The sequence below is a fragment of the Fulmarus glacialis genome, unplaced genomic scaffold (assembly GCF_000690835.1).
Source record: "Fulmarus glacialis isolate BGI_N327 unplaced genomic scaffold, ASM69083v1 scaffold6523, whole genome shotgun sequence".
Taxonomy (NCBI): domain Eukaryota; kingdom Metazoa; phylum Chordata; class Aves; order Procellariiformes; family Procellariidae; genus Fulmarus; species Fulmarus glacialis.
Window position 1 is genome coordinate 3,895 of NW_009204802.1, and position 70,328 is coordinate 74,222.

At 40.7% G+C, this 70,328-nt stretch overlaps 1 protein-coding gene across 1 annotated transcript; it reads left to right on the plus strand.

Moving 5' to 3' along the window:
- Positions 1-14,605: 14,605 nt before the first annotated feature.
- Positions 14,606-43,577, plus strand: PPARGC1A (peroxisome proliferator-activated receptor gamma, coactivator 1 alpha; the record flags this gene model as incomplete). The annotated part of the gene is made up of 11 exons (XM_009575120.1): positions 14,606-14,829; positions 15,780-15,902; positions 16,810-17,014; positions 21,114-21,159; positions 21,268-21,341; positions 29,210-30,122; positions 30,685-30,789; positions 30,926-31,046; positions 39,807-39,928; positions 40,283-40,434; positions 43,359-43,577. Coding segments are annotated over 11 exons (2,189 nt in total), but the record flags the coding sequence as incomplete, so codon positions are not given.
- Positions 43,578-70,328: the final 26,751 nt, after the last annotated feature.

Here is a 70,328-nt window from a genome sequence, read left to right on the forward strand (position 1 = left end):
GCTGAACCCTTAGTTCACTTTCTCCTGCTTATCTTTCCTTGGGGCAAACCTATCTATCTGACTATCTGCACAGGTAATGACTTACCCAACTGGCTTTGGATGTTTTCTGGCTTTTATCTTCCCGAAGTAAGTTATGCAAAGAGAGGGCCCCACTCAAACAATACATTTTGTGGACCCTTTGTTTCTCCAAGATGCTTGCTGAATTGCTGTTATATTATAGCCTCTTCCTCCTGTGTTTTGGGGGGTCGCCCCAGCTTTTTGTGTTAAGCTAGATGGTCTCCATGCTCACTTCCGAACTCGGTCATGACTGCGTTCCTTCCCACTGGTCCAAACTTGTCTCTTTTGCTGTGGCGCGCTGATATTCTCCCTAACATCTGCTACGTCATACAGGTATCCTGGGGCTTTCTGGTGTGGAGGTACATCTGACACACTATCCTTGTTCTGTTGTGGCCATTCACTGCTGTCTCTGTGTTAACTTTCTCTGGAGAACTCCATTCTGGAATGCCAGTAATAAGTGAGCAAATATGGGGACTTTTTCTGTACAAAAGATGGCAAAATCACCAAGTTCCATGAATGCAAAAAAATGAGCCTCCCCTAAATTACGTTGCTCTTGACAACCATTTTCCAGTCCTCTTCTGTCAACTGGAAGCTCGGCTGCAAGTGCTTTGGGACAGGGACTGTGTGCACTCTTGGCATCCATGAAATGTTGTCCCCTTCTTGGAAGGGGAGACTGGTGTTGCTGGTTGGAACCCTGCCCTCCACCGTGCTCATGGGCACTCTCTGGCCTGGAAAAGTTGATTAACCTCTGCGTATCAAATCCCCTGCTATAAAGTGAGGATTAGAATCCTCCTTTCTTGGTCTTGTCTGTTTGAACTGTGAATATTTTCTGCAGATACTTTCCCTTATGATGTGACTGGAGATCGTTCGGTGCAATAGCGCTGTTGTCTTGGTAGTGCTAGAGTAACACTTAGCCAGGAGGAATTTAAATTGCAGGAGATGGATAGTAATGTTAATCATCTTAATGAAGATAGAGCATTATTTTTGCTGCGTGACTGTGGAAGGAAGGGCTGAGAAATAGATGACTAAAATCACTGAGTGCGTATTTTCAAAGACGGGGCTTGCTCAGCAGCCAGGTGACAATAGACATGTTGTTTATTTGACAGAGAGACTGTGAACTTAACTCCTGACTCAAAAAGAAAACTTGCTTCCCAAATGAAGACATATGGAGGTTTTTAATGGCAGTTGCAAGACATGTGGCTAGGTTATGCCTCTATGTGTGAGCTTATAAAGGCACTGGGTATATATCTGGTGAGGGAATCTGTGAATTCCACCACTATTTAAGAGTGAAAACATTTCTCACCCTGGAAAGAGAGTCAAATAAAAATTGTGTCTGAGAGAACAGGCTCTGCCAGCTCCCCGGCAGTCGGATGCAATGCCTGCCCAATAAGGGAAGGAACTTCTGTTCAGCTGCATGGTTGGGTTTTAGCTTGACCTTGCCCAGAATTTGTCTCTAGAAGTTGGCCTTACTCAAGGTGGGGGTTTTAAATATATATTACATGTATTAGTATATGACTCGTACTAAAAAGTTGCAGTAAAATCAGGGAAGGAAAAAATACTGGAAAACATGCTAAAATACGTGCCTGAATCAGTTTCCATTTGATACTCTTGTTATGGCAATCATCCAGGTGCCAAGACTGGTGTAGTACCTGGGACGTCATGTGGAAGGCAGTGGGCAGGAATCAGTGTGCGGAGGCACTTGCTGCTTGAATCCTGTGATGTTCCCGATCTGAGCTCGTACAGCGAGTACCCATGACGGTGTTATCTGCAGAAGTGCGGAGAGTTGAGACAACAACAGCAGCAGGGATGTTACACCGAATGACTGATTTCTGCGGTGATGTCTTTCAGGCTGGCTGTAGCAAGAGTAAAATGTATGTAAGGACTGAGAACATTTGTGCTTTGCTTTCGAATTTCCTTGTTTTGATACCTTGTCATGGTTTTCAGTGAGTAGCAGATGAACAGGTATCCTGCTTAAGACCACTTAAAGAGAACTGCTTGTAGCCTTGAAAAAAAAGCAGCTCATTTTTTATGTTTTAAAGATGAGGTAGCTTCATTAAAGACTGTAGGGTTTTGCAGTTTTACCCCAAAGAAAACACTGATAGCTCCACAGTTCAGCTGGCAGTGAACCGTGTCAGACCGTGGAGCCTTGCCCATATGTGTGAGTCCTCTTACGGTACCAAAACTCGTTTAGTTTTCTTCTGAAGTCCTGTCTCACTCAGATACGCATTTTGGAACTTCAGAATTAAATGTAATAAAGCAGATTTTTATTTTTACTGTCTTTTGATGAACCATGCAATGAGAGAGTGAGGATGCGGCGTTAGAGTATCTTTTGATTTGCTATTTGCTATGTGTTAAACATTTATATTTCAAAGAAGCGTTTGTACCTATACCGAGTGCTTGGCAAATCCAACAGCTCATTAGATGTTAACAATAGCAATGCTGCTAAATACAAATGATTCATAGGCAAAGTGCCCCTCAGGCTATATCTCTGAGAGAAAAAGTGGCAAATAGAATCAGAAACTAATTAAATAGTCAGCTAAAGTGAGCATAACTTAAAAAAGCTCTAAAACTACCAAAAATGGAAACATATTACAGTTATCTGCATTCACAGTGCAGAACAAGTTTGGTAGTATTTAAGATAATTCTCTAGTGCCTGCTATTTTTAGTCCAAGGGTAAGCTTCTGTAAGAGCCTTTCAGCATTGCATCCCTTTAACCTGGCCTAGCAAGCTAAGCCAGTAAGCTGTCTGATTTCCGTCTTACAGGAGGCAGAGAGATAGCTAAAACAAACCATTTGTGGTGAAAACACTCAGCCTATCTTGTCTTAAGAGCTTTCTTCGTATAGATTTTTTTTTTCAAACATCCCAATATAAAGCGTTGCTTGTCAGAGACCAAAATGTCAGGCTTTGCTGTTTGGAAATCGTAGAAGCGCAGGAATGAAGGAGGATTTTATAGACCCAGCCTAATGGAAATAAACATCCCTGCATTGCCACCAGTGAAACCCAATCAGGGCAGTTTAGGCTATTGGTACCGATGCGTCTGAGGAAAAAGGAACGTATTTAGTATTTTCTGGGGAAGGAAGGGCAGACATAAAGGGCCTGATTTGCTTCTCACTTACACTTAATCTGTCCTGGTTTAACTCCATTGACTTTGCCGGGTGACGCTTGGTTTGTGCTGCTCTAATCCAAGGGAGAGTCAAGCTGGGGTCGGCGTTACACTCCCTGTGCTGCCGGCACTTGGGTTCGGGGCACCCTTTGCTGTCGAAACAGGGGGCAAGGCTGTATGCAGCTGTAAAACACTGTGATGCTCATTGCACACTGGTGGTTTGGAGTGCTTCAGGTGGATAAAACTTGGCAATATTATTCACTTACACGTAGCTCTTTTTTATTGGAAATACTAGGATTCCCCCCTTCCCTTAGTCTATAGGATGAAGTGCAACCGTTTTTACTTTCTTCTCTCTTTCCCCTTTCTCTCTCTCTTTTCGTTTCTCCCCCTCTCTCTCTGACGGTGTGTGATTCTTACGTATGTTTACAAAACAGGATTTTATTGCCACCTAAACATGAGTGGTCCCACCCGCTCCTCTCAGCCAGCTGAGCAAGACTTAAGCACAGTATCCTGTCCTCTGTCTGAAATAGTTAGAAACGGAGGTCGTGCTGCCTGGATTAACAATTGTAGCTCCAGCCTTCTGCCCCCAGAAATGTCCCTTAAACAGGATTTCCCTTCCCAGGACACTGGATCAAGAAGGCGGCTCTTTCGTCTTGGGCTGTTTCCAGTCTGTGGCTCCCTTCCCCTCTTTCTTCCCCCTCATTTTGGGTGCTGATAGAGCAGGACAAACTGTCTCAATACAAAGGGAGGCCATCTGAGCCAAGAAAACCTAGGCTGTGTTGAAGCCGGTGACCTGCAGGGTCCCACCTCTGATTTAGTAGTCAAATGGCTGCAATTCACTTATTATTCCTGGGGCTAGGCACATCCCGTGGGGTTTTGGCTGTGCATCTAGCAGCTACATAGGCTTGATTATAACTTGTGTCGACTTCAGCAGGGATAACTTTTAAACTGAAGATGCACTTGGCATGAACAAATACATTTCCAGTAGGAAATGACATCTATAAGCACAGCGTCTACCACACTGTAGGCAAGATGCACTTATAAACTCATCTGCTTAGTCATGGCAGTGTAGTGCTCAGCTGGAAAACTCACTTGATAAGTAGGAAGAATTAGCCTTTACTGGCCTTGAGCTGGACTGCTATTAGTCCCGGGCCAGGTTGGTATAGATAAAGTACGCAGGAGCTGCTGCTCTCAGCTTCAGAATCAACATACCTGAAGAGCGGAGGACCAGGTCCCCAGCTAGTGTAAATCTGCATAGCTCCGTTAAAACCTGTGGAGAGGCCCTAATTTACAGTGGCTGAACATCTGGGCCCAAGTTCTTTTTCTTTTTGTTACTAGCAGGATTAAATAGAAGTTCCCAAAATTATTTATTATAGGTGCTGTGGCAGCATCTCAAAGCCCAGTTGTAAATCAGGACACCATTGTGAATGGGGTATGTGTGAACACATAACAAAAAGACGGTCCCTGCCTAGAGGAACTTACGGCCTAATTAATAATGGTACTTAGTGCATTAATAGGTACAGCTGGACTTGACTGCCTGTTACAGGTCATTTTTAAAGATGCAGGGAAAAAAAAAATGCCCAGGTTCATTTTCACCATTTCTGATGAAAAAGGGATTGGATAACATCAGTGTCTCACAAAGAAAAATACAATCTTTTACATCGTACAGATGGAGGGCTGGTGATCAAGAACATGCACTTTTAAAAGACTAGCAAAGGATGAGCAATATATTCAGTTTTGACTAAGAAATAAATAGAAGAGAGGCAACTGCGGTGGGAACTGTAGCGTGCACCACAGCATGCATGCGCTGCATAACTCTGCTAGGCTGGTTGAGGGTAAATGAACAAGGTAGTGTAAACTGGCAAATTAGTTTTACATTTTAGTGTCAACCCCATTTTATCAACATTATCTGTGAAGACTAGTGAAGTCCAGGAAACTTAGAAACGAGCCAACAGTGGACGTGCTCTAGAGGAGGCTTTGCAACAGATAGCTTCTGTGATCTTTATTTTTTTTTTAATGTTTTCTGTTTTAAAATCACCATCTCTAGTTTACAATTCTATTCGCATACACAAAATTGCACTGAAAGAACATTAAAGTCTTAGCACCTAGTGACAAATCAAGGAAATACATAGTTGAGGATATTATGAGACATCTAAATGAATCCAAATGCCTAACTGGTGGAAAATTCCGACACATCTCCTCATCCTGAAGAGTGTCCTCGGTGATTGTAGGGGTTTACCAGGATGCACTGTTCAATTGCTGCTTTTTGAGGCGAGGGCTTATTTGCCTGCTGGGACAAGCTTACATTTTGTTTTCATGGAACTGTAAAAGCAAACTGAAAAGCCTGGCAAAATGCACCTGTGGTCTGTGCTGTGTTAAACCCTATACCTGTTAGCACCTTCCTTACAGTGGCATCTCCACATTCTCACTTGGTGCTTCATTATAAAGGAGCTTTTTATTGGTTTCAGCCTAGGATGCTCACAGTATGGGTACCGGGAGAGTTCTCTCAGCTGAGCATCTCCTTAGATATGGGAACATGACTGAGGTTTTTCGGAACATTTTTAGCCTGGTAAGCGTAGAGCGCACATATCTAAAGATATATTTTTTCCTCTTTGTGGTAATTTCCTCAGATTTTTTAGGGCTAATGTCTACTATCTTTGTTTATTTTATCTAGCTAAACCACCTCTCTGAATGCTATGTGTGTCACTCAACACATCTGCTCGTACATACCAGGAGGATGTTGGAGCCGTTGCTGTGACACTTAAAGATAGGAGTATAGCTACATATGTAAAACATATAAAGTAAATGCATCTTTAGCCTTGTAAACAAGTTTTTGTGTTGTGTCTGAATAAACTCTTAGCCAGCTGAGACCAGATGGCAGGCTTCCAGTTAGATCACAATAAAAATTGATGGGAAGCCCAGATGTATTAATGATATACTGATCCATTCGTGCTGCAGGTCTAAGGAAAACCGGTGTTTTTCTTCCTGTGAGACATGACTTGTGTTTGTCGTACCTGTTCAACAGGCGTGGTGGTAGGTTTGATGAAGCTGAACACGCTGAAAAATTAAAACATCGTAAAAAGCATTTAATGAAGTTGATACTTTGCAAATGCTAATTTCCTGGTCAAATTAAATTCCAATTTTCTAACAGTAAAAGCACCAGATAGAAGTGTCTTATTTTGCTGTTTAAAAAGGAATTTTTGAGTGCGTGTTCTGTTCGCACAAAAAGCAGTCTCCACATAATTGAACAGAATTAAAAAATATATATAAACTCTTCTCTGCTATATTGTATATAATTTTACCCTGAAATTTATATTTTTGTAGAGTCATAAATCTCTAGAAAGAAGTAGGGATTATGATAGACATCCTGACACATCCAATATAATTTAAAGCAAATGCAACACTGAAATAGAGAATGAACAAAAGCGACAAGATGATGCTTCATAGTTTGCAAAGGAAGGGTCTATACTACCACTCAAGTGCATTTTTTAGAGGTGTCTATCATTATCAAGAGGAAAAAGAAGTTTTCACATCAATTACATATGTGAAATAATTACTGCAAATTATCTGTAGCTCTTTTTTCCCCAGAACATGCTATACTGCCTAACAAAGGTATATGAATGTTGAAAAATTTTATGTCAGTGCATAGAGAGATTAGTGTGGGCATGCACTATAAATCAAGTAAATAAATAAATCTGAGCAAGCAGTGTTTGAATATTTGGACTGAAATACTGCTGACACTATCACTGAAAGCTCTGCCACGGGGAGAGTCCCAAACATCTTCCCTACCTGATGCTGTAGCCTGTAGCCTTCCTCCCCCTGCCTCCCTCTTTTTGCAGTACGCATTCCCAGTTAGAGCTTGTCTGGATTGGGACCCTTGGTGAGGAACTGTGACTCCCTACCCTCCTGTATATTTTAGGTACGTAATAGTAATAATTAAAAATCTCTGTCTGGGTTGTTTCTCAGGACCTTACCACGTGCATAAGCGATTGCCTGTAAAAGGGGAAGGGAGGGTGGGTAAGAGGCACCGTGTGCTGCTCCAGGGGAGAAGGTGCTGGGTGGTGGGCTCGGAGGGCAGCCTGTGTACCCTCTCGCACCCCAGGCAGTGAGCTACTCATGGGGGTTGGGCTGCCCATCCTGCATCCCCCATCCCCAGCAGCAGCCAGCTCCCCCCTGCTTCCCCACCACTGCTGGCAGCAAGCAAACTTCACCTCCCCCTTTGCTTCTCTGGCCATCTTGCACAGCGAAGGAAAATGCCCAGCCTTTCTTTTTTCTGTGGCTCTTCATCAGGCTCTTCCTCCCCTTTGCACTTCTGCCCTGTCCCTGCTCTTGTTTTTCCCCACCGGAGACGCAGGTAGAGTTTTGTGCTTCAGTGTGGAGCTCTGCCCAAACCTAGCCCACCACGGGCTGGACAAGAAATGCCAGGTCTTTTCCTGCTGCAGTTCCCCACCCATGAAGACCGGGTGGTCTTCCCTGGCACGGGGCAAGACAGCACAATAGTATGTCCACGGCGTGCCTCAGCATTACGGACATGCGGTTCCTGGTAGGAGGTTTGGTAATGCTTTTACAGTGTCAAGTCCTGTACAAGTTAAAAAGCCCCTCTGGTGAGCTAACCCAGTCCAAAACATAGGTAATGCATTTATTTAGTCATCAGCAAATTAGCCTATGTAGTTAGCAAATGTTAAGGCCCAAAATGCTGATAAGATGATTTGCTTTCAGGTGTTTTCTCAATATTGTGCTCAGCATCAAGTATAAATTGAATAGAGTGACCTTTTGCTACTGAGTCAAATTGACTGCATTTCCAAAGATTCTGTGGTTTCAATTACCATAAATTTTTGATACTGGGTCTACCACCAGTGTACAGATTCCAGCGCAGCAGTATCTTATCATTGGTTCCCTTAACACAGTCAATGGCACAATAGCTGGCTCTCAGATGATTTTTTGTTTTGTCTTTTCCCCAGAATCAAAGATTACTATCATAGAGGGGAAGGATGCAGTTTACACAAATGAAATTGGAATGGCTTGAAAAACGTGAATGAATTTTGATCAGAAGATGTAAAACAGGTTGCAGGTTGCTAGCTGGATCCTCAGTTTGTGAGATGAATAAGTCAATTAGTGCTCTTCAGTTTATTAGAAACTTAATTGCCAGGCTGTAATGGAAACTTCTGAACTGCAACAACTCGTTAGAAGCAATAAAGAAAGTGACTTTGTGGCAGAAGAATATTTAGTAGGCTCTTTTAAACTGACATGTTCAGCTTAGAGCAGAAAGGTTAGATTTTTCACCCGAAAAGATAGTCCATCTAACAGGAGCTATGGCAGCATTATTTCAGGTGATCAAGGGCGCGATCTTAAAGAAAACCCTATTTGCAAATGGCCTGTGCCGTGGTTTTGCGTTGTGATGCTTTAATCCCAGATACTTGACAGAAGTTTTACAATGTCAGATGAGCGTGTCTCTTTTTCAGAGAGAAAGTAACCTGAGTTCAGTTACCAAGATTAAACATGAGAACTTTTTGAGACTAGAAATACTTCTATACACCATGTTGAGTATATGAATAATAATAAATATTGTTACTTTTATGTTGTTATACCCTGGAGAAGAGAGGGGGGGAAATGGATGCTGCAGATGCTTCCATCTCCTTCAGATTGCGGACCTTGCGCAGGTCCTTCTTGCAGTGCTGTAATGTCCCTGGGAGTGATGCTGGGAGTTCATTCCACTCCAGGGACCTAGCTCTGGAAGTTAAGCATTGCAGTACCTGCACTGAGTATAATTACACTATTTATTTAACATTGTACTGGGGGAGAGTGGGATGGCAGAGCATATTGCTTCAGGTCTGCACAATATCTCCAGAAATCCATCTGGAGTGAAGCTTTTACGTAAAATACGGGGATGTGGTCGATCCTACAGATGAGATATATACGCGGTCCATACGTTGGGCAATGGGACTGCCGAAAGCGGAAGGCAAGCTCTGGATTCAAGTGGTCTTTGCCTACAGGTGCATGTGAGGAGTATAAGTATAGCTGTCTCCTTCAAAAGAGAAGATCTCTTGTTTCCTTCCCATACCCTAAAGGCATTTGCACAGGGGTGGTGATAATTAATCCCCACATTTCTACTACATATAAAGAAACCTGGCTGTAATTTTCTCCTAGTGGGACTCCCATTTTGTTTTTAAAGATAATTGATAGCTCTGGACTTAAGCATTTCAATTATGGGAGTGTCTCTTGGGGACCAGACTAACGGACCTTGGAAAAACGTTCTAATGCAAATGCATCATGTGGATTTTTACTGTAAGACAGCGCAGGACGCCTAAGGATTTGCAAAGCAGTTGAACAGTAAAATAAAAGCTGAAATACTTCTCAAAATATATAACGTCATGGGACTGGTTGCGAGCAGGTGGGGTCGAACAAGTGGTTCTTCACTTGGACCACTGATTCCTCTTTGGCCGTGGGAGAAAATACTGCCAGGTATGGCCAGTTCTAAGTCGAGGAGAAGGAGGCACTTGCCTTGGACAGCACATTGAGAAGGCAGCAAGATCACCGTGACAGCACTGTCTGTGCCAGTGGCGTGGCAGGCTGGCTCCTTCTGCTCCAGAAGAGGGAAGACTTGGGCTGTAATTCTTCTCTTTCACCATCCCTAGCCGCAGCTCTCATTTTTTGCTGGCAGGAGCAGGAAGACCAGCCTGCATCCTAGTCCCTTCCCTCCTCCTACCTTCCCTGTGCTTCTGCCCAGTCTGCGGCTCCTTATCCTCGGGTAGCAAAGCTTGGTTGGTGGGTCCAGGCCTGAGATACCATCTGCCCCTACTCCTGCATGTTTGTTGGCAGGAGGTGCTCAGGGCTGGGGTGGTGTTGGTGAGCTTTTCGGTGCCTCTGCATCCCTACGTGCAAAAAGGGGCGAATCTGTACCCCTCATTTCTCCTAGGTGTGAATCTTAAGGACGTTCTTATTCCAAAATGTGTCATTAAGGAATTAAATCCTGTTGGAAGTCCCAGATGTGCTCACAAGTAATTTTTGTGCTTTTGAAAGTAGTGCCATAATGTATTAGCATTTTTAGATCACTCGGATATTTTCAGCTGGAGGAAAATCTTTTCTTTTCTTTGTTAATTATGCTATGAATAGATCTTAGGCTACTGAGGAGAAATGAGTCGATATGTTGAAATGGTGATCCCTTGTGAGTTCAGGTGTACACCTGGCTGCTCTGAATTGCTTACCGAGCTGGGCTGCTGGAGCGGTGACAGCTTCCACCAGCTGCGGATCTGTCCCAAAGTTTCCTGGGGTTTTTACGAAGACGTGGCAAGCTGCCACTGCTCCCAGCTCCTCAGGGCTGTGGAGTAATACCACAGTTTAGACCCTGATCTTTCAGTATGAATCAAGATGGGCCCCTGCACTGTTCAAATTACCAGTAAAGAAACTTTAGAGCATCATTATCATTCATTAGCTGATCTCACTCCTTGAGATACAGTAAGCAAACGCTGTGCATGTAATAATCAGAAATGAAAGGCGGAGGGAATCAACCAGAGGGAAAATGTTGGAAGATACTATTAACATTTGGAAGAGATTTTCTAAATGATGGGCTTGACCCTTTTCTGGAGTGAATCAGCATACCCAAGCTGACTGCAGGAGAGCTACAGTGGAGTCCTGTATCTGGACCTCGGCACACTGGCTTCAAGGTTTTCAAGAAGGGATTGGTACATGGGAAAGACAAGGTGGCCGAGTCTCCATTACAGCTCAGTTGTAGGCATCTGCAATTGCTGACAAGTAACATGTATTATAGACATAAAATGCTACCCGCGAGGTGAACCTGGCTCCATCAATAGGCAGAATAAGCAAAGGAGAAAGAATTATCAGGGGTAGAGGATTTAAATACCTTTGTGTGGGTAAATTATCAACTCATTTCTTATAGCTTTTCACTGACCAAAGAGAGAATGTCTCTGGAGACATTTTACTGAAGGCAGAAACCAATTAGAATAAGATTGTTACACAACTAATAAAGTGTTTTCAGACAGAGAATTATTTTTAGTGCTGTAGAAATATTAAAGCATTAGAACAAAACATGTAAAAGCAGAGAAGAGCACAGTTAGACACTTCTCATGGTTTTAGGCTCCTAGATCACTCATTTTTGAGGTGTTCTGGCAGTTTACAGCATTGCGTTCGCCCATGCACAGTGGCACCAATGCCAAATCTTACTTCTTTTCAGAGCTAATGCCATTCTGGATACGCCAGAAACTTTTGCTGTCAGAAACGTGGAAGCGTATGCGTTCAGTGACATACTGGTTCCTTGCCTGCTTCAGCTGGGTGAAAATTTACAGGGGTCAAAAAACTTCTGGCCCCGATGCCTTTATGTTAAACTAACAACCAAGGACGCTAAGAAGTTCATGCGGTGTGGCTGGGAAGTGATGCATAACTGCTTCTGCGTTAAAAAGACCCATTAGTTAGCAAGATGCAGTCACTATGAATTGTTTTCATAAGTGTTTAATAATTGCGTGTATTTGCCGTGTGGATTTACATTCGAGATTATCCTCTACCCCTTTTTCTTATGCACTGTAGTTCATTTAGGTGGTCTAAATACTTTGGATCTCCTCCTTTAGACAGAAGCAAACCCTTTCAGTATGATCCTGCTTGGAAGTTAGGGACACGGCAGAGAGTTCCTGAGAGCACGCGGCACTTCTTCTGACCTCGGCGGAGGTCGAAGGTGCTCAGCTCCTCCTGATTCACCGAGCCTGTGTGATGTGCAGGTTGGATGCCAGTCTGAAACATGAACTTCTCTGATGACAGTGCTGAAACCATGAAGGAGCCTGCATTTGGCCATGGCGTTGCTTCTCCCCAGTGCTGTCAACACTAAGACTCAGGTTGCGATAGCAAAGCAGAAAGCTGCTGCTTCAGTGATTATTGCTCAGACATTGATGCACCTGACCATCTCTCCCTCCGCATCTCCCCTCAGCACCATTTCTGCTGTATCTAATAATTGTGTTTCTTTATAAACAGTAATTTAGGACAATTAGGAGCAATAGCATAGTTAAACCTTTAAAAGGTTATCTTGCAATGTCATTTTCTTGACTAATGTGTTCCTGGTACCATGTCGTTTGTGAATAGACATGTGTTAGCCAGCTAGTGTGCTTCATCTGTGGTGACTTTGATTTATTTGCTCTGTAAATTGGGACTGAAGCAATAATGGAAAGCGACATTAATTGTTTAACAGAGTCCTCTTTGTCACATCCTGTGCTTTCTCTGGGGTGTTTGAATGTTGAAACTTGTACAAAACTAATTGAAATTGCTGTGATGAGGACCGGTGTCCACTCAACTTTCTGTTCTTGAATGTCAGCGCACTTGAATGTCTGTTTAAAGCACGAGAGCTGAGCAGCTAACAGCAAATAGCAGGGTTTCTTCTGGCATGCTATTATTAAAGAAGGCATTCCCCGTTAGAAATAGTAACACTTCCAGCTTTGTTGCCAGCTTTATAAGCTGCAAGGCTCAGTAAGGGGGGGCGATGGTGCGCCCCACCAGCTAGATGTGCTGGCGAAGTTCCTGGTGCGGGGCTTTGGGGCAGGCAGCCAGACCCCCCGCGGCCACCCTGGGGCGGAGGGCTGGCTCTCGCCACCATTCATCCCACCGCCTGCAAGGGGTTTGAAATGCCGTTGGAAAAAAAGTCAGCGCTTCATTACATCGCAAAGTACTTTGTCGCCTGATAACACCTTTTCGAACTTTTCTAGAAGAGGCACGGTAATTTTCCTCTTTGCCTCTCAAAAAGTGGCTGTGAAAAGCTGCATTTGGAGCGCCGTTTTATGCGCAAGGTGGCTTCCCTCTGCTTATTTCCATCCTCTGCACACTGAATTATCACGGCACTGTGCGTGTGTCTGCTTGGTATGGTGGAAATCACCAGATACCAGGACTTAGACTCTTTTTCTCAGTGGCCAAGCCCCTTTTGGCCTTCTAAGTAAATGCTTCTCCTTAGCATTAGCTTTGCCTGAGTGTTTATTTGTTTCTTGGGGATGGTGCTGTAAGCACCAGAACAGTCTGTGCTCTGCCATAGCTTTCTAGCTCGAAGACAGAGCTTTTCTGTAAGAAGCTGTGAGGTGTGATTTGGCAGGGAAGCCTGGCAGGAGCAATTATCTGTGTGGTTTATGAGCATCTCTGTTCGGAGTCTGGTAGATACAGTATCACTGAAAAAAGTCATGCTAAGGGATACCCAGATTTACTTGATTTTTTTTTCTGTTCTGCGGTGCTACTGGCAATGTTTTGTTGTTGACTGTTTTAACTTTCTAATTTTTTTCAAAGGGAGAGCTTTTGTTTGTCTTACTGGTGTATTCCTTGCTAGTTCACTTTTAAACTATGAGATTTGAACTCAGCTGAAATCTCTTCAAAGTGTGAACCCTGGAGCGTGATGAACCACTCTGAAGCTGGTGGAAAAACTCCCAATTTGATATCCCTGGAATCAGTGAAAGGCTTTTGATTTATTTCAATAGCACTAGGATCAGCCTAGGAATCCTAGATAATTGATCTGTCAAGATCAATTTCCAATCTCTCTGAAAAATAAATATAATGATTTTTACACAATTCTATTCTTCAGAGCTCTGAGTACTCCAAAAATCTGTACCTTAATATACAGTAGAGACTGTATTTCATTAAAAAATCAGAAGGCATTTAAATGTACTCAATTTGACAAAAAGAAGTCTTGTTGCTGAAATAAGATACCTAATATAAATTAACATTACAGCCACATCTGATTAGGAATTAATCTACTTTTTATAATTGCAGTCTGAATTAGATAAATGCATACAATAGTCGCACTGAGCACTTAGATGACGTAACTCAAAAGGACAACTTCAAAGGCAGCCTGCTTAATACATTTCTTTAAAAGAAACCCAAAGAGCCTGCCATTTACAATATGAGTCCTGATGGCTAGTCTTATGCCAAAATGCTCAGGAATGAGAAGATTTTTGCTTGGGTTTGGAGCAAGGATTTCCAGAAGTACGGAGGGGAAAACCTTTCTTTCTTACACCAGGCCGCGTATGTGAACAAGCTTTTCCAAATTTCACTGGTGATTCATTTTGGTCTTCTGATTAGCTGTTGTCTTCTCTGATTCTTGTAATTTTGTCAGGTCAATTAGCTGATGTTCAGCGTTGAAAAGAAAAAGAAAGAGCCAGCCTGGGCTGACACCATCATCAAGTGTCAGCAGCTTAGGCACATCCTGTAATACAATCCCTGGGTGATTACTTCTCATTGTTAACATGGATAAAAAAAAAAGAATTGTGGAAGAAAAGTAAACTAGAGCAATACAATGCGAATGCAAAGAGATTTCTCTTGGACGCAGAGATGGATAATTTTATTGCACTTAATTACATCTTCCAAGGTGCTGTTGCAGGTTATTGTTTCAAGGGCTGGTTTAACTGTGTTTTGACTGCTTTTTCACATACAGAGGCATCGTTTTGTTCCTTTTCTCTTCTCACCCAGTTCTGTTTTTTTTTTGTCCCCTCCCACAGAAGATAGATGAAGAGAGCGAGGCAAACTTGCTAGCCGTTCTCACTGAAACACTGGACAGCATCCCCGTGGATGAGGATGGATTGCCTTCATTTGATGCACTGACAGATGGAGATGTGACCAACGAAAATGCCACTAGCCCTTCCCCAATGCCCGACGGCACCCCTCCAACTCAGGAGGCAGAAGAGCCGTCTCTAGTAAGAACCCTTCCTACTGTTTAACAGGAATTGGATGTGCCTCTGGCTACCCGCTGCATGGGTATGATGTAGTCACAGTAAGGTCTGGACTTTTCATTTAGACTGGAAAAGAAAATCAAGTAAAGAACTGAAAATTAAGCAGGGAAGAAACCCCACCAAATAGCCATAGGATGACTAATACGGCAGTCTATTAAAAAGTGTGTTAAAGATACTGTTTTTGAGATTCTTGTGCTAATGGCTGACACTTTTGCTTATCATTCTGTTCAAATAAGTCAGGGTAGTCGTTTTTAATTAATATTTCATTTCTCGGGGCTCTTTTTGTATGTATGTTTAGACATCACTTTTGGTGATCTGTAAAGAAAGGCCCATTGAGTCTGGTGGGACATAGGGCTAATTTTGTGCCTTTAACATTGATTTCACCAGCTTAGTGCTAATCAGGGCAAAACTGAACCTTGGGTGAGGATGTGGGTGAAACCTTATATGCATTTTGCTCAGTAAAACCAGTTTCAGACGTTATTCTGTTTCTGCTTAAAGCCCCTTATCACTGGCTTCTGCAGAAGCAGAACCAGATACCTGCATCTTGACGCTGTATCCATTAGTCTGTTAAAGTTAACGTCTCTGTTTAGATCAGAGGCCTCTTCTGTCAAACAGATTGCCGAGAATTTCATTTTGCCATGGATTCAGAAATCCAAGACCCCTGTCATTTCTGCTTGCCCCTCAGTGTACTGCAGTAAAGGGAGCAGAAATACGCTGCCAAGCCAGAAGAAAATGAAATCTGTTTGCTCTGGGGAATATCAAGCCTTTCTTTCTGTTTTATTGTACTTTGCTTGCTGAAATTGATATAGCTAACTTTAAGTAACTATGCAAAAATGTAGATAAGTCATTTCAATCCATAAAGATGCATAACTTACTCTTTTCCTTCCACCTCCCTTTCCCTGATGTGTTTGTAGCTTAAGAAGCTCTTGCTGGCTCCAGCCAACACTCAGCTAAATTACAATGAATGCAGTGGTCTCAGCACACAAAACCATGCAAACACTAATCACAGGATCAGAACAAGCCCTGTGGTTGTTAAGGTACAAACTTAATCTTTGTAATAAGGAAAAAAGAGAAAAAAAAGAAAGAAAAAGTGCAACAAGGTCTTTTATGCTTTCAGCAACCAAGCAAGCAGTAGATCTATATGTATTGTGTTAATCTGCCTACTGTCTTGCAACTGCTTTTAAAAAAAAAAGTCAACAGATTATAGACTGAGTTCCAGAAAATCACCTGAGCTCCTTTATGCTCTGAATATTTAATTTATGCTTTTTCTCTTGGCAGAGTTCAGTTGTAGTCCCACCGTCTGTTACTCTTGCCTACTTTATTGATACACAGAGTAGTAGGGGGTACGATAAAATTTGCTGATGGGCTGGTGTTGTTTATGAGTGACTCCAGGATGTGGGACTGCCATTTTACCAGCTGTCTGAGCTAAGAAAAATGACACTGGATTCTTGGCAAAAGATGTATATCAGCCATTAATTGGATAGAATGGGGGCTCTGATATAATTCTGTTAGCAGGCAGTATTAAACAATGTTTGTCTTGCCGTTCACTGTAACTGAAAACAGAGCGTTTAGGGGTACTTAAGAGAGTTGTGAATACTGGGCTCAAGCAATCAGCAGCAAATTAAGGTTTAAACCAGCTTATTTTTTTGCTCACAGTAAAGGCGCTGTAGGGTCTTGTTAGTTACATGTTGCTGAGTAGGAACATTGAAATGTAGGAGAAATGAAATAAAAAGCTGCATAAATGTCATTTAGGAATTTTAAATGTAATTTTCTTTCCTTGTTCTGCAAACAATTATTCACAGCTCATAGATCTAGTACACTTAGACTGAATACTTCATTGAAAATCTCATCTCTTCAGAAAACCTATATCCATTCTGATAAGGTTCAGCTCACTAATTTTAGCTTTTTTTATTTTATTTTATTTTATTATGCCCCGTTTTTAAGACTGAGAATTCATGGAGCAATAAAGCAAAGAGCATTTGTCAACAGCAAAAGCCTCAAAGACGTCCCTGCTCTGAACTTCTCAAATATCTGACTACGAATGATGACCCTCCTCAGACCAAACCAGCAGAGAACAGGAACAGCAGCAAAGAGAAATGCACCTCCAGAAGGAAGCCCCATCTGCAGTCTCAGACAAATCATCTGCAAGGTAGGTGTGGGACTGCAGAACACAGTAGTACCAGCAGTACCAGCAGTAACGCAGGGAAGCTGAAATACCGCTGTTGTGAATATCCTCGATACCTCTTCTGTTCTTTGGATTGGTATTGTAAATCCGGCATCTCTTCTGTGCAGGGAGAATTTTAAAACAGTATAATGAAGTTAGAATTAGTTAGCTAGATTTAGCTTTTAAACAGTTTTAATCCTGTCTCTATTGCCCCCAGCCTCAGAAAAAAAATCTCAGGAAAAAAAAGTTTAACAAATACCTCATGTTAATATAACAAGCTAGCTGGAGACTTACTCATACAGTACTGTATCACTAAGAAATCATTATACCCCTAAACAAGCTGGGCAGGCCAGTTCATTAGCGAGCTTCTTTCTTTTTTGCTAGTGTAAAACTGAAGGCATTGTTAACCTGCCACATAGTCCTTAAGAGACAATAAATAGTGCTCTCATTGCTACAGAGAAAGCAATAAATGTGTCATTCCTGTTAAAGCTGGAATGCCGGTTTGTAATTTTATTTTGTAAATAGTTGAAAGTTTAGCTGCCGTCCTGATCTCTCTCTCTCTTTTCAGATTCTTTATGGCCAAAACTAAACACTTGTGTTGGCTTTTAGTATTCCCCGATGCATAAAGAACTGGTCTATATTACAAGCAGCTTCTATGACAGAGATGCAACTTAAAGCCCCCTCTCTCCCTTTCTCTCCCTCTCTTCCCCTGCCTGTTTTTCTAAGATAAAGGAAAGCTCTAAAAGCTTATGAGCCCAAAGGGAGGTTATTTTAAAGTTACTGTTACTTTAAAATACATCTATGTATATATATTGGCCTGGCATCTAGAAGGCCAGATGCCTATCTCAGTCACATCAGCGCAAATCCTGGATGACTCCACTAAAATCAATGGAAGTTATCTGGCTGCAACAGAGATTGGGATATGACCCTAAATGTGTTGTTCTGGTATTTTTAAAGCAACAATTGTAAACTGTATATGTTTTTTCTTCTTTTCCCCTCCCCCCTCCCTGCATTTTCAGCCCCCATCAAATCTAATTTTTCACTCTTCACTAGGAAGTATAAGCAAACGTAATAAAAATAATCTTCCCTTCCCACCACTAAATACCCTTCTCGCAGCTGTACATTCTGACATCCTAAGTATAGTTTTCCCCATTATGGTCTCAAATTCTCTGAACAACGTTTCTTGTAAGAAAGAAATCCAACTGCCCCTAGAGCTTCTTGGATGCCAACTGCCATTTCTTCTGGGTGGCTTCAGCAGTCTGCTTCACAGCAAAATGCAGACTGAACTGTAGGTGTAAACCCTGGGTCTCTTACTGCAATGGTACTGAAACACAGACCTGCCAGAAGTTACAGGGGGCTTTATTAACACTGTTGGGTGTTAAGGTGATATGTGAGAAGGTATATCATGAGTAACATGCTATATTCACATGTATATTATACACATACATAGGTGTATGCGCACACACACATAAATATGGATTATAAAATCTTCCTATTTAGATCAGACCTGCATTTTTTCCCCAGCTGAGGCAATTGTGTAGGTTCAGTGCAAAGAAGCAGGGCACTTTGGGTTGTGGAAACAGTGCAGGAGGAGAGGTTAGGACAGTCCAAAGGGACATGTAGCTAACTCACCAGTGTTTAACAGAGGACTGTGACTTTGGTGGTGTTGCAGGTGAAATTGCAGGCAGAGAGAAATTACTCTCTTCTTAATTCCTGCAGTTTAATTTACAGGCTTCTGAAATGTTGTTTTTTCATCAAATTTGCTTCATTCACCAATATATGACTTCAATATCAATGGATTTGCATATAATACAAATACAAGAATATAATCCTTTCAGCTTGGACAGTCAATTCATGCGGAATCAACCTTGCAAATTTAACTGATATTTGCAGACCTGCAGTCATTTGTTCATACATTTAATCAAAAGTACAAGAAAATTGGCTCCTTCTGTTTCAAAAAATAATCAGGGTCTGATATTTTCTTACAAAGTTAGGGAAAGCTTACAAAGGATAAGTCAAACGGTATTTTCCTTTAGGGTTATTGTTGCAAACATATTGCAAACCCACGGGAACGTCCACAAACCCATTCATGCCAAAGATCATCTGTGGTTTTGCATTGAAATTTGCCCATGAGGAAACTTAGTTCTTTTGAACCTGAATGTTTTCAATTTACAGGGACAAGCAACTTCATGTGAACCCTTTTTAATAAGAAAAAAACACACCACAGTAGACCTTGAAACTCTAATAAACAGGCACCATGGAAAATGATAGTGTCTTGGCTAAATATTTACACTATCAATAGCTGTATGTGAGGACGAATCCTTTGCAGGAATACTGTTTGGTCAAGCCCTTGCCTAGCAATAAGAAAACTGATGTGTGTTTTGGTATGCGGATTTCTCAGTGGGAGAGCCCAGTGATATCTGCCTAAAATGAATACATATGAGTGTGAGATAACGCTTTGGTTCTGTGCCCATCTCTGGCAGATTTGCACTGTGCCTCAGAGCTTCAGAATTTTATATATATATTCTGATGTGGGACTATTCTGTGGGAATAATGAGAGCTAGAATGAGACTTTTTAGAGGCTTAAATAGCTCTTACACATTCAACTTCCTTAGAAAGCCTAAATTGGGTAAGATTATGTAGATTTTTATCCTCTAAAAAAAAGTGGAAGCCTTTGTATGAAACTTTATTCCAGAGCCTTATTCTAAGGTCTGGGTTTTTTAAGCCAGTTTTACTTCTAGGTAGCCACTGGCTATCCCTAGATATATATAAAATACACACGAAGATGTGTCAGGTTACATTCAGTCTTACCGCACCTGGTTTTACGCACAAATCAGCGGCAGTGCTAGATCAGACAAATAACTCGTTGAGGTGCATCTCCTCATTCCGGCAGTGATTTCTGAGGAAGGTGAACCTGAGGTGAGCACCTGAGCTTCCATTTCTAACTTTCATATGAGGAGGAGGAGAAACAATATGCAGCTCTTGAGAATTGAGTTAATTTAAAAAAAAAAAAGTAATATTACTTCAGGAATGCTCTAGAGCTTATAAAAGTAATCAATTTGCATATAAAAGCCTTTAATGTTGATGGGAGCTCCAAGCTTGGAATGAATATGAAATATGCAGTAGTGACACTCTGGACAAAAGATCTGCAGTGCAGGAGTGTTCAAGGGGAACATTTTGTCTTAAGTAATTAATTTGCAGAAGAGATCCCCTGCTGTTGTTCTTGGTACAATGCTCTCTGCGTTTAAACATCAATCTAACTTCTGAAAAGTAAAATTTGCAAGTAATATTGTTTTTAATTTTTAAACATTTTACTGGCAACTAAAGGAATCTTAGTTGTATTACAATATCCTAGTTCTTGGCTTGCTTTGGGAAAATACAAGTTTGCATGAATAAAAGCTACTAAGGCTTGTGTTTTTATAACTAGAGCTTTGGTTTTTGTGTATGTTGGGATTGTAGTGCTGAGAGCTTCAACCCCATTTTTAACCATCTGTGACTATGACCATGGCTTGTCATAGTTTGCAGGATAATTTGCAGAAATTTGGACTATAACTGGTTGGACTCTGGCCTCATAGAAACAACCTATTCTCAGTGCTATATATAAAATTGTATATTGTAGAAGTAAAATTAACTGAATATTCATAACGTTCTGTTACTTCGTAGTTATTCTGCTGCTCCTGTTTCCAAATAAAACGTGAACTGTAGTCTAAATTAACTCTAAGAGAAATAACATTTTCATAGTGTATCCTGTAGAGTTCTTCATTGATTTTTAACATGTACCATTCTTCTTCTGAAAGGTTCTTGGCATTTGGGTTGTGTACTGTATTTCAGAGTTACAGTAATTGATGTAAATCATTGTTGAAATTTAGGTGCCCTTTTGGTACCAGTAATAAGGAATCAGGATGAGTCTCCTTATTTATCTACCTAAGATACACTGAAATGGCTATTGAACTATCAGAACTCAGCCCTAGCTGACTAACATGGGATTCCAGCACCAAAATAAAAAGAAATCTTTTTAGTATACGTTATGGAGTTTAAATATTAAATATTTAATATTCTATAATTGTTTTCTTTTTCCCGTTAGCCAAACCAACAAGTTTATCACTTCCATTGACGCCCGAGTCACCAAAGTAAGTACTAAAAAGTGCAAACATTTATAAAAGGGAGGGGGGTTCAATAGATTTTGGCTACAGCAACTCCATTTCAGCTTGTTTTTATAAATGTGCCCTGTCTTCCAGTGATCCCAAGGGTTCCCCATTTGAGAACAAGACTATTGAACAAACCTTAAGTGTGGAACTCTCTGGAACTGCAGGTGAGAAATGGGGAGTGCTGGCTCTTCCTTTAAACATGGCTCGTGTGTGTGTTTGTTCATTTTAACATACCACATGTACACCAAGATCTCACAGAGGTCTCCAGCAGAGGAACTGCAGTGCAGTTTAGCATTGACTTTTTGTCCAATTACCCGAGAAGGAACATGTTTGAAAGTATGGCTCCAAACCTACACAAGAGAGCATAATTTCTGGGAAAATATGAATGAAACCATTTATCTGTTATACTTCCCCATTTCCCCATAGATTTGTGTACTGCTAAGCACCATCTTTCAAAGACAAACCCCACAGCACAGTGTAATAGATGTTACAGATGGAAAAGTTATGTCATCCAGTCTGTCTCCAGGCTGGTCTAGGGCTGTACGTGACTGCATGTTTCAGTGTTTTGTCAATTCTGGATTAATATATCACAAATAACAGCTTTCTCCTCTGCCACTGAAAAACTATTCCATAGCTTAGAGGTAATTTTTAAAATTGGTATTCATTTTATATTCTTCCCTTCTCTTTATTTCTTCTGTTAGCACACTTCACACAACCTCCCTTTATCCTCCTCCTCCTTTCAGATCCCTGGTGTTTGTACCTTTTGAAGATTTGTAGATTTTTTATCATGTGCTGGTTTAGTTCATGCACCACCCATTGCACTCATTTAATTCATCTGCTCTTTTTTCCGCTAAAGTCAACTCTTTCAGAGTCAGATCTGTTTTATTGCTTTCCTCTGAACTCTCTTTTGCCTCCATTTTCTGAAGTGTCCAGAACTGAGCACAAGAGCACACGCTGAGCTTCACCTGAGCTATTGCCAAGACAGTTTTCTTTCTCAGTTGTGTAATACTGAAAAATAAGAGATGTACTTGGCATGTGCTTCTTTCAGGGTAACAGTGGATTGTAAATTATGTGATCTCTAGCATTTTGGGGGGCATTGCAAAATATGTCTTCAGGTACCATAAATCAGCTTGGTGCCCCTAAATTCAGTGGCAGCTTTACACAAGAGCAGGCCCAAGCACTAGATTTGTGTATGTCCTTTGGGCTTTCACCTCCCTACAACCATCATTTCACTTTTTCAGAAACTTCTTCATTAGTTCAGCATTCAACATGCACACTTTCCTCTGCTGTGACCTGAAAACCTGCAGTCTTAATCATTCCTCCCATGACAAAAGGAAGCATCCTTCCAATGCACCTTCTTTTTGCAAACCCAACACAAACATAGCAAATTCACTGTATGCAGCAGGATAATCCTGTTCAGGGCCAGTAGGCCTGAAGCATGGAGAAGCCTTTTTTATCATTATTGGAGAGCAAATCTGCACGAGGGTGCCCATTTGTAAGCACACTGGTAAGTCAGTGCTTAGTGCTGCCAACTGAAAGGGGCAGATGAGGTGACTACAGCAGAGTGGTACAAGCAGTGATACAAGTTGAAATCACTGAAGGGAGCAGTGTTTTCTCCCAGCCAGAAAGGCAGCAGCCTGCTCGTCCCATCAGCTGACTAGACAGAAATTGGGAGTCGGTCTGACCCATGGATAGTCCTCTAATATCACCTCCATAATGGCAATGGGAATGGTCTTGGTATTACCAAATTCATTGCGTTCCATCAGCTGTGCACAGAGGAGGAAACAAAACAGCTCTGTAGTTGTCTTAGACAATATAACCAGGAGAACTAGAGTATTAAAAAATGCGTCAGAAGCTGTGAAACAGCACAACTGGACAAATAGGTGAACAGGAATGTTGTACTATGAAAACATGATTTTCTTTTCCTCTGGAAGTAAATAGAGTCTAGCTAGAAAATAAACTGATGATAATCAGGAAGAGTAAGAGTTGGTGGAGCGTGTGTGTCCAGGGAGTTGAGGCAGTGTTACCAAGCAGCGTACATGATGGTGGCTCTTGGACTTCATGTTGCACTTGCTCTGGTCTTCACAACGCCTGTGAGGAGGTTTCAGGAGATTGTATTTCATCACTTGGTAGCTGTATTAATCTCTGCCTTCACATACATGTAGATTTTATTTTTATATTTGTTTATGTATATAAATCTATAAAAAGATGAGTGGTTGTGCATGTCTTTTTAACTCATTTATATTGCAGTAGTGTCTTGTGTCATGAGTCTGCTTGTGCTGGAAGCAGACAAGTGCATAACAGAAACAACCTTGAGTACTGAAGAACTTACAGCGTATGTGAGTAAATCGTGGCAGAATTGGGACCCACTTCAGTTTTCAAAAAAAAAAAAAAAAAAGAAGGAAAAAAATAGTGGCAGTAGTGATTAATAATACCTTGGAGTTCTTAAGTGAGACCCTGGCAACTCCAAATTATATCCAGATAACCGCATTGCTCATTGTCCTTATATAGGGCAGCTTGCACTGTACAAGCACTATTTATTATAATTTAAATAGGAGTTGCCTTGATCTCACTGCCGAATTGAAAAGACCATTAGCAGTGCTGCTCGCACTATCGAAGCACAAAGTATTTTAATATAAATAGCAGCTCTCTTGATCTCTCTGCTGAAAACAACATTGGTTCCCTCACTGATGAATTAACTATAGAGTAGAAAAATAAATAAATAAAAGCATTTCCCACATGAGCCATCAATCTTCGTCACACGCACATTTTGGATTCATGTATCTAAAGGCAAACTGAAACCGTTCTCTTGCCGATGCTGTATCTTGCTTTACAACGGATTTGTTAGTAGTCGTGAATGTAACTTTGTCCTCCCTAAAACTGTCAAAACATTGATTTGTCAAATTACAAGGAACAAATATTTTTTTAAAGTGTTTTCAAGCCACACATAAGAATTCCTTGAATGCGCTTTAAATAAATGGCCTATGATAGAGGAATAAGCCCATTGCTATCTAAAATTCCAACTCCTGCAGCTGATTTCTAGTGCTATTCTAAGGAAAATGGACGAGAACATCATGATATGGAGGGAGTCCTAGGTGATGATAATGTAGTGGATGAAATTTCTGTGTAAGGTGAGTCTCATTCTGAGTAAGAGGCTCGCAAGAGGTCCTTCTCCCTTTGTTTCCACAGCTAGCTGCATTGCCAACCCTTTGCTAAAAGGCCGTGGGCTTGAACCTCTGTAATGTCTTCCAGGAACATGGGACGTTTCTGTGTCACTGCAAGACCTCTTTCCTCTTTGTTACCAGTCAGGTTGAGGGGGCACCTGCAGGCACAGGGACTAGGAGGATGACTCGCCCTCTGGAGGTGGCTGTGTTTCTCTTGGTGATAGAGGGCTCCTCAATGATTGTCTTAGACTTTCTGCTGAACTTCTAAATGCCAGAAGTTAGATGGTGTGGCGTGTTTGAAATTCAGCGCTCTCTGTTCTCTCAGTGTCTTTTTAAACCTACACTCCTAAATACTCAAAGCTATTATGTAAGTGAGTTTACACACTTAAGGCTCAATCAGTAACTGGAAGGCTATTTCCACCCTCTTATCTACAACAGGTGACTTGGTGAAAAGTCTCTCATTTGCACACAGATCCCTGTAATTTACCTAAGCATAAAACTCCTCACCCGTCTTTCTTGGGTGCAAAATTTGATTTCTCCAAAAAGATGACAGAAAAGCTTTATGAACACAATCAGCTTGAATAGTCATTTGGAATTCATGAGCATCCTTGAGGATACTTATACCCTGCTATTTGCCCACCTCTAGATCTGTGTTACCTCTTAGTTGTCAGAACAAATACTTAAAATCTGTCATATAAGAACATGTTTGACCTCAGAATGATTTCTCATAAAATGAGGTGTTAGATTCAGAGAGTTGTCCAGAGGGAATAGAATCTAGTAAATTATTTGATATTTTCAGGCGTCTGTGTTTATTCTCTGCAGCACTGACAACAGGATTAAACTGAATACTCAACAAGCGTGCAGTTTTTTATTATATGATGGCTATTTAATTTTGTTATATTTTCCTGGCTTCTGCAATCTTGTGCCACACAAAAGCTCTTCTGACTCTTTTACTGAATGAGCTGTTACCTTGTGTTCAGTGTTTTAAGTGGCCTTAAATAATGTTTCCCTTGACAATCCATTTTAAAACTTAAAAGGTATAAAAGAATTCATTTTCAATGCCTTTCAAAAGCCCAGTGCACATGTAAAAAGGTTCCAGGGCTGTGTTCCCCAAAAGACACTAATTCTCAGCCCCCTCAAAGCACAACAAACATCATCAAACATTTAAATGCTAACAGTTACAGTAGAGTTTTAGAAAGATCGGTGTCTGTGTAAAACAGCATTGCAAATCAGTCCTAAAATCTCAAGATGTCACATTTTATGCAAAGGCACTCCCCTAATTTCTGCTTATCAACCTAGCTGAGCTAAATGAGTTACTAAGGGTTTTTTTTAGTGGAGTTTTGGAATGTATCAAAAGTAGTTTCATTCTCCCAGAGACTTTCTTGAAAGAAGTCACTCGGGCAAGGTGGCAGAGTCGGCACACATGCAGACACCTTTTGTTGCACAGACACGGGGAAGTCGGTGCTGCTTCAGCAGCAACGCTGGCAAATCGATGTACGCTATTTTCAAGCACAAGATCACCGAGTGAGTTCATAGTATATAGACAGAGCAAGGCAAAGTGCAAACGTACCATTTACTGAAGCCATTCAATTAAAGAAAAGTCCCTACAAAGAAAATGGTTTTATAGCATGTCATGAAAAAATACTTGCCTTTTACTTTAAAAAGAAAAAGACTGTTTAAGGGGGTTGATTGTAGAGTATGTACCACTTCTAACAGATTTGCTGTGCAGAAGTACATAAGTGTGAGTGATGTAGAGGTACTTGTTTATTATAGAGCACATTTCAATGCAGTAATCATAAATATTGCTAAGGTTGTGCTCTGTTGAAATATGACCTACATACTCTTGATTGTTTGTGTTACGTGATTTGTCTGACACCCATTACATTCTGGGTAATGGCAGCCATTTGTTGCTGTGCACAGCAGGCTCTTTTGACAAAAGAAAATAGGCAGCAATAAAAAAGCTATAGTCTGAATTACATTCTGCACAGCGCTGCACTGCTGAGAGTTTGTGCAAGTGTGTTAACAATGCTCTGAACTGCCTCTTGTCAGCTTTCAGCCCGTAATGGCCATCTGTCCTTCCATAAATCTGTCAAAACCTGCTAAGTTCAAGAGAGAGCACAGAATATACCTTGTACTGTCAACGCTAAAATGTACACACTGGTGGAGAAATCGGCACATATGAAATATTCCAACGGTTATAGAATATTGTAACGCCGTTGATGTGGGATCATGGCCCTCGGTGAAGATTACCAGGGATTAGTGTGAAGATGAGCAAGTGTGCAGCCAGCTGGTTTTCTCAAAGTTCACAGTTTGGAGATTGGTCATGAGACACGCCGAAGGTGGACTCCATAGCAGTGACATGAATTCAAAACTTCATTCCCTCCTCCATGCCCTGATGGAGGTTTGTTCAAAAGTTAAAAGAACATTTTCCAACTTCTATCTGTTTCTACTTGCCTGTGCACTTCCTGCTTCTGCTGAAAACCAGGAAAAAAGCCAAAATGCCACGAGGAAGCCCTTTCTTAGGCTGTCCCCAGCACAGTTCTGCCAGCAAGAGAAGTGCCAGTAAATTTAGCTTAGTCTGTACTTTTGCAAGGGTTTTTTTTGCTAGGGTTTTTTTTTTCCCCTCCTCTAAAGATTGTTGGACTCCTTGTCAGGCTTCTGGAAATCGTTGTGCTCGGTGTTTAGCTTGCTTCCTGCCAGGGCTAGCTTTAAAGAAGTGGAAATGGAAACAATATTTTACTTTGAATATTGGATTATCTCTGGGGTTTCTTTGCCTGAAATTCTTAAATATGCATGATCATTGTGGAGTGGTTGTATTTCTGCTTCATTCTTTCTTCAAAACTACATCCAAAAAATCAGTAACTAACCCCAGAGCTTCTCATGGGCTGTATAATTTCATGAGTAAAAGTGACAGTTCTAAATTCTTTATCTAGAAAACAGTCTTTGCTTACTCAAATCTTTGTTGAATCTGAGCCTGAAGTTTTAAACCAGAAATTATTACTGCAGAATTTTGAAGAGGACTGTTCTCTTCATTTTACCAAAAAATCATTTGGTAGTCAAAAATATTTGTTAGTGAGGAGGTGGATGAGGTGTGAAATACATACTGCTGACTCAAGTGAATTTTCAGGAAGGAAGAAAAAATTGAGGACTCAAATTAAAGCAAGTAGTTTAACAGTGATGGCTTTGCACAAAACTTTTTCACTATTAAATTCAAATTTGAGGTAACTAGAGTTTTAGGTGTCATTATCCTTGCCTCAGTTTCCCTGACTTCTGTGGCATTAGGCAAAGTCTTCACATAGCCACGGGTGGCTCATAAACATTTTTTCCAAACGTTCAGGCAAAATCAAGCTTCTCTCTCACATCAAGTATTCATGCCTTGGTACTCCTATCTTCTTTTTTTCTGGAACAAATTCATTGCAGCTAATGCAATGGGACTCCCAGTCTCCATTTATGCTCCTTAGGGAGCACTATGCATTGATGGACACTTCTCCTTCTTTACAGCAAAACACTACAAAACGTGTTCTGTTTGCATTGATCTGCTGAGCTCTGTTGCGTGGTTAAAAATACAAAACAAGACTCTATCGCCATGTTTGAAATACACATTTCCTGTAAGTGTGTCTGCCCTCTCTTTTCATTCTTGCTAAGGAAGTAACGGAAAGCTCATTGCTTGGGCTAGAAGAAGAAATCTTGGGCAGCATCAGCCTCTGGAGTGCTTAAGGATGATCTGGGTTATCTAGGAGAACTCCCTAATCTCGGTCTAATTCGTTTAATTTTAAGCACATATACTTCTGAATTACATTAGGGTCAATTGGATGGAAGCAAATTTTTCAAACATAACATACTAAGTACCTTCCTGAAGAGTAATTATTTCCTGAAGAGTGGCTGCAGTTTGCTATTACTCTGCCCTGGTGTCCTGGGTTATCCTTTTGTACAGTCTGAAGAAATTCTATGATTTCTATAGAAAATATTGAGAGTTATATTTTACTCTTATAAAAATAATTGGAAGATGCTACTTCGGTTCCCTGGTTTTACTGGAATGGGCTGTAGTCCTTCCTGCAATTTTGTCTCACCATAGTGATATAATCTATTACAGTTATGTGAACAATCCTGGTAGTTAGTGGTATCTTTAGTCTTTGAATACTTACCTGTTTCGACTCCTTACTTCATGACTCTCACTAATATTTAGTTCTAAATGCAGTGGTTCATTACAGTTGCAGTTGTCCTATTGTTCACTTGGGTTTCAGTTGCAGAACCACATTTCAGGTAAAATGTGTTAGTTAGGCTTACATGAATGTATTATACATACATTAGCAATGGTTTACTAAGTTAATGAACTGTGGAGACAAAGAGTCATTGCAGTCGAGTTGTAGAGTTGCTGTACTTCCTTGCATTCAAGTTCTGTGTCCCACCGAGGTTCCTTTGGTAGCACTCATTTATTTTTCTCGGGCTTGCTTTTATTCAGGTTTTTGTCTGCTAATTTCTTTAGGTTTTTGACAGTGCCAGTCTTTTGACTTTTGATTTTTATATCAAAATCTTTTTGATTTTTAACAAAAAAGTCTTTTGGTTTTTATCTCTTGATCTTTTCTATCAAAATCTGCAGAGAGAGAGGCGGATGTCATGGAGGAAGGGAAGGGGCAGAAATGATGCTGAAGATTAATGGCAATGCATTAGTACTGTTGCTATTGTTGTCACTAGACCTTTGGTGTCTCATACCCTAAACACTCTTATTCCCAGTATTAGTAGTGTTAAATTAAAGTGACACAGAATGGGTCTTGCTTTGTATCTGTTTTAAAGAAGCACTCAAGCTGCCTTTATAAACATTGTATGTGTGCTAAAAAGTATTCTGTTCCTCCTTTTTTTCCCCTTAGGCCTAACTCCACCTACGACCCCTCCTCATAAAGCCAACCAGGATAATCCTTTTAGGACTTCACCTAAGCCGAAGTCATCATGCAAGACTGTTGTACCACCTTCAAAAAAGCCCCGCTATAGTGAGTCTTCCGGTTCTCAAGGAAATAACCCAATCAAGAAGGGTCCAGAACAGTCTGAGCTGTATGCACAGCTTAGCAAGACTACAGTACTGTCCAGTGGACATGAGGAGAGAAAGACAAAACGGCCCAGTTTGCGGCTGTTTGGTGACCATGACTACTGTCAATCTGTGAATTCAAAATCGGAAATACACATTAAAATATCCCAGGAACTTCAGGACTCCAGAAAACTAGAATTTAAGGATTCTTCACCTGGGTGGCAGTGTCAGATTTGTTCTTCTTTAGAACAAGACCAGTATTTCAAGAAAGAGACTTTACAGACAAGTAAGCAGGGATCCCATGGTAATAACAGAAAACAGCTCCAAGACCAGGAAATTCGGGCTGAACTGAATAAGCATTTTGGTCACCCCAGCCAAGCTGTTTTTGATGAAGAAGCAGATAAGACCAGAGAACTAAGGGACAGTGATTACAGTAACGAACAATTCTCCAAACTACCTATGTTTATAAATTCAGGACTAGCAATGGATGGTCTCTTTGATGACAGTGAAGATGAAAGTGATAAACTATGCTACCCTTGGGATGGGACACAAGCCTATTCATTATTTGATGTATCGCCTTCTTGCTCTTCTTTTAACTCTCCATGCAGAGATTCAGTGTCTCCACCCAAATCCTTATTTTCTCAAAGATCCCAAAGGACACGCTCTAGATCAAGGTCCTTTCCTCAACGCAGGTCTTGTTCCCGTTCTCCATATTCCCGATCGAGATCAAGGTCGCCCTGTAGTAGATCCTCTTCAAGGTACGGTACAGCAAATTTATGTGTCATCATCATAGTTAATAAGAAGGAAACCAGCAAAAACATAAAGCAACTTAAAGGAAAGAAAGAAAAAACATGAAATAACTTAATCCAGTGTAACTCGTTCTATCGCTCCTGAGCTGATTAACTCTGAAGGTTACGGGGTTGCTACAGAAACACTTGTTGCCGTTATCCTTTAAATTTGCCAAGTTTACGCTTTCTGAGTGGAGCCAGTCAGGTCAGCGGCAGAGCAATTGGTGAGAGATGTACACAACTAACCTTTCCCATTATCTGCGAGCTGCCCGGTGCCAATCTAGCTGCAGTCCCTATCAGATGAAGTTGACAGTGGCTGACTCTCTGCTCTGTGTTAGCCTCAATAAGGAACATTACAGAAGGGCAGGGGGGGAAATCGCTTGAGGCCCCTTAGTTGAGTAGGAGATCGCAAACTGTCACTGGAAAATCTCACTGTGGTAGCTTAGAAGAAATTGTAAGTTCGTCAAAGAGGTAGAAGATGGCGTCCATAGATTCAAACTGAATGACAGGGGTGAATGTGTTTCTTCTGCAGATCTTGTTGCTATTATGAGTCCAGCCACTGTAGACACCGAGCATACAGAAGTTCTCCCTTACGTGCAAGATCGCGATCCAGATCACCGTACAGTCGCAGACCCAGGTAGTGCATTTTGCCAGCATCTGGTTTGCTTTGCAGCTCGTTCTCAAAAGATAATGAAGCATTACAGAAATTGTATTACTAACTTTACATTCACAAATGCAGGTGCTTGATTTAATGACTAAGTTATGTTTCCTAGATATGACAGCTATGAGGAATATCAGCATGAAAGGCTGAAGAGGGAAGAATACCGCAAAGAGTATGAAAAACGGGAATCTGAAAGGGCCAAACAAAGGGAGAGACAGAGGCAGAAAGCAATTGTAAGCACTGTGAAGATAACTTTCATTTTGAAATAGATTTCTGTTTCTTTTCATAGATTTCTAAAGCTAGAACTCAGACTTTATTTTCTTTCTTTTTTATAACAGAAAAAACAAGATACAAAAATCTGCTTACATGTATGTCTTAGTATTTCGAATTTCATGCAAATATGTGTTTTCATAACAATTTGTGTTTTGATGTTACAATACTAATTTTTTCAGGTTCTATAAATTGCAACTCTCCAAGGTTTTCACAGTCAACAGATATAAAGGGCTTACTAGAAAAAGGTTTCATCCCAGACAACAGACAGTTAAAAGCGAACCAGTCTATTTCTTATATAGATCTATCAGTGAACCTGCATTTTATACTATATATCACCTACCAGAGTGCCAGTAATCAATGTCTATTTTCTATATTTCTGGTTTTTTACATAAGCAATATAAGGAGTCAGCTTACATACTGATCGCTGAACTTTCATAGTAGCTGTAATTGTCTATACAGAGTGTGCAGATAACAGAATTCAAAACTGGGATCCAAAGGCATGAGTTTAATTTTTTTTTTTCCTGTCTATGACTCGGTTAATTTTTAAGTTATTTTTAGCAAAATAAATAGTCTGAAGACATGGTGCAATTTAAAAATGTCACTTAACACTGGCCCTTTCATAATGAATATGTATTATTTAATTATTTTGTTCATCAATGTTCTGTGTGAAACAACTGAAATACCTGAGGCAAAGGAAATACCCATGTGGGGATGAGCAACTCCCTTGGCTGTTGTAGCAGTAGGACAGAAGAATGCCTATTAAACGGACAGGTGGCTTTTGCCCCTTTTTAGTTCCCCATTGGCAACTGCATGATGGTTTTGATAAATTGGGAGCTGCTGTAAATCGGGACTCCTCTTGTAGTTGTTAAGCCCATTTGGTGGCTCACCTTAACATTTTCCACTTGGTTTTCTGTGTCCTGCTCTTTCCGTTCAGTTGTACCTTCACTGCTGTTCTGGCTGTGCTCTGGGTCTTGCATGAAGTGGTACAGACTGGGACACTTCATCTTTGTTTCCAGATTTTCCCTTAGTGCTCTGTCCAGGGCTCACCAAAATAAATAGGTCTTTTTTCCAGTGCCTTTAGTGGACTTTGTAGTAAAAGGTGATTTGTCACACCCTCGGCAGCATTTCTCCTAATACTTATACCTACACAACTGGGAGTGTGTAGAGATTGACAGAGACTGGTGTAGTCTTCAGCAACGAGAAGTTCTGGGAGAGAATAGACACCTTTATTTTCTGATTTTTGTCTCTGCTACTATTGTTCTTAGTGTGCTTCATCAAATCATTTCGCTTTTCCCTGCTTCAGGTGCCCTATCTACAAAGTGTGGGTGATAGGTGTATTTTGTAAAGCATGAGATTTAGAGCTATAACATGCTCTGCTGTGCTGATCTGAAACTCAGTGAAGGCAATGGAACAATTTTGCTTGGCTTCAGACAGGGCTATATTTAAGTCAATTGTTGCAGTTAGTTTTAAAATATCTGGCTTCCATCTGCTTAGAGATGAACACTACCTTCCAGCAATTGTAACTTATGCTGGCTGTTCTCTCTTAGATCTAACACAAATTGGAGATTCAAGTAGACGTCTGTCATGGGTGTATCTTGCTACTTCTCAATTACTGTACCTTACCGGTATAAATAAATATGAATCCTGCTGCAAAGGTAGAAAATTTGATTTAGTTTAAAACAAATAAGTATTTGGCAAGTAGCTAATCAAAAGAAAAGGGAAAAAGGAAAGAAAAGAAACTTAAAAAGCTCCAGATATGCTGCATCATAACTTCCTGTGTTAAAAATTTTAGACGTTTCAAAACCAAGGTTGAATTTATTTTCTTTCTAAAGTAAGCATTGTCATGATAATTAACTTCATTAATGAAATTATTTATTAATAAACATAAATAAGTCAGAACTAAAAAATAAATATCAATAAACAGAACATGGCAAAAACTTAAAATCCAGTCACCTGTATAAGAGCTGCAGGAGATGTAGATGAAATCCTATTAACTTCTTTATCCAAAGTTTATCAGTGCTTTTACTTTAAAAATCTGTATTGAATCATGCCAGTTTATTCCTTGTGCAAATAAGTAGGGGTTAGGGGACAGCAGAGAAAGGGAAGCCCTGATCCCATGAAGTCAGTGATAAAACTTTTATTATTTCTAGCATTCTCTGCTCCTTTTCTTACTCCTTTTGGCTTATGAGTCTCTTTTGTGTTACTCTTCTCTTTCTTGAGGGATTCAACTCAACTCATTTATTGTTCAGCCACAAGAATCTCCTCTCTCTTTCCTTGAACTCTTTCCACAGTCCCATAAATTTAGATTTCTTTGCTCTCTGCGTTGGGGAATTTTTTATTTTCTTTCTAGCCCATTCTCGTGCTGCCAGAACTGATTCATGGCCACATACCTCCAGATACTGTTAAAAGAATGGCCCAAAGATTGGGCAGTACTAATGTCTCAGGTGTTACACAGGGTAGGTGGCTTTTCTTCATGAGAAGCACCGTGCTATGATCTCAGGAGTTAGTTGTAGAAAGGATGCACAGCGGAGACGGAACAGAAGTTATGACTGAGCTAAAAGCCATCAGGTATTATTGGTTCAATGTCTAGCATTAGTCTCCATGTGACAACAAGAGCAGGAGACCTAGGAAAAAGAAATGAGAAAAAATGTCACATATTTTAATCTGTCAAAACCATATGTGCAGCAATGCCCTCTGATTGTGCAGGCACCTTCTATTTTGGCAGACGTGAAGGCATATTGGCAGAATGCTGAGGAGGCTTGTTTTAGAAGCCTGTGCTCATGCTATATGGCGGAGGCGTGTTTAAATGGCTGCCCCTTCAGTCTTGCACACAACACCTTCACTGCAGTAGCTTCAGATCAGTTAGAAGCCAGGGCTCGCATTTCCCTGTATGTCTAGACTTACAGCTATATACAGGTGGCTTGACTTCAAAAGGTACTGTGATATTCTTCTCCTCTTCCTTTTTTTCTTTTCCCCTCTCCAGTTACTGGAGATTCAGTGCCTTTTTTGTATATTGGGGTCTTAATTTTGAGCAGTCATGCTTGAAAAATATGGGCTGAGCCCACAAGACATTTTCCGGTTAGAGAGTCAGAAAAATATTTTTATCATTCATTGATTCATTTATTTATACTTTTGATTGTGATGCCTTTGCTAACTGAACAAATGTTAGCATAGCTTAGTTTGATCTTGACTTGATTTATTTCACTGGGTCCCCATTTTGTTTTAGAATGGGTCCTCATTGAACGTAAGGATGGTCTGCCACCGAAACTTACTTAACTTTATAACGTTAACCAGATCATAGTGGAGACACATTCATCATGAAACTTGAGGAGCAACTGCAGGACAGGACAGTCTACTTAGGGCTTTGTAGAAACTGGGATCAAACCCCCAACCAAGGCAGATCACAGTGATTTGCCAAAAAGACTGAGGGCCTTTTTTCTTCTGATACATCCCAGGAAATTTCTGAGTTATGTGGCTTTTTACTCCAGCAGCTCATTAGACCATGCGGCAAATACTTTCCAAGGCATGGCGTCAAAAGTACAGTTAGCACATTTCAATTCTGGAGTCACCAGTTCGTGGTTCCCCATTGACATGGTGCACCAGGGCTGGGAGGTTAAACTGCCGGATGAGCAGCCTCGTGTTCTGGATCTCCGCTACTCTGCTGCTCTGGCCACGGTACTGACTTACGGTCACATCCTCCCTGCAGCTCATTTACTGCGTGCGCTGGCTGCTGCCAGGAGGTGCTAACAAAATCAGCTTTTATACCTGAGTAGAAAATTACTATTAACATTACTACTTTTCATTTCTAAGTGGTGACAGCCTCCATGAGACAAGTATCAAGAGTCCCTGTCCCAGAGAGCTTACGGACGTAAGAAGATAAATGCGCTGTGAGGCCACTGTAGTGGAAAGAAACACATGGTTTCAAAGAAAATAAATTGCTCTACAACAGGAAGGCAGGAGAAGGGTGGTTTCATAAATGAGTGCTTGGCTTCTCTAAAGTCTAAAACCAGAGTCAGCCTATAATGGAGTGCATTTCCACTAATGAAGGATCCAATGTACGTTGTATATTTAGTTTGGATTTTTTTGTCGTTGCTCATCTTGATGGCCTTGATCCCAGCACTCTAACTTTGCTGTATGAGTTGCTGAAAATGTATCAAATGGGTTACCTAAATCTTGAGGTTTACTGGTCCATCATTATTCTTCTAGCAGTCACCATGGAGTGTGGCTGAACTGTTTCAGTCCTCAGTTAGCCACACAGCAGCAGTTGACAATTTTGTGCAATGTTCTTTCTTTTTTTTCCAGTTTTCATGATTCTTCCTTTTGCCATTCATACTTGCCCACAAGTCATACTTATTCTTCTTTAATACAGAATCTAATCTATATTATTACGTCAGACTCCTAAGCTTTAATGGCTTTTTCCATCCATAGCATTTCTATTTTTTAAACTCTGTCCAACCATTCCCATTGCACTTTCAAAATGGTGTTTGGCCTCCAGCTCTAAGGATAAAAGTCTTCATGGCTTTCTACTGGAAGAGGAGAGAAGTCACTTGTCATGGAAGGCAACACAGGCACGGGGCTTGCACCCAGCCAGACGCCCATGCTGGAGGTAGCAGCAGAGCCTTTGACAAGCCCATGGCACACACCAGCTTTAAAATGCCTCTGGATTTCTTCTCTCAGCTTCACATAAAGCGTTATCTGGCTCTTGGAGAGCTAGATATGCACCACGGATGTGCAGACAAAAAGCGGTAGGGAAAATGGGGACAGCAGCACTATGCGGTGTTACCTTTGGGGTGGCTGCCTTCAGTTCCCACAGACGCTGCTTAGCAGCACCACGGGCAGGCAAAGCAAACAACTGTTGGGTGAAGAAGCCTAGTACAAAAAACCATGCAAAAACTAGTACATCTAATGGTCTGTGCTTTAGTTCCTTGCGAAATAAAAGATTAAGAATGAGGAAGGGGAAACAAAGTTTTGGAGGAAGCCTTTGCTAGAGAAAAAGATCCTTAGCATCAGTGAATGTTTTGCAGGATGAGTGGTCCCTTTATTGACCCGTAGATATGTAAGGTATATCCTGGTCCTGTTTTCTCAAGTTTTGGCGTTCTAATGCTTTAGTATTTTCATTTGAGACTTGAAATACTGCTTTTCAGTCTGAGATTTTCTGCCACATCTGCCTATTCAAATGTTTTTACTGCAAGGAAGAAAGCAAGATTATGAAGAAGGAGCTTTAGATAAATGGAAAGAAGACAGACATGTTGGGCCTGAGGGAGTTGGCTGGACTCTTCTTTCTTCCTTTTTTTACCTGGCAAAGCAATGAACTACACTTAAAGCTTACGATGCAAAATAAATCATCTGCGCTTTTGGGAGGGAAATATGAACAGTATCTTCTGGAGTTTCCTGCAGGTTCCCTTTGCCCGCATTAAATTGAAAACAAAAGCTTTTCTCTGCTGTTCTCTAGGTTTCGAAGTCATACATCATCTCCTCTAACAAGTGCAGTAAAAAGCATACTTAATATGCACGTATGGACTTACGCATGTAACGTATTATAATATAAAGGTCTTTAACATTTAGAGATATATTGTAATCTTGTTAGACTTGTATAGCTCTTATTATTAATGGGAATAAAAGGAGGTGTCTCTGTGAATACAAATACATTCTTTATAATTGCTTTAAATAAACCAAAGTTAACCAAGACAAAGACAACGCTGTATGAATCCTGTGTTCTCCAGTATCTTACACCATCATGGCACTCTGCTTAAAAAAAAAATACTTGAACACATCTCGTCATGTGTGCACACTGGAGGACATATGGTGCATTTCAGCTTTAAATTTGAATTTCCTTATTTTTGCAGGTTTAACTTATTCCCTTAATGATAGTTTAACAGGCTTTTTTTTAATTGTTCAGTTTTGTTTTATTACAGTTGTCTTAAAGGCATATTAGAGATATAAAAGTTATTAGAGAATAGAAGAAGGAAAGATTGCGCAGGCATGCACACAGACTTACGGAATTATTTCCATCACACTGTAATATAACAATCTCCATGTCAGTGAGTGAAACATTATGTTTTTTCAGTTGAGATGTATTATCTCAGCTAAAGTATATTAGACAGTCTGCTATGTTATGTTCTGCTCCATCTGGTCAGTCATTTAGGTTCAATAGCAAGTATCAATGGAATTGTTTCTTATCAAGTGTTTCAGTGCGGTTAAATCCTTGATTTGGTAAAACAGTCTGAAAAAGTAATTACTGTGCATATGCAGATTTTCCTGTTTTTGAAGTTTATGGCACCCAACCATACTGAAAGTAAGCAGAATTAGAATGGGGGAAATGGAAGAAATGCAGATTTCTATTGCTTGCACTCTACAGTCCCTAGTTCGCAGCAGCCCTACCCAAACTCCTCTGTCAGGAGGGTCAGGGCTCTGGACTGGGACACAGCAGAGAGAGAGAGAAAAAGCAGCAGCTGTCTGAAAAGTACCCCTCTTTCCTAAATTTATGGCCACCAATGAGCACACTTGTCCTTCTTTTAGCCATGCTAGCTTTTCCAAACTGCACTGCTATGGCAGAGAACAAGGGCAGCTTTTGGACCACGCACTTTGGAAAGCATAGCATTCAAAAATGAAAGTGTCTGTCCCAGCAGGGTTATAGAGGACTACAAAGGCAGTCACCTTGGTTCCTTACATAATCAGAAGAGGCAGTAGTTTCAAGCATCTAAATGAGATACTTACCTGATCCCATTGATGAAGGAGAGCATATACATACTTTGGTAGAGCAATGAGGGACTCCGCTGGGCTGACCAGGGAGCTGTAAAGGACCCAGGTGGTTCCAGTGGTCACTTCTTGTGCCATAACTTAGTGGGTAGGGCTTTTGGGTAGGAGCATTTGATTCTTGGATCTCTGTTTTCTGGAGCTTTAAACTCACTTTCATTTCTCAGGAGCTTAGACTAACTGGATCTGAGCCCCTGAGGTTTGTGAGGCCAGGAAAAGTCAGCAAAAATAGTTGACTGAGTGTGCTAGTGAGAAGGAGTTTCTGTTGGGAGGCAGATATATTATTTTCAGCTTCTTGCTGCAGGAATTGTTTATATATTTTGCATTAAAAAGTTCCTGGGAGCAGAGTGCTCCCCTGGGAACAGGGTGCCAAGATTTTGGGCCCTCATAGCTAAGAGTTCTGATGGTCCCTTTACCCCAAATGAGTGCTCAAACAAATAAAGAAGAGGCATCAGGATCATTTCTGTTTCTACATGTGTTTTGGTCTGATCTCAATCCTATTGTCCGTGGTTCAAGAATGACTAGTGCCTTATGCCTCTGTGGGGACTCATAGAAAAGATACATTTCGTGCTATATCTGAATTGTAACACTATAAGCTACCTGTCTCTTCAGGCTAGGATGTTTCTGAGCAGGAATTCAAGTCTATATTTAGATCCCTGGAGCCTTTTGCATCGCACAGTTGAGGTGCCATTAGCCTTTAGGCACCTTCAGGTTACAGTAGTCATGAATTCTCAGCAGTCAGTATAGCTCCTTCAGCGTTCGGCACCTAAATTCCGCGCAAGTCTCAGGTGCAAAAGCTGATGGTTTAAACTGACATTGCTCCTCTGAGTGACAGATTTACGCCAGCTGAGAATGTGGTTCGATTTATTGGACAAATGTGCGGGCATGTGAGGGATGAGCAGTAGGGCCAGGAGTGCCAGGGCTCTTCAGGACAGAGGCAATCTGAGACAGGAAGGCTGAGCACCAAGCCATGTGTAGCTGGTGCTTCTTTGCCCTGATTACCTTAAGGTCAGTGTTTTGAAGACCTCGTTTTGCCTTTTGCTTTGCTTGGAGCTCACTAAATGGCTCTACCCTCAGTAAAGCGTTCATCCAAAAATTCATAAAGTGACTCTCACAGGGTTTCCCAGCCCTTCTGCTGAGCATTTCCACTCAGGAAGGAAGGATATGACCATGACTTGATTGTTTTAAAAGTATCTTTGATGTTTTGCTCCAAGTGTGGAAGGAACATGCAAATGATACCCTAGCTTGTAAAAATCAGGGACTTCAGTCAGGTTCTTTCTCCAAAGAAACCAAAAGGTAATGGTGACCACAGGATATACTTTATTGTCCTGCCTTCCCCCCAGAAATACTTATTTTAATAAAAGTCATCGTCTGGACCCCTAACAGTTTTCCTCTGTTTTAAGGTATGGATTATGGTGGAACAGCTGAATGCAGGATGAATCATCTATTGAGTCATCTGAGTGTATAATGTTATGTTTGTAACACATTTTGTTATGTCTGTGGTACATTTGTGCAATTATTGTGTTACTTTGTACTACTCCACAACTAAGATGGGTTTTGCCTGGTATTGAGAAGATGGCAAGAGAAAGGGAGCTCCTGGTTCGGAAGAATATACAGTCTTGGAGGGGAAGTGGTAGAAGGGGTGGAAGGGAAGAAGGTGCAGTAGGATGCAAAGGGAGCTCTCTTTCAGTGTATAGTAGAACAGTGATAGCAAGCAGTGAAACCTTCCAAGAGCACACCACCTGACAAATGTAGTGTCATTTAAATACCTTAGATGCTTTCCAGGAGAGAACTATTTCACTTACTAACTAGCAAGATGCAGTAGGTCTTCCACAAGAGACTGTTACTATAATTATGCATCCTCTGCACATCCATGTGTGTGTATTTGCATGCATATATGTATAGGTTCATCTCTATTACACATTTGTTAAAAATATGCCTTCCCTGTTGCTGTTTCTCAACAGGAAGAACGTCGTGTGATTTATCTGGGTAAAATCAGACCTGACACAACCCGAACAGAACTGAGGGACCGGTTTGAAGTTTTTGGTGAAATTGAGGAGTGCACAGTAAATTTGCGGGATGATGGGTAAGAACTTTTGAGATTACTTCTTGTTTGGGAGCTGCCATATGTAAAAAATTACGGCAGTAAGATTACTGGTATGGGAGTTACCAATGTAAGTGCTGTGACAGATGACATGCTGAGTTCAAAACCTTATTTATTTTCTTTCATCCTTATTTATTAATCTTGCTAGTTGAGATTTCCTGTCCCAGAAATAAGTATTTAGCTGCATGACAGGACAATCATGCTGATAAATGGATGCAGTACTTCTGGCATTTCCACTGCTGGATCTCCTGCAAGTTCTTGCTTTCAGGAAGGGGTTACACTAATGTGCGTTAACTATTTTCAGCTTTTGTTCACAACTGTGTTTTTCAATTGCAGAGACAGCTATGGTTTCATCACCTACCGCTATACTTGTGACGCCTTTGCTGCTCTTGAAAATGGATACACTTTACGCAGGTCAAATGAACCTGACTTTGAGCTGTACTTCTGTGGACGCAAGCAATTTTGCAAGTCTAACTATGCAGACCTAGGTAGGTATTTTGCTCTATGTGAATTAAAGTACATAACTGGACATAACATAACATAACTGTAACTCGGGAGAATTTAGGGTTTGCTTCTTTTGTGTTTGCTGCGTACATTATTTAAATGATTGGGGGGGTTTAAAGGAAGTGGTTTTCACTTGCTGCAAGAAATTTAAAAGTCTGCTAATCTGAGCTCTAATCTGAGCTGGCTTCTTTGAGATATTTTAGACTGTGAAAATTCTTTTAAAGCCCATTTCCATCATTATCAAAAATAAGTGCCCGATATTCAATAATGGATTTCCATATTTAAACGATAGCACCACAGAAACCTCCTGCATGCTTTACTATTCATTGCTATGCTATCACTGCTTGGTTCTAATACCTGATTTATTTATATGAGCGATAAACAGAGAACAAAGTGGATGCCTCACCCCCAAAAATTAATTCTGATTCTTACTTTGCCATGAGTTGAGCTTAGATGTGTAGGACTTGCCAGAGACGCTCCTTAAACACAACTCATAGTTTCTCAGGTTTGAAAGCTAGAAGGGCCTGTGACCAAATCTGACCCTTAGTATAGCAAAGGCCACGGATCTCAACTAGTGGTTCTCAAATCGTGCATAAGCATCTATGTATGAAGGTGTCTCCTTGCACGGAATTCCAGTCATGATGTAAGAGGCTCCAGCCTGTGGAGAGCTTAGCAAATCTCTTGGTGTTTGCTGTCCCGCTGATGTGGGGCAGTATGCATACAGTCTCCAGACCCCAGTATGCTGTGGTAACTCCAGTCCCAAGTGTGCATACTGGCTGCGATAACACATCTGGGTCTGTCCTAGTCCTGTCTGGGCAAAAATGTATGGTTCTGTCCTACACGCTGGGTCACGGTGTGATGCTTCCCCTTGCAAGGATGTTTGGAAATGTTCAAAGTCTTACAGAAGGAATACTGATGTTAAGTATATGCATAAAGAGACCATTCAGACTACCAAAACATCCTCTGTAATATTATAATATATTATAAACTCACCTCTTATTTAATTACCTTTTAAAATGTATCGTATTCATTAAGTGTTAAAACTTTCCTAATACCTGTATAAATAGACTAAAGGTATGGGAGATACTCTTTTCTGAATAACATAGCAAGAGACATTTTGCCATTGAATCTATATTAATCAGATACTGTGTTTTTTAATGAATAAATGACCACAGTTATTAAAATCTCCCATAACCCTGTAACACAGTGCTAATGAAATCTTGTATGTGCTGCCCTCGGCTTTGTACAGTGCAGGAAGTGAATACAGGTATATTTTTTCTAACCAATTGATGTCTTTTCAGAATAAATGATAAAGATGATACGCATTGTTCACAATGAATATACTATAATTCACTTCAGTGGCTAAACAGATAATGTAAAGTTAAGAAAAGGCAATTGACTGCTGAAGAGATATAGGGTTGATGTTGAAAATATAAAAGGTAGCAAGGCATTTGTCGAAATGGAGGCTGATAAAAACAGTAAAACCAGATTGAAGTCTTGACTTGATTTGACTTATCTTCAGCAGTGGAAGCCAGGGTCGTCTCTGTATCTCAGAAAATCTGGGGTTTAAAATAAGTTGTCTGAAGGGAACCCTCTTGAACATTATTCACCACTGGGAGTATTCCCTGGCAGGTCTCTCCATACTGAGTGGGATTCCCAGAGTATCTGTGAGCAGAGTATTTTCACTTTGTCCTGCTGACAGCTTGAGCTTCTGTACTGCATTCCCTGTATTTTGCAGAGTATCTGATAGAGCTACATAAGGAAATGGCAGGATGAACTTTAAAATTCATGAGCTAGTACAAGGACAGAGAGAATTAATCAGCCTTGGGTTGAGTACAGAAGAAAGAAAACACTTGAAAATAGTAGTCAGAAGTTTAACACCTCTCCTCTGTGAGAAGGTATTGTCTTAACAGAACTTGTAATGAACATTTAATGCACAGTGTGTCTTATAGTGGTAGATGGGGAGTTCTGATTAATTCAACACAAGAAATGGCAAGAAAAGGGCACTCTCGTAAAGGAGCTGTGACACAGGAACTGGGGAAAGTCAGTGTTAAGCAGGGATGACTCCAAAAGAAAATTCAGTGTTTGCAGCCATGTCAATAATGGCCGTACTGGACCTGTACGGCCATAAACGTACAATCCCTCCTCTGCGCTAGGAACAGACTGACGTCTGTGTCTGAGCAGCTAGCAAAGCTGGAGGACGCATCACAGGTCACAGGAGCTGGACCATTACTGCTGCTATGACTTACCGCGTATTCTGCAAAAAGCTGAGGAGCCCACCTGAGATTGCTTGAACGGCGGTGCAGAGGCCATGCCCTTAATTGCTCACACTCTAAACAAGCAAACCCCCAAAAAACCAGAGTGGAAGCAAAACCAGAGATTCAGGCAAGCGTAGTGACTTGTACAAGACTCTGAGGCAGGGCAGGCAGAAGCAGCAGTGTTCCCTGCGCGGTGCCCGCAGGCTGCCCTGGCTTTCTGCAGAACCATCCCCCTATTACCTTTCTCAGGAGAAGTAAGTCTTGGATATTGCATGGTGGAGTTTTGGGTAAAGCATCTGTGAAGATTCTCTGGACTACTGTAAGACCTATACATAGCAGTGTGTCGGTGCTCAAGTCCTTGGAGAAACTGTTTTGAGTTTACCTGCTCTATATGCACGTGGAATTTACGGTTCTTCCCTACTGCTGCTGATGTGTTCCGTTTTTGCTAAGTCCTGCTTCTTACCAGAAAGCTCTGTCCATACCTAAAGCTTCTCTGACGAGGTTTCTGGGTTTTTGTCGTCCCATAAAGTTGTGGTTGTAAGCAGATTGTTTCTGCAGTGCCTTGTTCATACCGTTGTACAGAGAAAATAATATAAGTACTCGCTAATGGTTCTTGCCTCTTACCTAAACTTGCATCCTTTGGGTTTCAGATTCAAACTCAGATGATTTTGATCCTGCTTCCACTAAAAGCAAGTACGACTCCATGGATTTTGATAGTTTACTTAAAGAGGCACAGCGGAGCCTGCGTAGGTAACATGCATCACACCTGCGGAAAACGGAGGGATGGCGAATACCTCACGGACATCACGTCCTTCAATAATGGACAATTAAAAAGTCATACTTAGGAATTTCTCCTACTTTACACTCTCTGTTCAAAACCATGGTTTACATGAACACAGCTGCTCGACGAGTGGAGAGGCGGGATGGCTGTCCAGTAAGCACATGCGTGTCCATGGGTGTCAGCTTTGCTTTCGCGGGTGGTCGGTGGCGGGGGAGCCGGGCGTTCCTTGCGAGTTCGATGCAAACCACGAGACATGGCAGCAGTTCCACAGAGATACACGTACAACGATGAACTGCAAAATCTGTACATACTGCATTTTAACAAAAAAAGAACAAAAACAAACAAAAAAAACAAATTTGAGAACAATGGCTGCTGATGTCTGGGAATCAGACATTGCATTTTTTTTTTTTTTTAAATGAAGCTTCTTCTCACAACACAGTGATAATACGACAATCCAGAAGAAACCACAGGTCCCAGGAGCCTACAATCTGTTTTAGCTTTGTTTTAAGATTTTTCATTTCTTTTTTTTTTTTTTTGTGCGGTTTTTTTAGTCCTTGCAGAAGAGAAAATGAAAGGCTCAAGCTTCCCTAACATTTTGAAGTTTCATCTTTTAATTCTGACACCCATGTAAATGTCTACAACGTTGATCTTCCACAGCAAAATTTTCAAAGCCTTGTTAATGGTCAAATGTGCAGCTTGTTCAGCGATTTATTCTAATGAGCGGACGTGGTGTTACATTATTAATGAGAGTGGGATAGAACTATCTGGGTGTGTGCACAGATAGTTTATTTGCTACATTCTCTAAAGTAGTTGAGTATTTACAAATGTTAAATGGAGTATTTTTATTTATGTACATACTGTATGACGATGTTCTTTTTTGTTACAGCTATGCACTGTAAATGCAGCCTTCTTTTCAAAAACTGCTGAATTTTTCTTAATCAAGAATACTCAAATGTAATTATATGAGGTGAAACAATTACTGTACACTAACATATGTAGAAAGCTGAACTTATGCTTATATATATTTGATTGTAAAAAAAAGAGAGAAAAGCGTGTGGGTGAGGGTGTGCGTGTCTGTATGTGTGTGCGCGTGTGTCTGAGTGCAAAAATGCTTTACACACATTCATCCCTTCTTTGGTGAGCTTATATAAGAATTTTGTCAAGAATTATCCTAGCCCAAAAGGTATTAACCACTTCTGCAGTATTTTTCCACATTTTTCTCATTGCTTGATTTTCTTTGCAGTTTTATACACTGAATTTGTTAGGGGAATGAAATTTTCTCATCTAAATTTTTCTAGGAGATACCATAATTTTATGTAAAGTCTCTCAAATGGGTAATCATTAAGAAATGTTTTTATTTTATGTATCAACAGTAGTTTTGGAACTAGAGGTCAAAAATCTTTTTAAAATGCTATTTTGTTTTAATTTTTGTGATTTTAATTTGATAAAAATATGCTGAGGTACTAAGTACAGTATGATTTTTACAGTAATTCTGTGTCTAAACACTGTTCTTGAAGCCAGTAATCTTTTCATTGGCAGAGTTTAATGATGGTATTTATCTATATTTTTTACAGTTATGCATCCTGTATAAATACCAATCCTTCATTCCTTTGTTTAGTAAAGAGACATATTTATCAGTTACAATTATCCTATTTATTATAAATTATGAGATGACTAAAATAATGAAAAGGCCAGTGGAAATTTTATACCTAGGATGCATGACGGTTGTCAGTTTGGAGTAAGTGCTTCGTTTGGAAATTCAGCTTTTGCAGAAGCAGTGGGTTGTTCCTTTTTTTTTCTTTTTTTACTATGCACTAGCATGGCCTCAGATGTGCCCATGACATTGTTGCTGATGACATTGCTTCTGCTAAATTAAATAGAAACTTCAGGAAAGAAAAAAACCACAAGAATAAACTACTGCTATTCTGAGCATCAGAATTTCATCTGAACTCGGAGTCTCTAGACTGAATCAGCAAAGTTTGGAATTTGCTTGCGAATGTATAGATTGGTATTCTAGTACTGTTTGGCATTCATGACTCCTCTTAAAGGTATGGCACACCTAACTATTTAATCTCCTTTCCCACTCCCAATCTTAGAAAACCGATTCCACCCCCATGCCAGTGCAGTTGATTTTAATGGCTGCATTCATTTTATCACCAGCATATTGTGTTCTGAGAGATTCCACTGTCTGTCCTGTCGGATGCTTGCTTGATTTTTTGGCTTCTTATTTCTCAGTAGATAGATAGCAATAAAAAAAAAAGAAAAGAACTTTTTCAGAGGTTCTGTGTTACGACTGTAACATTCTTTAATCTGCATAATTCTTGTTGTTGCTCTGTAGGTTAAAAATGCAGGTATTTTAACTTTGTGTGAATGCCAAACTAAAAGTTTACAATTTTCCTTTCTGGATTTTGAGTATCTTCTGTTGTAAAGAAAAATATTAAAAGCAATAAATTATTTTTAAGAAATCAATATTTAGTATATCATATTATGTGTTCAAGGACCAGATGCATTACCTATTTTGCCTTTAAATTTCTGTGATTAAATTTTAAATACATTCTCTTTTGCCCTAGATTGCTGACATGAATAAATTGGTGTGGGGTTTGGGCGGGGATTATTTATTTTTCACCAAGCAGGCATAATGACATGAGTCAATTTTTTTTTTCACTGGCCTGGCAAACATTCTGATCTTGAAGATGGCTTTCCTCTGTGGATTTACAAATTACATGTGAAATTAATAGAGCTAGGATTGCTGAATAAAGCTACTTGTATCCTTTGTAGACACTGTAGTAGGTAACCCATCAAAATATAATCTCGGTGTTTCCTTTTCTTTTTTTCTCCCCCAAGAACATTTCAAATTAGCACATGTACCACATTGTCACCAGAGGCAAATTGCAGCATAGCTCTGTGTGTCTTTTAGATGAAGATTGTACTGTTGCTTTCATGCTGTGGTAAGTACCACATCTGCAATACAGGTAACAGAACTGGTACTTAGAAACTATGGTCTTTCCTAGAGCTGTAACAAAGTAATTCCTACAGAACGTAAAATGATCCAAATCCAAACAGAGGGAGCCTAAAATTGAAGAAAAATACCTGTGCTAAACTACTCTGAAAAGCAGTTGGGCTGCCGTCACCAAAAGCAGCACTGAGAGGAAAGTTTGTGCCTCTGGGTATAATACTTGGGTCAGTTGAAAAAAAAAAAAAACAACCACACCACCTTCTCATCCCTTTAGATGTAAGCTTACAGTAGGTAATGGTTATGTGTCCTTTTTGATGGCTGTAATGAGAACTTCAATCACTGTAGTATAAGATCTGATCTATAAATGACCTAGAATAGCCATGTAATATAATGTGATGATTCTAAATTTGTACCTATGTGACAGACATTTTCAATAATGTGAACCACTGACCTGATGGAGCTACTGTAAAATTTGCACAGTAGGTGAACATGTAAAGCTATTGGTTGGACTATGCTGAACAGGGAAAGCGAGATACTAGTTAAGCCCAAGCTGGGCTATTTTCCACCTGCCAATTCTACATGTACTTTCGTGGTTTAATTCATTGTATGAAAATTCCTGTGATTTTTTTTTTTTAATGTGCAGTACACATCAGCCTCACTGAGCAAATAAAGGGAAACGAATGTTTCAAATCCATTTCTGTTTCTCTTTTTTATCACAAGTGACAGGTTTTTCCCCCCCAACTGATCATGTACTGGGTTTTCTGTTACTCTTTCTAATGGTCATAAGTGATCTCAGGTAGTAATCCAGATCACGCCTGCGTTACTGCACTTTGGGCAGGCGACAGAACGACTAGTTTTAATATATTTAATGGTAGAAAGGTGCTATCTGCCTTTCTGCCATGAGTACCCAAGGCTGTTGAATGGCCAACATAAACCTTGTCAGAAAACTTTTGAAAAATGCTCAGTGGAGTTTTAAGAGTTGCTGGCTCAAGTTAAGGGGGCGGGGGGGGTGGAATGTAAGGGCCTTTCTACGTGGCCGTGCTTGGATCCAAGTTACGCTGGTAGTAGGGACTGACAAGTCCAAAATGTTTGGTGTCTTCCATCCTGAGATGATAAATACCTGTACTAGGAAAATGCACCATCAGGAGAGTCCTTCACCAGCCTCTCTGTCTCAGCAGACAGGCTGGGAGGATCGGACAGGTAGGTGGCTGGACAAGCATGGGTTTTCTGAATCCTTCCTGGACAGTACAAGGTGCAGCATGGTGGGCTTCCACACCGGCGTTGCCACTGGGCAGGCAACAGCTAGGTGAGGGGCTGGCAAAGGCTATTCACAGCCCTCTCCTTTACATGCACATAAAAAGGGGAAGGAATTGCTTTTCTTTGGTTTGCCCAGGGTTCCTTCACAGGTAGCCGGCGTACCGCTGTAGGCCTATCCCGTTTTATCAACAGCTTTCTTGGGGGATTAACCGCACAGCACTGAGTCTTCTCGTCTTAATGTGTGCCTCAGAAGGTACCCGAGGCATGATGCGAGGAGCAGCGCAGGGCAGCCTGCGCGGCTGGTGGGCAGCCTGGCTGTGGTCTGTAGATAGGACTACTGAATTCACTTGAAAAAATTGCCTCTCTCAAGTCAACTAGCCTCCATCTCATCTCTGTTCCTAACATTGCTGTTTGTTTTATACTCTATAATGATATTTTTTTTACTTGCAAAAATGTTTAGCTTTTGCATTTTTACCATTTTGTAATCCAAACTGTTGTGCTTGGTGCTCGCAACGGTGGTAGAGCGAAGTTGTTCGCTGCGTGGGATTTGCATTGTTGACTAGCTGCTCCTGATCAAATTAATGCTCAAAGCGTAGTGGGCCAAATCCGTCCCTGATGTACTTCATCAGTGTTGCTGCTGTTCCACAAGGCATGAATTTAGCCCAGTATTTCTCCAGTTACTAGGCTTGTTAATTTGATTTGTTTATTCGTTTCATATTTTTGCATAGCACTTTGATGCTTGCAAAAAACCACTCTATTAGATTTCCAGGAAAGTATTGCTTTTTGCCTCCCATCCCCCCATTTTATGTTATTAAGGCTTATTGCATAAAATCAGGATCTTGTTTATTAAGAAATCATCCCTTCCATTGCCTGTTCTCCTGGGTTACCATTTTCTCCCACAGTGAATGCTGCAAGCTGAGCACCTGAAATCAGATTCAGGTGCCTCAATGAGTGGCCTGATTTTCAGAAATGCTGAGCATCTCGCAGCTCCCATTGACTTCAATTAGACCTGCCAGCTCTCAGCAATTTTAAAATCAAGCCACATATTTAGAGCCCCAATTCAACACAGCATTTACATTTGTGCTTAAGTCTGTCCTGATTCAGCAAAGCACTTAAGCGCAAGTGTTTTTAGATCCATTGAAGTCAAGTGCTCTGCTGCTTTGAATAAAAATAGACTCCTGGATTGGGGCCTAAGAATCCAAATACAGACACCAACGCCTAATTTTAGGCTCCATTTGGAAAACTTTGGCCCTGCCTACCACCTTTAACCTTTCATGCTTACAGAAAACACAAAACCACCCCTCAGGTCATAAGGGAAAGGGGGAGGTTTAGGGAAGAGAAGTGGAAGCGATGGACAAAATTCTTCCTTATGGAAAATGTTTTGAAAACTTTAAATCCAGCTCTTGCAAGATGCCTTAGTTCACCGGTATTATTTCACGTTACACTTCATTCAAGATTAACGTGCAGTTATTCTATTGTCCTTCACCATTAATTAATAAACTGCTATATTAAACTTTAACCAATGCCGACTTCCCCTGCTTTTCTGCGAATCACACTCTCACCATTGATATTCCATGTTCACAAGCAAACTAAACTATAAATCAATTTTCTCTACTTTATCAAACAGCAGAAAGTAATAAAGAAGGTCACAAATAGTACAGTAGGTCCTTGGAGGTTTGTAACATCATAATTTAAAGCTCAGAAAGATTGAATCAAAAGTTGAATTAATCCCTAAGGGAAAAGATTCTATATAGATTCTATTGATAGACATAGGGCAGCCTGTCTTCATTGGGAGCTGGTATATTTGTTAATACTTCGGGAGAAAGGAGACCAGTCTTCTCAGCAAAGAAGAAAACGAAATCCTCCGTGAGAGGAAGTGAATATATCCTCTGCGCTTCCCATCGCTGTGCTCTCCTTACACCACTCTGCTGAAAAAAAGAGAAAGCCAACTCATCTTCTGCTACACGATGTGCTCTGCTGAATGGCTGGTGTCTGTGCAGCGCAATTACGGAAACTGCAGCTGGATGGAATACATATATAAATCGTAAATGTCGCACTCGGTCAGTGTTCATTCCTTGACTGATGCTTTTTTAGTCGAGCAGCCTCAACCCAAAATCTTAGCAGTCTATGAACCCGAAGCAAAATGAAAGGTGGGTTTTTTTCAGTGACAAATTTTGGTGAAGTTACAAATATTTATTCTGCAAAACATTTATTCCTCAAAACATGTTTAGCTTTTGAGATTCCTTTGAATTATTGAAGCTTCCTTTCAACATGCTTCTGAAATCATAGTTTTACAAAGGCATTTCTCATTCTTTTTTATTAAAAAAATCTATAACCTTAATGTTGTGACTGGACCTGATGAATTAAGTTCTTCCAAATTCAAATGGAATTAATGGGGAAAAAATGACACCCATATAAAGGAAAACAATTAAAAATAAAATTCACTAATGGCCTCCCTTGGAAAAGTTATACACACAGGTGTGGTAAATGGTGAGACCTGAGATGAAATGTACCTTTTTGGAACGCATGCATGGCGAAGCACAAGATGATAGAAGGGTTTGCGCTCGCGTACTGACTGTTTTCTTACGGTACTGCTAGTAGAGAGGAACTGAGCTGCTCTGTGACAAAGGCAGCTGAACAGAAAAGGGGTACAATTCCAGCCTCTGCAAAATCAGTGACTAAACTCCAACCCTCGTCAGCCGTTTGCATTAACCCTGGCTTGTGTAAATAGTGGACAGTGATCAAATGTAAATAATCTCCTGTGCCTTATTAGCGTCATGATAGGTTGTCAGCCAGATGTAGTGTAAATGAAAGCCAAAGCTAAGTATGAAGAAAACCATGTCCTAAAGAGCACAATATGTAAATTACTATTAGGACTCTTAATCGAATAAAATATTTGCTACAATTTATTTTTGACTATGTGCATTCCATTCTCTATTAAATTAGTGCTTGATAAAGTAATAAAATTATTACAGCCATAAAGTTACTGCGCTATACCTTCAAGGCAAGGCATTCGAGAGATCTTCTCGTTGTCCTCGGATTATTGACTTTGGCATTATGAAAAACGCACATTGGTGCCTTATACTAATTCTTTCCTACTGCATTTGCAACTTGGGCCTGTGCTTATTCATGCAATGTGTTGGCAGTAAATTTATAAAAAAAAAAATATCAGCCGCACACTTGAAAACTAGCCGAGTGCTTTCTTTTTTTAACCATTTATTGGAACGATACCACAGCTAACTGTAGTTTTCTATTGCATGAATAATGTATTGTCGTAGCTAGGCATGCCCTCGGTTATACACTCCTGCCAGCAAGTAGTGGAGTGGTGAGTGCTGTTGCTGAATAATGATTAATTACTCGCCCTTCTGAAGGAGCCTGGTTTTGTAAACTGGTCACACAGCGTGTTACGTGGATTGTGTCTGCTACACAAAAGGTTACTTGCAATGACATAATGAGACATAATGATGCACATCACAACAATTCTTTGGTACAAATCTGCACACAATGGAATTTAGACAGAAACCCATTTATTTACGTATCCTGTTTGCCAGAGGGTACAAAATTTCACTGCATTGCTGCAGTGCTGCCATTGCTCCTTCTGCAATGCTGACATTTTGGGTGAAAACAGTGTGAGGGCTTCTTCAGGAACCTCCAGCCGTGGCTTCGCAGAATTGCTGGCAAACTCTGGGAGGGACTCGGCTCCCACCGCGTGACAGCTATGTGAGCTTTGCTGACACCTGTCCAAGCTCTTGGTGGGAAGCTGGGATGCAGTTCCTCACTGCAAGGTGAGGAGTTCACTTGCAGTATGGGGTGAGCATACCTGCATGTGCTCGTACCTGTCTGACCGGGGAAGGGTGAGCAGGGAATCCGATTGTGCAATATATTGTACTTCGTTGTGTGGTCAAAGGAAGAAGGGTGTTCAGAAGTACCGTTCTAAAACCCAGAGCCACAGCTTTTCTGAACCCTAGGGGGAAAAAGATCCAGTTGTTCTCGGCGCCTGCTCGAGAGTGCTTGACCAGGGCTGTCCCAGGGTTGCTGGGACCACCGCTGGCAGAGCAGTGACATCTAGTCCTGCCTGGTCTCAGCAGAAGGCATTTGACTGTCCAGGCAGGATCTGTGTGCTACTTTGAAGTTGCTTGTGTGCCACTACGGCCCTGTTGGTCAAGCTCGTCAGCCAGGCTGCAGAACTTTGAGTTGCTAGAGATGTGTCGTGGGGCTTGGTAGGCAATGGGCCTTCTCTTGCTCTGGAGAGGACGGGAAGGCCTGGACGTGCATCTCTGTCACATGCAGCAGCCCATGCCATCTTCTTGCCTTGTGCAGTGACCTGGATTGCCCAGCAGCCCCACAAAGCACCATCCTGATCTGGTCAGGTAGGATGGTTTGGACGCAGGAGCCGCATTTGAACAGGTGAGGACATGCGTGGTTTGACAACCACACTTTGGACACTCCTATGCTACTGTTGCGTGTCTCAGTGTTCAGGAACTCCTTAGCAGCTTTTAGTCAAACTGCTTATTTTGTCCATTGTTGTCTCAAGAAGGACAAGATGTTATGGTATTGTTTATACATCAACATGACTGTGGTAGAAGGTTAGGTACCCTATAAAACTTCTTGTTTACCTATAAATGAGGTGGACTTTGCTTATGTGGTATGAGTTTCTACTCCATATATGTGGCAATGAATAAACTGCATCTGATGACCAGATCATCAGCAGTCTCTAATGCAATTATGTACTTACATGGAGCTAGAGAAGGTTGTTGGGGGTAAGACCAGCAAATGGCACCACGCTACGACCAACGTGGCAGATATTTCCCCTGACATTTCCCACAGCCCTCAGCTTTGCCCGCTAGCAATGTCACGGCCTCAGCCACCACTTTGCCCTCCGATACATGACAGTTATGCAAACCATGACGGAGTGCTATGCGCCCTTTCAGTGAGCACAAGGCAACCATGAGACACTTTGTGGGGTGCCAGGGGCCCAGCAGAGCGTGCCGGCACCCCGGCGGGAGGGTGGCCATAGCACCGTGGGGGGACGCCATTCATGTAATGGCTTCGTACACTCAGCCAACAGCTGGCATAATTCTGCAGCTAACAAATATAATTTTTCTTCCACAAATAGTTCCTTGAGCAGTAGATCATGCGCAGGCTGATTTACTGCAGCACTCTCCCATGCGGATTCTCTGATTTGTAATAATCTCACCGAGGCGGCTCTGCAGCGGTGATAATGGAGAGCGTCTTTGTTTCCGCCTCTCCCCCTACTTTCATGAAATAAAATGTGGTATGCTAGGTCGCAGTATGCTGAAGGCTTCTACCCCCCTACCAAATTTTGCTGAAGTGGACCAATATGGTCAGAAGTTACTGGGGAATGGAAGCCAGGAGGAAACAACGCAGGCAGGAGGAGCACGCGGGCAATGGGAGCATGGTGGAAACGACACCATGTTGCGCCAAGGGAGGTTTAGACTGGACATTAAGAAAAATTTCGTTACTGAAAGAGTGGTCAGGCCTTGGAACAGGCTGCCCAGGGAAGTGGTGGAGTCACCATCCCTGGAAGCATTTAAAAGACGTGTAGATGAGGTGCTTAGGGATATGGTTTAGTGGGCATGGTGGTGTTGGGTTGATGGTTGGACTCGATGATCTTAGAGGTCTTTTCCAACCTTAACGATTCTACGATTCTGTGATTCTAACACAGGCAGGAGGCAGAAGCGCCTGAGTCTCATCCCCTCAGGAAATGAGGGGAAAAAAACCTGGTGGAATCCTCCACTTTGATGGCTCAATAGTATAGGTGTAATTTCCTAGCCACCCAGACGTTGTCCATGTAACTAGTAAGGTGTCAGTAGTTTCAGATTTGGACCTTTGCATATTTACAGCTGGGTGACTGTAGTGAGATTTTTGTGGAAACCTTAATGAGAGAGGACAGGGAATGGACATGAAGCATCAAGCATGAAGCCTCATAGCTCTGAAGCTGCACAGAGAGGCTTATCAGACATATATCACAATCCCACCACCTCTTGCTTGTGCTGCTACTAAGCTGTTGACATTGTATGAAAGCTGATATATAATTGAAGAACCTATGTATTCATTTAACAATGGAAAAGGCATAGCAGTAATAAGACTGCTCTGTAGTGAGCCTCATAGGATGCCTCTTCCTAGCAGAAGCAACTTTTGTGCCTCTACTCCAAATCTCATGGCACTGGTCTTGCTCTACAATGTTGGGTCTGATGAGATCGGATGAGGTTAAGCTGCCACGAATAGCTGCTGACTGGCAGTTTATTCCCTCGCTTGCTCAACAATGCCAGACTTACTATATGTCTGGGAAGCAAAGAATACAGTTAGGCTAGACAAACGGAATAGGAACCAACAACAAAGTGAATCCTGCGCTGTCATATACATTTTTTATTCACATTGCACATAAATCTCATCCAAGCTCATGGGAGAACTTTAGCATCCCCTTAAACTCCCATTTATTCTCCATCCTTCTCATTCTTTGCACTATTAAGAAACAGATTTATTTTCTGAAAACTACTCTTAATCATTGTGCAAATAGCAATGGAACATTTATACTCAAAGTAATAAATAGATGATTCGCATCTTAATACGAGGCTGGAGATTATTCTGACTTATTTGTGTTTATTGCATCTAACACACAGATGCTATTCTCACTCTCTAATAGAAATGTTAATTATGGGAGTTCATTATTCTTATTTAGATTTAGGGTTGTTTGTTTCTGTGCCACAATGTGCATGGGACAGTTCTACAAGACATGAAATGAAGCTGTTCAGCACTCCAATGCTAAAGACAGAGAAAAAGAAAATTAGGTTTAACTGGACCGGGCAATAATCTGAAGATCTGTGCAAAATCCAGAATAATAGAGAGCATGGGAATCTGTCTGTTATTAGGCTGGTTAGTGGTGAATCTCTAGAAGAATTGGACATAGCTTTCGATGATAATGAGAACATGGTAAAGCGGGGGTATGGTCAGCTCGAGTTTATGTCCTTTGCTAGAGAACTAATATTGTCAATTCAAGTACCTCTGAGTATGGGAAAGTGGATTGTCAGGTCCTGTTAGAGTGGCTCTTCTTGGATGAATAGGAAATGTTTTCTCTTTCTCCTGGTTATGTCTGCCTTTATTACTTTACACTGCCAAGGGCAGTATCCGGCCCTTGGAACTATTTATTTCTTGTGTGCAGAGAGAAACGTTACGCAATATTTTCATTGCTCCATTTTGCTCACACAGGTTCAGGTAATGCCAAGGAAACTATTCGTTTGGTCAAACTGAAAGTCATATGATCTTTGATTCCTTTACCAGGGCTGTAAGACTTGTTTAACCTTTTAAGGCATGTTTAAACTTCAGTAACCTGCTGGCGTGCCTGTTCTTTAGCAACATATGTACACACCTGCATATATACCAGATAAACATGTTTCTATATGTGTGTATATATGCATATATACATATCAATAACGCGATATATAAAATATGTATGTGCATGTAGACTCCTCATCTGGGATTTGTCACTGAGAAACTAATCTGTTACAATAAAACATTAATTCCAATAATAGTTTTCTCTCCAAATAAGGCTGTAGGCTATATCTACATCCTTATGTTGCGGAAGAATTACGTCCCGCAGGCCAGCAAGAAACTCTGATTCCTCTTGCACCCTGGCTGACACTATGGCAAAGAGCCTTCCTGCCTGGGTCACCGTCACGAGTGGAGCCAAAGGGAATGCCTTCTGCTCTGTGGTCATGACAGCTCACCAGCATTCACAGCGTTGTTTGTAAGCTGGTCAGGAGATATGCAGTACCTGCCTAACTCGTGGTAATTGGAGCATTTCTAATCATTCATCTCAAACTGTTTTCTATATTTTTGCAGTCACAGTAACTGAATTTGGGGCCGCCTAAAAAAGAAATAATTGTTCCTTAAGCTGTTATTTAGAAACAGATTTGTGTGCTCTACAAGCTGTTGGTAATGGGCAGACTGAGATCCTCTGAATTTAACCCAATAAGCCCACAAACTGTTAAAAGATGGAAAGAAGCAGTACCTGTTTTTCACTCACGCTGAACTAGCATCTATTGAAATTGCTCTGCAGGTACCCTGTGTCCCCCAGACTGTAGGATCTAAAGTGCTTCCACACCACCTTGGCTCCTTCCCGGGAGTGGAAACCAGCCTGGGGATCCAAGCAGTCCCAGGCTTGGCACTGTGCAGGTACAAACATGGACCACTTCAGCTTGAAGGAAATTGTCACTTCCTTAAATCTGGGATGGTGTATCAACCAGTCCAAGATATGTGAACTGGTAATAGGTACCAGTAATAAACTCCTGCGAACCCCTTTCTCCATTTATATCTGGCAGCTGAACAGGGGTTTGATTTTTTTCCCCCGTTTCCATATGTTTGTTCTAGGATTAAATTCATAGCTGGCTGCAGTGTTTTAAATGTCTTTTCCAATCCCTGGTCATAAACCAGGAAACAGTCTCCTTCAGCACACTCAGTTCACAGTGATGACACTGTAAGGATTTGTTCCAGCTCCTATATTTAAGAATGTATTTGTTTGTTTGTTTGTTTGTTTATTACAGCACACTTTAGTACTTTTCAATAGCATCTCTAAACTGAAATAGTTAATGTTAGGTGCAACAACACCAGGTGGCTTCTCAGCGCAGCCTTCCCAGATCACCTCAAATTGCTACAGCTTTCCAGGAAATGATGGGAGCAGGCTGGCGTCCGCAGGAGCGCCCAGGACACCCACACCAACAGTTACTCTAAAGGCTGAGTTTTGTACTGTGTTGCATACAGGCTCAGCATTCAAAAATCCCACTCTATTCTTGCGTGTTACTACCATGTCTCTTCAGGGGTAAGTAGCAAATGTAATTTCTTTTGATTATATCTGACCTTGTATTTACAACATGTGGCACTATCCTATTTATTTAATAAGATCTATCTACTCCCATTTAAGAAATCTTTCTATTCAGGTCTGTAAAGGGAAATAATTGCTCAGTTCTACTGAATGTCTATTATTAAGGGAAAAAGTATTTAAAGATTTGAAGATACCCCTGCTGCACCCTTCAATGGCTTTACAATCTCTTCCTTGTGTTTTTATCACTTCAGCATTGCACTAGCTTTCCTTTAGCTTTTGATGAAATCACTGCCTTGATGAAATCACTGGAAAATGAGGCTCTGGGAAAGTGCTTTATCTGAGATCCCAAAGACAAGTTTGTTCCAAAGATGTTCTTGCTTCACAGTCTTCGTATTTAGTCCTCTCTGGTGATACTACAAAGTCTTTGCAAATGCTCATATTGTTTTTCCAGGCTTTGGGTTACTTTGCTAGAGAGATGTTCCTTTGCAAATTAAGTGCTCTTTGAGGATAAAATGTTCATCAGAAGTCTTCAGAGTTACAATATCATCATTTTCGTCATATTCCTTTGAAAAGATACAACTTTTTTTTACCTATTTTCCTAGGGCGTATGTAACAAATGGCTTTTCCTGCCTCCTCGTTGAACTTCGTAGCAATCATGTAGTGGGGCAGAGCAGACCCTCCAGCCAGCCCATTTGTCTGGATATCGGAAATTAAAAACCTCTTGTGGATTCATTTTTGGCATCCTTTTGCAGTCATACATTGTTTTGCTTTCCCTCTCTTTGTACTTCTCCTTATTATGCGGTGCTCCGTTCCAACAATATGTAGACAAAATGCAGATATACAAAGGGAGGCAATTGACAAAGTAATTAAAAATAAAACTACTGGTGTCTAGTGGTATATACTAGCAGTATATATATATACACACAAACATATGTATATATAAACACATGCATACGCGTGCATATGTGTGTATATATCTGTACACTGAAAATATTCCCAGTTTGAATAGGGAGAACAAATTTTGGAAGGAGCTGCATAATACCTTTCACAGGAACAACCCCAGCTGACCCTCGAGGATGGTCTGATAGATATGAATTGCTACTGGCATTATGCTATTGGAGAAACAGGGCTACTTTGCCAAAAAATGAATCCATTTAGTCATAAACACTACAGCTAAGTTGATTCAGGGTTTATCTAAAAAAGCCCAGCAGGTTTGGTGTAAAATGAAAGGCAGAGTGTTAATTTGGATGGCAATTGTTTTTCAATAATGCTAATTTGCACTAAACATCCTGATTTACATAAGCAAACAAAGGCCACATATTAGGCCAAGGAGCACAATCGAAACTTGGGTTCAGTTATAGGGGAAAACAGGCTGGAAACACAACTCACTAAACCCAGCTTTTTCAGCTTTTGCCAGATTTCTGTCCCTGCGTTTTCCATGGTGGAGGTGTGGACACCTCTGTCATTAAACGTAACCCAGTACATGTATTCTTACTTTCCTTAATTGTCCTTCATAGAGCCGTCGAAAGTAACCTGAGGGGTTCCTGGACCACAGGCTGAAAAATGTTGCAGTGCTCCTTCTGCTCGTTTCTCCCTCACTTTCTCCTTGGTTCTGCTGTTTCCCATATGACAACCATCTCTATCTTTGGGGTCATAAAAGCTTCTTATTCATGCTGGTATTGGCCTAGATCTGCCTACAGGCACTTCACTGCTCTCATCGAACGCTCCTCTTTTGACCCGACTTGTAACACAGCCCCTGATGGAGCAGGCGGGGTTATTTCTCCTGAAGAACGGGCAGATTTCACAATCTGGTCCAACTTAGGTCACTGCTCCTGGATCAGACTCCTGGATTCCTTTTCTGCCTTACGGCAGGAACTGAACAGATACCACCAATGGATAAAAATTTCCACTGTGAGCTTGTGCATTTGGGTATATCTGTGTTGACAGTTACGCAAAGGTCTCCCCAAGAGAAGCCCCCACCATCGCTGATGGACCCATAGGGCTCTGCTCCTCCCCAGCCCCGCAGCTCCAGTTACCACAAGCCCCGCTTCTCTCAGTCTCATGGTCAAAATGGACGCCTAAAGGCAGTCCATCAACTGGTTTTTTGAATCTGCCTCTTCCCAGGAAAAAAAAAAAGGAAACTCTCATTTAAACAAACAGCTTTTTTTCTTCAGTTTTTGAGTGCTTGGTGTGGTAAGCTGGAGGAGGCAAACTGAAAATCAGCTATTATCTCAATGAAACATTTTTCTTTAATGAATGAAAAGTGAAATAATCTTTAAAGCAATATTTTAAATTATGTTACTGCTATTTCAGTTAAGTTCATCAAAATGCAACCTACAGCTAATACCTACTCACAATGAAGTTGCTTAATTCAATTTCTTGAATTAAGCATCTGTAATTCCCATATATCAAATTTATTGGTCTTGGCAGTGAATTAAGGATATATACCATATAATCCTGATTTTCAAAGCTTATTTTCTAGAAATCTGAGTTTACTCTGCATCATTGATTATTATATATTACATCTTTACAACTTTACATCATTGTCATCTATTAACATACTATCTGAAAGCCTATGGTATACAGAACTTTCGATTACGGTAACAATATTGGTTCCTTTTTTATCAAAATATACTTTCTCATTTGAAGGAATGAATAGCTATACACTTCCAGAGTGTATAGCCTGTACACTGGCTGTATTTCACCTGGCCTTAGCTGTACAAGAATTAGTCTGGTTGGGTACCTAGACTTGCCCCCAGTCAGTGGACTTCTTGTGCCATTTCCTGACCCTTGTAGCCCATGCAGCTAGTGCAGTGGTTAGGAGGCAATGGTTGCCACTTCAGGTGCTGATTTCTCTTCATTAACTTTGTAGGAAACAGAGAGGCTGATTTAGAGACCCAAAATTTGGATGGATGAAACCGAATGTAATGACGCCTGCTCTTGGGGTGTACCACGCCTCAGCCCCTAGCAGTAGGTGTGTTTGTCATTACGTGAAGTGAAGAACACACGCTCATTCATTTCATAAACGTATGTATGAGTCCTCTATGTGCTGAATACATTGAACTCAATAGCTTGCCCATTCTTAAAGAAGCAAAGGAAGTTTAGTTTTGGTAAGCAGAGACCCAGTGAAGGCATTACTCTTTCTCCTCAAATTTCCTTCCCAGTATCTCAGAGAGGAATGACATTGCTTCTTCCTTGTACCTTCAGCATTCAGCGATGGGCACAGAATCAGTGCTCTGAGCAAACTGCAGCTGGATTACTGCAGCAAAAGATCTTGTGGCTGAAAGAGTTTGAAACACACAAATGCAGTCCCAAGTCCTCTCTTCAGCCCAGAATCCAGCATAGGCTTCAGTTTTTTCATTGCACTGGGCTATGATGCAGATTTGTGAGAGAAATCAAAATAAAATTTAAAAATCTCACCAAAATCCTTTGCAGTCATGTAGAGGTGCAAAAATCCATGCAAATTTTTTCCTTATTCACCTGTGACAGAATAGAATTAATGTACGTGATGATTTACTATCTCTGAAGAGACATGTCCTTTTTATTTTTAAACCTAAGCAAAAAAGCTTCGAAGTGCAAATCCCTTAAAAAAAGTAGATTTCTGGCTCTAGCAAAATAAAAGTCAGACTTTCAAAAGAAAGATGTTTCCTTAAATTAGTTAGACAAACACTTCTTACCATCGGCACATGTTAACATCCTATAAATCACACTCCTATATTATTTTACCTTATCTTTGTGCTTACCGCTCAGATCAGGGTTTAAATTATTATTTTAAATAAAAAATATTTGAAGTATTACATAACGAAGCATTAAGATTTCCTAACCTTGTTGCGCTCTACCGTTCTTGCTTATTGAACAGTAATAAAATTAGCCAAAAAGGGAACTGGAGGTTATACCCGTAACTATGTCAGAGAAAAGCCGTTGCTGCGCAGTCCATTTCTTGCTCAGGCTACGCGTCCCTTTCCCACTGGCAATCATACGCTACGCTGTGACCCCAGAGACTGTTTGCTATTTCTTTTTCACACATGCCTATGCAGGAGCATGGATTCTCTAGAGTGGGCTTTAGTTTGCCCCTGGCCTTTTAGGCATTCTTTCAAAACCTGTTCTTGCAATAGTAACCAATTAAACTAGTTACTAAGAAAGAAGCATGTTTCAGCACTTAAGTTAATTGAACTGTTACAAACCAAATATGATTCCAAATTGTTTCTGTATTCCAAATCACTTCATGCATGCAGATAAAATGAAAAAATTACTAAATCGTTTTGAAATGTGCAAATCAGGCATACAATACTGACATTTAGATCTGTGACCTGATCACAATGTAGTAAGTACCTTTGAAAACTTTGCAGATTTTAAAGCTGTCATATGAAACCCTTGAACCACTGCTTGATGTGATATTCAATAAGTGGAATTCAGGCTGCAATCAAATCATGGAACTGTCTGCATCAGGGTTTTACTACCAATTTACCCAGAAAATAATCTTTCCTTATTCATTTCACGGGCCACGTAAGAAAGGAGGAATGACTTAATGTATAAAACACCGTGCTTTTTTCTTTGGGACCTTGGTTTGAGTTCAATTTGTGGTCCTAACTAGAATGAGCAGCTCAATCCCCAATGAACAGCAGTCCATATCGTTGAACTACCACACACAATTAGGCACAATTGGCTGTCTCTGCTTAGGCGAAGTTGAAGACTGATTTAGATGGAGACTAAATAACTTCTTTCAGCATTAAAGTGGGGTGGCCCTCTCTAGGACTCTGTGACAAAAAAACCCAAACCGTATTGTTTCTTTATTTCAGCATTTCTTTAGTACAAGAAAAATAAGAGATAGGAAAAGCCTCATTCTCTTATAATAAAAGCCAGATGGCAGCCCTAATTTGCAGCTATTCTCTTTTATTAAGAAGCTAGTAACTACCATAACTGGCAGAGTGGTGGTGAAAATACTGGTACAGGGAACAAATGGACGCTGCTAAAAAGAGAAGGGGAAAAAAGATGATGAAGAAGAAAAGCAATGATGCTGCAAGCTGGCAAAAGCTTTCCTCTCTGAATCCTGGAGCAGGAGAAACGCTTGCTGGGTAATACATCTATCTAGTTACATGTCATACATGGCCACAGTATTGAAGGGTTTAGCTGTCCTGGGATTTAAACGTGTCGCTACTGAGATAAGCTGCACTTGTACAAAACAGAGTAGTGTAAACTATTTTGCCAGTGGTATGAGTGGTGAAGCTCCAGCAGAGAGGTGATTTGAGAATATCAAGGCTTGCGCTGTAGCACAGGGAGGAGGGGGCCATAGCTGGATGGGTTGCGTGAACAGCAGGGAGCTCAGCGAGGGGTGAAGGGAGCTGCAGAACCGCTAAGCAGGGGATTATAGGGAAGCTGAAGGGGAAAAAGAGCCTACATCAGTGTGGTGTAAAGAGAGAATTAAATTAAGTCATGGGATCTATTTCACAATACACCACCAGAGGATATTGGCTAGTATTATGGAAAAGAGAGATTTAGCATCAGTACCTAGAACCTTCCTAAAACGTAAGGATCAGAATAAGTCTCTACTATATTATTAGGTATAAACAGGCTCTGTCAAGTACTGGAAGTCTGTTAGTGTGGTGCTCCACTCTGAGAAACAGGTCACGGTAGCTTGGCAGTGGGATGCACAGGCATGGCTGCTCTGCTTTCGGTACCTGAGCTGGTGCAATCGGGGTTACTTCCCGAGCTCCAGCTGGTCGGGGCATCCCCATGTAGCACTTCACCGTGACCTACAGACGGGAGGCATAGCGGGTAGCAGAGAAAGCTATGAGCCCTTGCACTGCAAACTTCTGTTCAACTCTGTGTACTAACGTTAGACCTCAGAGGAAATTCACAAGCTTTTATTTTTAACAGTGGTTTTTTTAGCTGTTCTCAGGGATTCCATTAATTTTCATTATGAACTATACTTGCCTCTTTCATCTCAGGAAGAAAAGACTGCAACTGGAGGTATACGGCAGCTCTCCCTTTTTAGCTGCTGGAAAAAAGTTAATAAATGCAGTCGCAATATAGGGTACCATTCTCATTCCTTATTGATACCAACTATACTCTAACAATGAATTTCAAAGCACTACTGATGTAAACTCTACCTGAAGCCTGTTTGATCTCAGATAAGCATCTTCATCCCATTCTTCATTTCAAGAAAAGAAAATCTTACCACACAGCAACATATTCATCTGCTTTGAGTTCAGTTCAAGATAAGCCGTGCTTTGCAGAAAACCTAATTAATATCAATCACAAGGAAAACAGAAATTGGAAGGAAATGTTCTTTCATTTCTTGATAAACAGATCACCCATGATATATACGCAAATGGACCTACCAATGTGCTTTATTATGGAAGTATCAGAAAGGAAACGGTCCCTGTAGGGAGGATTTTTTAAAGAATAAAGGGGTAAGTAAGAGTAACTTCATTCTGTTAAACAGGAGTTGAATGGTATAAGTCAGACCAGAATTACAACCTGCAATGGTGGGTTTAGTGGCATTTAAAAGAGTGTTTACTCCCAACACTCAGAATAATAATTATTAATGATAGCTCATAAACACATTTTTAAAAGTTCCTATAATGTATTTCATGCATTTCTTTTCTCCTTTCTCCTCCCTCCTGCCAAAAGGAAAGCCATGGCTTATGACCTAAGAGACCTTGTGGGCTTAGAACAGAACCTTTAGGGATAAATATTCATATTTGGAAAAAATCTTGCAAAATCAGAACAGCTAGCTTCTGTCACAAGTCCACTTCACGTAATAGCATTTCAGCTGACCTTTGAGGAATTTTGCTGTTGACCAGCACACTTTCCCACCTATGGATTTTAGTCTTGGGGCTGTCCATATAGTACTGGCTATATAGTTACTTCCAAATGGTGTAGGACCTGCTTTAGATCTGATTCACAAAATTTTCTCACACAAAGCAGAGTTCTGCTCTTATCAGTGCTCTAGGTCATTTTGGGAAAGGGACCGTTTGGAGGAAAGGTCACTGATCTTTAGAGAAGTCCCTGCGTTGGCCATCAATCCACCTTTAAACACCTTGATGTTAGCTTTTCAAGTGACATATGGTATATGCCAAGCTTGGGAAGAAATATAAGCATCAGACAGTTTATTTTTATTAAGGCATTGACTCAACAAAGAACTTGTGTGTAAAATATCATTCCATTTGGCCCCAAGTGAATATAAAAAAAGAAATATTCCATTTTATTATTTCCTTTGAGCTTCCCAGTACTTCCAGCTTTGTTCTAGCTTGCCCTCAGCTGCCTTTATATGATGCAACTTTTTTAGCTGCGACATTACTGGGGTTTGCCCACACAAAACCAGCCAAAGGACTGAGGTGTTAGTATACTAAATGTTTAAAGGAAAGGTCCAAACATTGGATCGTTGGAATGGCTGGTACACGATAGCTGAGGAAGCCCCTCTTTCTCCCCTTAACACTCGTTGATATGATGTATGTGCGCACATTCTTTAATGTATTTCAGATGATACCCCTTCACAGCCTCTCCTTTCCTCCATTACTGATTTGTTGTGTTTGCCTTTGAGAATGATTTCTTTTCGGCATCTTGTGGCATTTCTGAGGAAGTTTCTGATGCGATGAGTCACTTTAAGGACACAGAAATCTGCTGCCCACGCTGAAAGGACCGTTCCTTTCATTGCAAGAGGAAAAAGTAAGAGGAAATAAAAGAGCTGGAAAAGCTGCCTTTAAAAGCTTTGAAGGAGATAGAAACATGAAGAACGGAAAGCACTGGCTGAAGATGAAGCTCCAGACCTTGGACTAATTCCTGATTCAGCAAGTAAGCCATTAGCGCACTCTTATTTAGCCACTGGTCCATAGGCTGTTGGTGGTCCATACAAGTAATTCTTGTCGTTGCTTGTTGACAGACATCATTAGCGGACTGCAAGCCAGTCCTTAGGTGTTTCTGAAAATCAATGCATCTCTACCGGGGGCGGGGGGGGGGGGGGGAAGATTAAGAGGCACCACACTAGTCAATCTTGCTTTCTCCTCATTTTTTTTCATTTCTTAGTGTTTATCTGCACTGACACTAAGATATGACCTATCCAGTCTACCTTTAACTGCAGAGTCTGTCCAGCAGTCTAGCTGCATCGATGCCATCTTACTGCCAAAATACATCCTCAGATTCTCTGTTTTCTTGAACCCTTGCACACATATGTTCTGCTGGAGCTTCCCTAGCTGAAAGATAGCTAGGATATGTCTGTGTGGTATGTCTGTAGTAATAAACGTTAGCTACAGCATGGACCTACTTCACAGAGTGCATTTGGGTATTGTATTAAGCTGTAAATAATGTGGGAAGTATGCAGATAGATGGATTTATGTTGCTATTTTTCAAGTAACAGTGGCTTTAATGCATAGTGCATGTATCTGTCAAAATAATACACACAGCTCTGCAGTTAATTATTTACAAAGGATTAAAGTTTAGCTCCTAATAAGATCTTCTCTCTGATGCTTTTGCATTTGCTACCTAATACCATGAGAAAAGTCTGTACGAATGATGAAGAGAATGTAGGAATTCATGCAGATCTGAAATATTCTGTTCAAAGGTGGATATCTGGGATAGAAAAAACAATCAAGACAAAAGTATTTCTTGCACATTGTAAGAAGCAAAATAGCAACTTACTGAAGTTCAGGAGTGATTTAGACACATTTCTTTTTTTTGGTTGGGTTTCCGTAAGGCAAGAGAACCATAAAGCTGTAATAGTACAGCTCACGTTTCTCCCAGCACTTCAGATGAAACACTCTTGCCCTGCCAAAAAACCCATGAGCTATCTAAGGAGAAAAGTCTATTTGGAGGTTTTGACTATATAAAAGCTACAAGGAATTTGTATGAAGTTTACAGGTAAATATTGCCTATTTGCTATTTTTTTTATTTGTCTCTCCACCATTTTGAATGTTCCTTCTCCCCAGCCTCATTTTTGGCAGCATATGACTCTTTGAATGAGGGAAAGCAGAGACTACACGGCTACTCCTCTGCAGCTGTGTTTCTAAGCTAGACGCTGTTTGTTTTCTAATTGGGAACGACGTTAGCGTAGGGGCTCACCTTTGGTGAGCAATATTGTCATTCTGCACATTTCCATTGAATAACTGGGATTTTGGAAGCAATAATGACTTCATTAGAAACAAACTGTAAACAGACAAATGGCATTTAAAATTAGAAAGATTACAGGCGACTTTTAAAAATAAAGACTAAAATACGCTAAAAGCTGTAGAAGATCATAAGTTTCTGGATGATATGTCCTTTCAGCTGAAATCATAGAGATACTGTATCCTCAAAGATAGAATATATCAGAAGCTGACAAAACTTAAACCAGCTAATAATAAGGGCAAGGTAATCAAATTAGTTCCTATTTAAAAAGAACCCAGAAAAGTAGCAGTTGAACTAAGGACCGATACTGCTTTACAGATTCTAGAAGTCTAAAAAAAAATAGGAGAACCGGAGTATGTGGCTTTAAACAAGGATTTGGCATATCATAAACTTGGTGAAAGAATGATAATCAGTTAGAATTATAGAATCATAGAATCATTGAGGTTGGAAAAGACCTCTAAGATCATCGAGTCCAACCGCAAACCTAACACTGCCAAGTCCACCATTAAACCATGTCCCTACGTCTTTTAAAAACCTCCAGGAGTGGTGACTCAACCACTTCCCTGAGCAGCCTGTTCCAGTGCTTGACAACCCTTTCGCTGAAGAAATTTTTCCTAATATCCAATCTAAACCTCCTCTGGCACAACTTGAGACCATTTCCTCTCGTCCCATCACTTGTCACTTCGGAGAAGAGACTGACACCCACCTTGCTACAACCTCCTTTCAGGTAGTTGTAGAGCGCGATGAGGTCTCCCCTCAGCCTCCTCTTCTCCAGGCTAAACAGCCCCAGTTCCCTCAGCTGCTCCTCATAAGACTTGTTCTCTAGACTATGTAATACCAGAGGGCAAAGTCTGCAGGAAAGATAAAATATTTCCTGGAGGGGAAGTAGTGGTGCAACATGTGACAGCATTCAGAGAGTTAAATTTTATGAATAATTTAAGCATATCAACAGATAATATGGATTCTGTACAGATGGTAATTCTGTACCTACACGGAGAAATGACAGCACTGCCTGTTGACATCAGCCACCCATTCAGGTTGGTTATAATACCTCATTGTGATAAACAGCATGATCAAAGAGGCTATTATGATAGGATACTTCAATTGTAAATTAGGATGTAAATTAAGATGTCACAGACACAATATGATGCCAAGGTTAAGTTTTTTGATGTAATGAATGATTGTTTAATGGAGAGACAGCCAGAGGTCCCAGAGGAGAAAAGCAGCTCTTTACTACCAGAAGATCTGGTTCAAAATTTTGCTATCAGTAAGCTAGCATAACAGTGCCTATGATGTACCTATATTCAAAAACCTTGCTTGAACAACAAAATCCAACAGAAAGTGAAAATTAAAAGTGAATATTTAAAAAATGGAAACTTCACATTTTTCTTATTTAGCCTTTTACTATTTTAACTGCGAATGCAGCAATAGGAACTCTTCTTGTTGCCCTTTATGTCCCTTGTAAGCATCAATTCCAGGTGAGCTTTGAGTTTCCTAACAACATCCTTACGTGCACAGGCCTTTCGTATGTCCTTCTATAGACTGAGAAACAAAGACAAATGAGAAACAAGGGGAGTTACAAGTGAATCTATGGCAAAATGGGAAAATTGCTAGGGCCTATGATTTACAGCATATGCATAAAAGGTCTAGAAATCATCTTGAATTTGCTGAGGATATTAAGTTATTCAGTTTGAGGAAGACCAAAGCAATGGCAGACTGTTGCCAAGGGATTCTACAAAGCCAAACTATTGAGCAATAAAATGGCAGATATATTTGAAGTTTATAAATGCAATTTGACATGTGTTTGGAAAAAAGATATAGACATTATATTCATAATGTTAGCTCAATGCTCTGTACTGGTCAAGCAAATAAAATGAATGGCAGGAAGCACTAAGAAGAAGAAAACAGCAGAAAAATTCATTATATCATTGTTAAACTATTGTGACCACAACTTCGATATTACATACAGTTCTCTGTCTTCAGTCTTGAAAAGTATATCATAGCATTAAAAAGGCTGGAAGGAGAAAGGATGATGAGAGAACCAGCTTCTGTATGAAAAATGACTAAAATGGACAAGAACACTTCAGCCTGGAAAAGACATAACAGAGGGGCAGATGTGATGGACATGAAGGAAACATAAATGGAAAGAGGATGCAGATAGAAAATTATTACTCACTGACTATTGTAATACCAGAAGTAAAGGACATCAAATCTAACTGTCTAAGACGTCTCAAACACAAAAAGAGGAGGAATTTCAGTGTGCTGTGAACAGTTAAACTGTGGACTTCATTGTCGCAGGAGGTCAGTGTGGTAGGTGCTAAATTTTGCATGTGTTCAGAAAGCAACCTGATAAACTCATGGAAAGAAATAATCTAGAATTATTAACACAAGGATACTCACGACAAGTCCAAGCTGCAGATCACTAGAAGGTGGAAGACTTTACCGCGGGAAATAGCACTGTCTAGATATTTCCATCTAGCTCACCCTGTCCTGACCTTCCTCACTAGACTTTATATTAGACATTAAACACAGGACACACACATACACAGAGGGTACAATCAGCTCTATGTTTGTGTGTGATGCCCTTATTCCACAGAACGGGAGCAATGCTCAGTCTTTTCAGTTGTCCCAGCTGGCCCATGGCAGCATAAAAGTAACCTCCACTGATTTTATAACCTGAAAGAGGCTAAATCAGGCACTAGGATAAAAAAAGATGTGTTCCTAATGGCCATTGGTCTGTCCGTCTTGAAATCAGCCCAGGAGTGCCGAACATGTGGCTGGGGAGAAACAGAAATAAAAAATAGAGGGAAATTAGTTTTCAATTGTTCATTTAGAATTGCTAGTTTCAATCAATGACAATTTTAAGGCATTAAACACATTCCAGAGTAACTTGTCAAAAAAAAAAAACCCCTGCAGTTGCTGACATTCTCAGAGGTTTTTTAATAAGATCAGGGTCAGTGATGGGAAATAAGCAGGAAGATGAATAGGATGTCAAAATTAAATTGAGTTCCAGAAGAGTTATCTTAACTTCCCAGAAAAATAGAAACTCGTGAAACTTTGTCTCAAACTGAATGGGAAATGCATGTTTTAGCTTAGAAGGTAGTGGGAAGGTTGATGACTGTCTTTAGAGGTATTAACAACCCATGCTATTTTAGCAGCTTGAAAAACACCTTCGTCCTTTGAATTCTGGAACAGAGAAGGTTCTACTTATTTTAAATCCTAATGATTTCTGCTGCACTGAGCTCTTTCATTTTTATAGAGGAAACCAGATTAATTGTTTCAACCATCTGACTATCCATTACAATCAGAGGATGTACTTCTTGTTAAAGTTTCAGAATTGTTGAATAAAATACCATTTTAACAACCCATATGTCCGTGTTTTTGTTTTGTTCTCTGCTAAATGTTGTAGCACTTCGTCTTCTGGAGTGTAAATACACTATTGGCCAGGCTGTCATTAATCATCATTGCTGTCAATGAACAAAAATCCAGTGAGAGGAACAATTGAATGCCTAGGACTGCAGAACGGTTCAGGTTTCTGAATGACCATGCTGATTAATAATGTTACTTTCATTTGGGAATTGGTCTATGAACCATTTATGAATTCTGCTCAGGTCTGTGGTCTCGCAATGTATTTATGCCATTGTTTAAGATACTCTGTCTACCTACTCCTTGGGCTCAAGGAGGCAGAATACTGGGTCTGAATAAGAGCATTAAAACTGTTATTACAAACAGTTAGCTCTTCTCCAACCAAAATCGTGCAATGACTTCACCACAGGAAAACAACTTTTCTCTAGTTGTCTGTGGATGAAAACCTAGAGTTTTAAGGACCAGAAAACCCTTGAAACAAACAAAACCACCAAGGAACATATAAAGGCAGGGCTAAGTAAAGAAAAGCTTGACAAGCAGGGAGTCACACAGGAATAGATTTTGCACTGAAGTTAAGGACTGCCAAGCTAACAGGACCACTGGAGAAAGTGAAGTAAAGAAAACACGGTATTTCAAGGACTCACTCTGAGCTGGGTAATGCAGTCCAGCAGGAGGGACCTGGAACTCAAAAGGTCAGTAAGATCTTTGGGACTCTGAGGCAGAGGGTGGAGATGGAGTTTTGTTGCATGTTTTACATAAAACTGTACATCTCCTGGTCTGTGTGAAACAAACAAAGAACATGTAGCGAGTCCTGTCTGTTTGCTTCTGTGCTGGTTTTGGCTGGGATAGAGTTAATTTTCTTCATAGTAGCTATGAAGTACCTCGTATGTGGCTATGTTTTGGTTTTGTGCCCAAAACAGTGTTGATAACACAGGGACGCTTTCGTTATTGCTGAGCAGTGCTTACACAGAGTCAAGGCCTCTTCTGTCTCGCACCCCACCCCACCAGCGAGCAGGCTCGGGGAGCACAAGAAGCTGGGAGGGGACACAGCTGGGACAGCTGACCCCAACTGACCAAAGGGATATTCCATACCATGTGACGTCATGCTCAGCATATAAAGGGGGGAAGAAGAAGGAAGGAGGGATGTTGGGAGTGATGGCGTTTGTCTTCCACCGCTAAGCATGATGGAGCCCTGCTTTCCTGGAGATGGCTGAACACCTGCCTGCCGATGGGAAGCAGTGAATGAATTCCTGGGTTTGCTTTGCTTGTGCACACAGCTTTTGCTTTACCTATTAAACTGTCTTTATCTCAAC